The sequence below is a fragment of the Medicago truncatula genome, chromosome 3 (genome assembly GCF_003473485.1).
Source record: "Medicago truncatula cultivar Jemalong A17 chromosome 3, MtrunA17r5.0-ANR, whole genome shotgun sequence".
Lineage (NCBI taxonomy): Eukaryota > Viridiplantae > Streptophyta > Magnoliopsida > Fabales > Fabaceae > Medicago > Medicago truncatula.
The window spans coordinates 24986853-25047293 of NC_053044.1; the positions used below are offsets into that span (position 1 = coordinate 24986853).

At 32.3% G+C, this 60441-nt stretch overlaps 5 protein-coding genes and 1 pseudogene across 14 annotated transcripts; 3 read left to right on the forward strand and 3 right to left on the reverse strand.

The window, feature by feature from the left end:
- Positions 1 to 7225: 7225 nt before the first annotated feature.
- On the forward strand, positions 7226 to 19897 carry LOC11437997 (protein ENHANCED DOWNY MILDEW 2). 2 transcript variants are annotated; one of them, XM_003600147.4, is made up of 19 exons: positions 7226 to 7359; positions 7481 to 7937; positions 8361 to 8457; positions 10019 to 10078; positions 10204 to 10358; positions 10536 to 10632; positions 10737 to 10835; positions 11309 to 11556; positions 11652 to 11744; positions 11828 to 12319; positions 12491 to 12638; positions 12740 to 12841; positions 13819 to 13911; positions 14785 to 14826; positions 15068 to 15178; positions 17731 to 17802; positions 17906 to 18024; positions 18187 to 18250; positions 18346 to 19897. In XM_003600147.4, the coding sequence occupies exons 2-19, from the start codon at positions 7522 to 7524 to the stop codon at positions 19573 to 19575; spliced, it is 3738 nt and encodes a 1245-aa protein (XP_003600195.2). In that variant the 5' UTR covers positions 7226 to 7359; positions 7481 to 7521; the 3' UTR covers positions 19576 to 19897. The 2 variants fall into 2 exon arrangements, with proteins under 2 accessions (XP_003600195.2, XP_039687119.1); XM_039831185.1 differs by lacking the exon at positions 7226 to 7359 and having other exon boundaries at positions 7870 to 8007.
- A 773-nt stretch (positions 19898 to 20670) lies between these two features.
- Positions 20671 to 22711, forward strand: LOC11419526 (probable long-chain-alcohol O-fatty-acyltransferase 1). The gene has a single exon (XM_003600148.4). It carries the CDS (start codon positions 20812 to 20814, stop codon positions 21844 to 21846), a length of 1035 nt encoding a protein of 344 aa, XP_003600196.1. The 5' UTR covers positions 20671 to 20811; the 3' UTR covers positions 21847 to 22711.
- A 5592-nt stretch (positions 22712 to 28303) lies between these two features.
- Positions 28304 to 28813, forward strand: LOC112420166 (uncharacterized). Its single transcript, XM_024778837.1, has one exon. It carries the CDS (start codon positions 28304 to 28306, stop codon positions 28811 to 28813), a length of 510 nt encoding a protein of 169 aa, XP_024634605.1.
- A 7570-nt stretch (positions 28814 to 36383) lies between these two features.
- Positions 36384 to 44011, reverse strand: LOC11428277 (nodulin-25). 7 transcript variants are annotated; one of them, XM_003600153.3, is made up of 13 exons: positions 43852 to 44010; positions 43555 to 43608; positions 42358 to 42399; positions 41319 to 41372; positions 40856 to 40903; positions 40670 to 40723; positions 39932 to 39985; positions 37795 to 37848; positions 37653 to 37706; positions 37510 to 37563; positions 37367 to 37420; positions 36718 to 36810; positions 36384 to 36627 (listed from the first exon to the last, which is right to left on the reverse strand). In XM_003600153.3, exons 1-13 carry the CDS (start codon positions 43952 to 43954, stop codon positions 36617 to 36619), a joined length of 729 nt encoding a protein of 242 aa, XP_003600201.1. In that variant the 5' UTR covers positions 43955 to 44010; the 3' UTR covers positions 36384 to 36616. The 7 variants fall into 7 exon arrangements, with proteins under 7 accessions (XP_003600201.1, XP_013459922.1, XP_024635824.1 ...); XM_013604468.3 differs by lacking the exon at positions 39932 to 39985 and having other exon boundaries at positions 43852 to 44011; XM_024780056.2 differs by lacking the exon at positions 37653 to 37706 and having other exon boundaries at positions 43852 to 44011.
- A 2686-nt stretch (positions 44012 to 46697) lies between these two features.
- On the reverse strand, positions 46698 to 49155 carry LOC11443541 (uncharacterized). 3 transcript variants are annotated; one of them, XM_003600156.4, is made up of 3 exons: positions 49013 to 49155; positions 47337 to 47432; positions 46698 to 47257 (listed from the first exon to the last, which is right to left on the reverse strand). In XM_003600156.4, exons 1-3 carry the CDS (start codon positions 49107 to 49109, stop codon positions 46863 to 46865), a joined length of 588 nt encoding a protein of 195 aa, XP_003600204.1. In that variant the 5' UTR covers positions 49110 to 49155; the 3' UTR covers positions 46698 to 46862. The 3 variants fall into 3 exon arrangements, with proteins under 3 accessions (XP_003600204.1, XP_039687266.1, XP_013459925.1); XM_039831332.1 differs by having other exon boundaries at positions 47337 to 47447; XM_013604471.3 differs by lacking the exon at positions 47337 to 47432 and having other exon boundaries at positions 46700 to 47257; positions 49013 to 49140.
- Positions 49156 to 59826: 10671 nt separating this feature from the next.
- Positions 59827 to 60441, reverse strand: part of LOC11421741 (calmodulin-like) — a 6980-nt pseudogene continuing 6365 nt past the window's right edge.

Consider the following 60441-nt stretch of genomic DNA (forward strand, 5'->3'; position numbering starts at 1 on the left):
TTGCATGTATACATAAATAATAAATGGAAATTGCTTAATAACTCTTAACTGCAAAACCAAACCGCAAAAACAGTCCAACCCAAAACAAACTTACTACACAACAGTACTAGAATTCCAAATCAGAAAATAACGCCATATTGATGACAGATACAGAGAACGGCCAAATTGCTTCCTATTTAGATTATCTCTTTTTTTTTTGTCAAGAGAATATATCTTTTTTAATGAAAAGAAATTAGACTAAGTTAAATAAAAAATTCAACACAGTGATAATTTAATGCAATACGGAGCTTAAAAATTCAACACAAAGCTTAAAAACAAAATCCTCATTGATGCTCTGCGCAAAAGATGAAAACTTTATGAATATGTTTCAAGGCAAAGTAGTATCATTAAATATCCAGCAAGCAATGAAAACCAAAGATAAATAAAAGTAGGTAGTGACAGGCAACGTTAATGACGACAATGACATCCGTGACAGTAACGACTATGAAGAAAAGTGCACCAATAACAACGGAAACACTAACTGCGACATATATAAGTTACTTGGAATTAAGAAGTTTGTGGCAGTACCCACAATGTGATGCAGTGCAAAAGAAACTTGTCAAGTTTACATATAGTAACAAACAGTGTAGAATTTAATGTATTACATTAGTATCAAAGTAGAAATTCACATGTGTGTTATAGGAGCGATCATCGACGTAGACATCTGTACCATGTATAATATGGTTTTCTCGATGAAGTTTGTCTACATAGGGATCTCTTCCAAGATCTTTTGCCTAATTTGTCATAAAAAGTTATTTAATTACATAATCTGACTAATTAAATATATATATATATATATATATATATATGTATAAAAACATACAAAATTCATATATTTTTACCATATGTCTCGCGTGGGTTGCACCACTAACAGAACCTTGTGTGTGGCAAGCTTCTCTAGAACTTGCTCTATTCCTTTTATTAGTCGTGGAGCGCCTTCTATATCTCTCATTTGTAGCCCAATAGGACAACAAGGCATGCCAATCTTCTTTGCCCATCCAATGAGGGCGATAAGAACGGTCTTCAACAACAATATTCTTCTGTTCATCAGATAACATATCTGACAGACGTGAACTTGCTAAACGATGAAAAAGACGCTCAACATCAGATTCATATTGAGGATCCTACACACAATTTCTTTTTTAAAGATTTAATTATTAATTTTTTTTTAAATCAACCCCATAGAAAATAAAAGATTTAATTATTTCTTTTTACCTTAAACTCTTTTAAAACATTATCCCCAATTTCTTTCTTAAGATCCTTATACACGGGCGACGGCTTTTTCTACACTGCTTGGATTGCCTCCCTTATGTATTTTGTAGAGATTTTCGATGGCTCCAACCTGAACGTTTAAATTGATAATTAATATATGACTAAACAAAATAAATAAGTAAGAAATTAAAGTAAGTAGAAAATTAATTTGTTAATACTTACGAGTCAACCTTAATTTCGAGTATATAACGCATCTTGAACGTTGGCGCCACTTCATAGTAGTGACGTCTCACTCATCTTTGTCATGCTGCTTCCCTTTCTTGTTGCTGGCTTTGATGTTCTTTCTCACAGTGTTGTTGTTGTTGCACATTGGGTACTAGCATAAATCCTCCCTTAATACCAAAAAATTCTAAAAAAACGACCATTTTATAAAAGATTTGATGATATTGTAGGAGGTCTTGCAGAGAAAGAGTGTTACTATATCCGTGTGAGTGTGTATAAAGTGGAGGAGTAACACTAGACATAGTGCCTCCAGGGAATGAAACTCCATGTATACTAGGAGATGGAGTGGGAGGCCTTGCAGAGATTGGAGTGATAGTATGTCTCGGTGAGTGTGTATAGAGTGGAGGATTAACACCAGACATAGTAACTTCAGTGAAAGAAACTCCAGGTATACTAGGAGATGGAGTAGTATCACGATGGGCAGGTAGACATGCTGTGGTTTGTTTGTCCTTAATTCAAATGTTGCTTAATTCAAATGTTTAATTCAAATGATCCTATGGGCAACATAGTCAATGACTCCACTGCTTAATTCAAATGTTGCTTACGGTTCTGGTTTGTTTGTCCTTAATTATCCCTATGGAACTGAATCACAAGTTTATCTTATTAGAAGTCCTAAGATATTTAAAGACTTCAATGTGTTTCAATGTTTTTCACTTTAATATTTCATATAACTCTGTCATGTTTACATATAAAAATATATGTTTGAACTTAAGTTATTGAAAATAAAATCAAAAAGCAAAATAACAAGTGACTCATAAAATATGAGAGCCATACGTGATCACCAATGGTAAACCTACAATTTTATGTTCAATTTTTTGTTGCATACACACGTTAAATCAATGTGTGCGTGTTAAATTAAAATAATAGAATGTGTGTCTGTTGTTTATCGATTTCTATCTTTTCGTAAGCATTTTTTGTTGTTATTTATTGAGACTCAAACAAATTATATTTTAAATATAATTAAATAATTATATTTGGGCAAATGGAAAAAGAATCTGAAATGAAATTTCAAAGATAAATGGATCACATATTAAAGTTCATAAGCATGAGCGTCCATAAAAAAGAAACATTTCATCGATGTCAAAAATGTATCCCTACAAATATTGCGAAAGATAATTTGAATCTCCACAGGCTTTAGGAAGACACATAAAAGCTCATAAACATTTGCATTAAGTAGAGATAAAGTTTTCTTCCACTAGTATTCTTATGCAAATTATGGAGTGGATGAATGTCATGCAAAAGAAATTTCTCTTCTATAAATGTTTGTACGAAGTCAAACTCAATAGTAAACAAACCAGCTCATGTTGCCATAGTCACTGATCATCATACCATTAAAAACCAAACATGTCATTATGGAATTATTGAGCTTGATTTTGCCCTCAAGGTATGAAGTTTTATTGTTTATGTTTTATCTATAAACAAGGGATATTACTCGTTCATTGCGACTATATTCTGACAATTTGGAAGTTTTCATCCAATTTTTTTAATTTTTGATGTTTTTTTACCGTAGTATAATTTATCACTATATTAATTTAACTACTTTATTACTAAATAACCATGTATGAGGTTCTACATGATATTTTTAATATTAGAACAACAACTTAGCTTATACAATAGATTCTTCATAATAGAATCATAATCCAGTTTGTGATGAAACTCAATTGCTCTAATAATGTTATATTTTAGGCTTATAAAGCCTTTTTCAAACTACCTGTAACTCGCTATCAATTATCAATAAAGAAACTACAGCTGAAGATACAAAAAGGTTGCAATGCATAGATCACAAATGATCCAATATCTCTAGCAAACATTTATCTCAACACATATTAAAGAAAGATGTGGTCATGACATATATTGCCACTACAAGAAATCATCCATTTAGCTAGGAATTGTACCTAGGAATACAGTTTCCTCGCTATAGACAATGCATATTGAGGAAATTTTCCTAGATAAGCATATTTGACTGTTTGACCACTGAAAAGCTGACAGTGACAATCAACGTGGTGTTTAGCAAGGAAATGGAGGTGGTTACCGAGGAAATATTACCTAGGTAAACAAATGGTACAGTGGAAGAAAGTTAGGTGACGACCTTTGTTGTTGGTGATTGGTATCACATGCATCTAGAATAGTCTAGAACATTTCATGCATTTGAATAGTTGATGAGTCAAAGATTGAACATTAGAAGTCGTCTGGTTTAAGGCAACAGTTGTTTGTTCCAAAATGGAAATGAGATAATATCTCTATGGACTTTTTTGGAGTTTTATCGAAGACTGTGAAGGGTTTTGATTCGATTTGGGTGATTGTTGATCGGTTGACAAAATCGGCACATTTTGTTCACATAGGTAAACAAATGACCGAGGAAATATTTCCTGGTAAACATTTCGTATTGTTCACCATTTTAGGTTTGTCGTAACACATTCATCTATTAGGGTTTGATTGTTCCTTAACTTTGTATTTGTTGATTAGATTCAATATGTTTCTTCTGATAGTACTTACGTAAGCTTGATTGAATTTTTATAATCAACATCTATCAATTCTTTCAATTATTCATCACAAGCGTATGAAATCCTTTTAGCGTGAATTTACATGCAGACGCAACTTATTTTTGTGATGATAGAGCTTATCAACATTTATAATGATTGTCTTTCTTTTAGAAAATTTGTATACTATGCTAATAGGTTTCTTCTTAGTATATTTCATTAGCAGGACCTTTAAAATTAAATTGTTGACATTCAATTTGAACATGCTGATTGTGTAATTCTTGGATTTATACATTGAATTTGCACAAGGTCTTGTAAGAGTAAAGAATAAATATGAAACTAGAGGCAGATATTTCAGAGCAGATATCCGGACATGCACCCAATCAAGCAGGCTCTCAGTTGCCTGAACTAACCCAACTGAATGGGAATGCCCTCCCATCACAGATGTCATCTTTAGGCGCATCAACGCTTAATATGGACCCTCAAGAATTTCTTAGGGCACGCGCAGTTGTACGAGATGGGATGTAAGTTACTATTTGGTTTATTTTAGGGAAGTTGCTATTTGTTTGTTTAACTATTTAATTAGTTTTAATTTTGATTTAGACTTTGATTCAACATATTTTACAATGGTATTTCCTAGGTAAATTTTGATTTTGACTTTGATTCAGCGTATTTTACGGTGCACATAATGTTCTAGACTCTTCTAGATGCATGTGGTACCAATGACCGAGGAAATATTTCTTAGGTAAACAAATGGTACCGTGACAGTCAACAACTTTTTGTAGGAAAAGGTAACATTGCAGCTGCATGTTAACGTGGAACAGTGAAAAGGGTCTGGCAGGTTCAATTGATAGAGCAGGTGAACGTTGACTACACCGTTGTGTTAATTAATTGAGTTCTTGTGTGTGTGTATATATATATCCAATAATCCTTTGTCTCCAAATTTTGTCCACCATAATGAGTCCTACATTTCCATCAATACAACACTTCTTATGGAGCCATTCATATGCTGGAATGATAACTGTTATTATTGGCAAATTCAATAAGAGGCAAATGATTACACTAGTTTTATCCGTCTTCCAGAAAAGAAACACAAAGCATATCCTTTAGCGTCTGAATGGACCTCTATGTCTGGGGATGATGGGACATACTCAAATTAAGTCGGGTTCCTAATGCCCTATGAAATGCTTTCCAAAATTGGGAGGTAAAGATGAGATCTCTATATGAGAAAATACTTGTAGGAACCCCCATGCAATTTAATAATAGCTGAAATAAACAGTTTCACACACTACGATACTTTATAGGTGGATTTAACCGGTAGAAAATCAGCGGATTTAGTTAAACGATCCACAATCACTCAAATCAAGTCATGACCCCTCTGAGTGTGAGGTAAACCACCTACAAAGTCCATGGATATTTGTTCCTACATAATGTGGATTTGAACAATGGATATAAGTTATCTTTGTATTCCATCTATTTATAAAATATGTTATTCCTAAAATAAAAGGGTAAATTATTTCATATTTAAGTTAGTGCAAAATCTTTAATAAGAAAAGGAAAGATATATCTCATGAATTAAATCATGGTGATATTAATTACTCATTTAATTTAATTTAATTACCAAAAATGTCTAATTGATCGAACTATGAAAAATGGGAACAACCAAAACATTGCAATTTGCACCGGTTGTGCATTATCTTAATTGCCTAAACAAAAATTCCTTATAATGATTTTAATAAAACCCGGTCATTGGTCTTTTCAACCAAAAGTTCCAATTGGTTATTATTTGGATCAATTAAAGTAGCAAAACTACCAATTTCATCTCCAAAATCTTCTGCAAAAGAACCTGAAAACATTCTAATACCTTGAAATACATATTGAAAAATAAGGAGCATGAATCAAGTGAGACGAGATAACATATATATAACAATAACAACAAAGCTCAAAAAATACCAACAACATTCAAATTAAACTCGAGATAATACGTCGTGTACTGAACTTTGATTGTGTTGATAAACTTATCTCTTTAAGTTAAAATTATGGGTTCAATGAGACTGTTATATAAAATTTCATAAAACCTAAGTTATTAACATGGTTTAAAAACAAAATGATGATTGAAGAGATTATGAAGAGACCGTAAGAGGTGGTGCACATGGGGTGGAATTCTACTTGATAAGAAGTGACATTCATGAGAAATGGAAAAGGGGATAAGAATTGGGAGGCATATTTTAGGATTTTGTTGATGTTGTGTAATTAATGAATGAATGAATTATTATGGGCATAAATGAGACCTAAGTGAGAATTATGATTAAGCAAGTTGGTTATCATAACTTAGCAGACAATTATGATAATAAAAATATAATTATTGGACGTATTTGGATGTTCTTTTTTGAAAACCACTAGGGTCAAATCAGATTTTAGATTGATTTTTCAACCGAACAAAACCAAACAAACCACGCACATATATTTTAATATTTTTTTAGACATGGTTAATATTTTATTTATTTACTGTTAGTATGATATATTTTTTAATCAATTATTCATTATTTTTTTTAATTTTTAAATACTACTATTTCTTTTCATTTAATACTTTTTTTTTTTACTATTTTATATGTTTCAAACATAATCAATTATTGTCATTTTGTAATATGAATTTATAAAGGAGAAATAAATTAGTCATATCATTTTTTACTTTTATCTTTAATTTATTCTTATCTAAGTGTGTGTCTAAGTAAATTTTGCTTATGTTTCTGACCAACTTAGATTTTTTTTTGAAGGAGCTTAGACTTTCTCTTATTTTATTAGTTTTGATTGCAAATAATAAAAAATAAGAAAAATGTTAATGAATGTTCTCAAAATATTTGTTAAAAAGTTTAAATTGAAAAGTTTAACTTAAAAATTATACATTCACCACATTAATTTTTTTTTGGTTTTTTTGGTAAAACTAAAAGTAAATTTTTCTATTTTCAAAAGTAATTATTAAATTTTTGCACTTGCTAGCGTGACATAATTTTTTTTTGGTCAAATAGCCTAGTAGCTAGAGCTCACACAATTAAATGTGGAGAAGAGAACCCCGACCCTGCATACAATATGCAATATCCTACGTATTGAGCTAATCTCAGGAGATAGTGACATAATTTATTTCCAATAAGACAATTTTTTAATTTTTACACCATAAACTGAAAATAATTTCTGATATCATCATAACATGACATAAATAAACAAAATGCAAACGTACCGTTGTATCCATCATCATATACACACAACACACGTTCGAGCTTCACTCATATCAACGCAACCGTCGTTCATCACCGCCTACCGGAGTTCGTTACCGGCCACCCTAACAGTAAGAATCTCCGTCCATTTTCAATTTCAATTTCAATTTCAATCTTTCTTATTTGATTATATAACATAACACCCCTTACATTTATCCATTTAAATTTAATCTTTATTCATTTTTTCTGCAGTTTATGATTTGAGCAGTTAGGGTTTTAAGAAATTAGGGTTTATGGCATCTTCCGACGATGAAGCCGATACGCAACCGTTATCAGTCTCTAATTACCATTTTGTAGATGATAAAGATGCACCAGTAACTTTTTCAATTTTACCGATTCAATGGAGTGAGTCTGAGAGTGTTGAAGGGAAAAAGGAGAAGGTGTTTTTACACGGGAATGCGGATAATGGTTTGCAGAAGATTTTTATGCAAGTTGTAGCTTGGAGATTTGATCTTTCAAATGTGAAGCCGGAGATATCGGTGTTGGCGAAGGATAAGAGATGGATTAAGCTCCAGAAGCCGAGGAAGAGTTATGAGGAGATTGTTAGGAGTGTTTTGATTACGGTTTATTTTATGCATTATGTAAGGAAGAATCCGGAGGCGTTGGGGAAGTCTGTGTGGGATAACTTGAGTAAGAATAAGGATTTTAGGTAATTTGAGTAGTTTTGGCCATGAAGCACTGACACATACACCGGACACGACATTGACACGTCGATACTGGTAATAATTTGAGAAAATGAATTATTTGAACGTAACCACATGTGTCGGTATCGTGTGTCAGACATCGAACACACCTTTGATCAGAGGTGTCAGTGTCGTGTCAGACATCTTTCACGCCTTTGATCAGAGGTGTCACTGTCGTGTCAGACATCTCACACGCCTTTGATCAGAGGTGTCACTGTCGTGTCAGACATCTCACACGCCTTTGATCAGAGGTGTCAGTGTCGTGTCAGACATCTTACATGCATTTGATCAGAGGTGTCGGTGCTACAGCGAGTTCTGGACTTCTTTCTGTCATGATTGCTGTGGAAGTAGTACATGTTATGACGTTTTTTAATTTATTTTTTTTGCAGCCATTATGAAGTTAAGCCTTCGCACAATGATTTGTTAAACCATATGGGTTTAATGGGTGAAGCTGCCACAAGGGATGCTGTCTTGGCAAAGTCCAAGGTACAAACCTTCTCAAATGTGTTGTAATCTTGGAAGTTAGCTTTTGATTTTTCTCTTTCTCTCACTTGAAGCATCCTTTTGGGAATTATTGATTCAAAATATGGTTTGAATATTTTTGTATCATTAAATTAATTGCCTTGAGATCGTAACTTATGTCTTGCATTAATCATAATTTCCTTGTATGATAGCTGATGTAAAACTAGGAGGATTTAATTAAACGTTATTTAATATATATGAACCAAGTCATCAACAAAGAGAAGCACGTTAATTAAATCCTCCTAGTTTTACATCAGCTATCATACAAGGAAATTATGATTAAATTAATTGTATGATAGTTTTACATCCTCCTAGTTTAATCTGTTGATGTTCTTAGGCCAATTTTTTACGTTTAGGTAAGCAGGATTAAGCTTAATCACACACCTTTTGATGAGTTTTGGTAAAAGGTTTAGGAAGAGGTAAAGCAGGATTAAATATTTTAGAATATCAGTCACCCCTCCACTGCTTTCTAGGTTTGACAACTTAGACTTTAGGATGATTATGAGTTATACAGTAATTTTATCTATATAAATATAAATGTAACTTGTTAAATATTCTTTTGTACTTTGCATGATCTCTATCCCCACTTTGTAGAAAATTGTCATATCCATTCTCATATCACAAGTATATTAAGATACCCTCAGCCATAACCGTCGATGTAGCCTATATCAGACTGACTTGTAGGAATTCCATTTATATTTGACGGGGATTACATGATTTCATTTGAATTAATTGACGCCTGTGTAAGATTTCAAGGTCAAGAATATGACATTCATGAAGTGGTTTTCTGTTATGAACCTTCGCATGGGATCAAATCACATACCTAGACGCAGTAGAAAGAATATTTCTTTTGACCTATGTTGAAAGCAAGAAGCAGGCCTATCCTTGACAGATCCCCTTCTAGAATAACATAGATTTTCCTAAATATGATGTTTTGCTTGTTTATTCTAATACCCCCGTCTGCCTTCTAAAGGCTACAAATAATGAACAGAGCCCAATCAAACCAGTAATGATAAGGATTCTGTTATGCATAGTCCTAATCAGAAAATCCTAATTAACAAAATTTTTAAAAAGTAATCCTAATGAATAATTCAAAATTTAAGCAATTGTATTCTTCTTTCTTTGGAGATACGTACAATATTGTTTTCATCTCATATTCAGCTAGGCAAGATGCGTGATCTCAAATACTGTTCTATTATACACTGTTATGTAGTGGTAGTTTATTCATCTCTCTGTTTATCTTACAATTCTATCCTTTTTTTTCCTTGTATGTCGGTCTACCTTCTTCTCATTTTTTTCACTTCAGTTGTATTAGATTTACTATCTCTTTTGCTTTGTTATAGGGATCTAGTTATCCATTGACCTGCCCTTTTGCTGTCTAATAAGATTTAAGTGTGATTTCTTTAAACTTAAAGTTTTCATTTCTTTTTATTTTAAGAAAAAACATTTAATTTCTTTTCTCTTCATCTTCTTCACATTTCTGTTTCACTTCAATGACAATGAATTGATTGATTGATTTTAACAGCTTTTGCTCATGGTTATGGAAGACAAAGATAGGATGAGCATTAAGAAACTTTCTGACGAGGTTTGTCAGATATTTAGTTTTCCTTGAAGAATATTATTCTGATATATTTTCTTTCTTTGCTTCCTTTAATTGATGTCATATATATTTTGTGATGTTTTTTTGAAAGCGTTATTCATTGATTCCAGGAAGTTAAAGAGCTAGCCCGACCTGGATTTATAATAGCTGATGATATTGACAATGATGCAATTGATGAAACTGTTGCCGAGGAAGAGTCAGATGAAGAGGATGAGTTATTTGATTCCGTTTGTTCGTTTTGTGACAATGGTGGTGAGCTTTTGTGGTACGAAATTTTGTGGTGTGGATGGTTAATTTAATTCAATTTGATTCTCTCCTGTACATTTATGCAACTGTGCATGATTTCAGGAGTATTGGAGACATTATTGCTTGTCTTTTTTATTTTAGAGTAGTAGTTGATTCTTTCTTTTTCAAAATACATGTTATAAAATGATTAATGCAGTTGTGAGGGAAAGTGCATGAGGTCATTTCATGCTAATGAGGAGGATGGTGAAGAATCTTCTTGTGCCTCTCTTGGATTTAGCCGAAAGGAAGTTGAGGTCAGCTAATTTTATTCTCTTTACATTTCTTTTATTTGTTTTCCATTTTATTTTTCATTGTATAATTATGTAAAAAATTGATTGCTTGTGTATTTTTTTTGCAGGAGATCCAAAATTTCTATTGTAAGAATTGTGAACATAATAAACACCAGTGCTTTGCATGTGGGGAACTAGGCTGTTCTGATAAATTTGCTGGTGCTGAGGTATAATATAACTACATGTAAATAACGTGCTTCTCTTTGTTGATGACTTGGTTTCATATATATTTTCTTCTCGCTGTATGGAATGCCACTTCTGGCACACTCATGTGAACTGATTTTGTAAAATTGATTTGATAAAAATTGAAGTTTGAAGTGAAGTGATTAATGTTTGGATGTTTTTACTCCAAAAATAGTTTGATTTAAAATCAGCATAAAATTTTCAAACCAAGATATTTATTATCACATTTAGTCAATCTGAGATTTGTAGACAAATAAACTCCGATGCAAACTAACCAAACATGCCAGAATTACGTTTGTTAGGAAGAAAACCACTTTTCGCATCACCTACCTTGCATCCAAACAAGAACAACTTCACTTGACCTCCCAAACGGAGCCCAAAAGATATTTTGAATCCATTCTAAGATAGTTGTCATTAATAGCTTTTTCTTAAATATCGTTTGGAATTTCTCCTTCAGGTCTTCAAATGTGCTTCTGCAACCTGTGGCTTCTTTTATCATCCACAATGTGTTGCGAAGTTACTTCACCTGGTGATTAGTGATGCTCCAACAGAACTAGTAACAAATATAGCTAAGGGGGAACCTTTCACTTGTCCTGCTCATTATTGCCGCATCTGTAAAGAAATGGAAAACAAGAACGAGCATGAGTTACACTTCGCTGTTTGCAGGCGTTGTCCTAAGTCATATCATCGCAAATGTTTGCCAAGGTTATTTTACCCTTTTTTTCCTATGTTTCCTGTCTTCATATGATGATGCTATTTGTAAGTGTCTGGAGGCCTGATTCTCAATTTGCTTTTATCAGAAAGGTTGCTTTTGAAGACATAGTGGAAGAAGGCATTGTAGCCAGGGCTTGGGAAGATCTTTTGCCAAACAATCGCATTCTTATTTATTGCTTGTAAGTGTGATAGTATGCAAGTCTTTTGTTCTCCAAATTTTGCCTTAACATCTAGTAACATCTTATTCCATTCCTTAAAACAGAAAACATGAGATAGATGATGAACTCGGAACTCCTATAAGAGATCATATAAAATTCCCCTATGTTAAACAGAAGGCAAAGCCTGCAACCAAAGAAGTTATAAACAACAACAATGCTAAGTTAGATGATTTACATGTGAAAAGAACTAGTGCTACATTGCCTAAACTTTCTGGTAAAATGTCCTTCGGGAAAGTTGGTATCGAGAATCCTGGAAAGATTTTGGGATCAAACATCCCTAGAAAGAAAGCAAATGAAGCATCAAGAAGGCTTTTGAATGAAAATAAGAGGCCAACTTTAAAGGAAGCAGAAAAGTCTGACCATGAGGAAAACCAGCCCTCACTGGGTTTGCAACTTTATTCTCACTACCAGAAGGGTTCGAAGCAAATTAATTCCGGCAATCATGTTAATAATGTAGCTGATAACACTCTGTCTGTTAAGCGTCCTAAAAAGCTGAGCAGTGCACCACCCCAATTAGATGCAGATTCAGAGAGGAGGTGAATTTCTTATCTGACTTGCTTATTTTTGTGCTGTTACTGTTGTTGGTTCTTTTTCTTAGGTCTTTTTGAAGAGTAGCACTATGATGAAATTATATTGGATTCTTGTGTGAAACTCAAGCTGTCCTTAAGGTTATGGTATTATTCTTAAGATACTTTCTTCTCATGTAGGTTGTTGGCTTTGGTTAAAGAAGCTTCTTCATCAATTACTCTGGAGTCTGTCATAAAAGAACATAAATTTGTTTCTACTCACACTCACTCGCTAAAAAATGTTGTGGAGAAGACTATTACAATGGGAAAGTTGGAAGGTTCAGTTGAGGTGCGTATCTTCCTATACACACACACACACACATTACTCGATAGTTTTATATTTTGGAATTGTGGAATTCATTGAGTTTTTGTTATTTCTTGTATATATAGGCTGTTCGAACGGCTTTAAGGATGCTGGATGAAGGACATAGCATTCGGGATGCAGAAGCTGTTTGTGGTCCCGATGTTATGAACCGGTTATTTAAGTGGAAGGTACTTTACTGTTTTTGAAAAATTAATATAGGGATTTTGGTTATAAGTGTCTAATAATCAGACCTCGTTAGCATGTCTTACAATATGATTTGCTTCCTTAGCTAGAGTTATCAATCCTAGATAGAACTGCTATATAGCAGGATCGCTTCTATACTAAATATTATACACATCGGTTAGGCAATTTAAACTATAGATATATAAATGCCCAAAGGTCAAAAAGTAAGCAAAAGTAAAGGCATGGACTTGCCTTTTAAGCTTAACAAACATCAACAACTAAAAAAGTCATGGAACATAAAGGGAAAAATGTATGCTGGAATCTTAGAAATTTAACTCTAAGGGTATGTTTGGATTGAAGGTTTAGGAGGGGAAGGGAAGGAAGGGTATACTTTTCTTTTCTAAATTACGGACTATATAACATGTTTTTCTAAAATAAATTAAGTGTGATTGAAGAATTATATGATTGTTTATCATGTAAATATGTTAACTTTTTAAAAAACATTTCCTAGTGTTCGTAATTTAAAAATAAAAAGTAAACCCTCCCCTCCTAAACCCTTCATCCAAACACACCCTAAGTGTGAGCAGAGCAATGAGTGTGCCAGCAGTGGGTCTGAGGGGAGTTTGTGCTGAAACAGAGGAGAGAGTAGTGGGTCGGTGGGCAATGGGTTTTTAATAAATGGCTGAACAAAGGTTTCAAATACTCTATGATATCATTCTGGTGGGAAAAGAGGGGAAACCATCACAATTATCCTAAAAAATGGTCAGAAAACACTGTATCCCTAGCGGTGGGTTGCTGTGAATGTCCATGAAAATAGGCCTGATCCAATATGTGAGGCAGTATATTCACATGTTTTATTACATATCTAATATCCATCTCCTAATTTTTTTCCCTTCTTTCACTCATACACCATAATGCAAGTTTAAACATAAAGAAATAATTCAATTCTGTTATCATAACTTTATCGAGTGAATTACTGCAGGACAAGTTGAAGGTATATCTTGCACCTGTTCTATATGGTAATCGCTACACATCATTTGGTCGCCATTTTACACAAGTGGAAAAGCTGGAAGGGGTATTAATTCTCACATTATAATTTCAATTATTGTCAGATTTCTGTATTCTTGATATCTTTTCCTTATTGTAACTGTTTACTTCTTTCTATATCATTGGGTATTGCTGTCTTGAGAAGATATAAAGACTAGCTTTAATGCTCTCATTTTTCATTGAACAGTATTATTAATCCAGGATATCCCTTGAATATGAACTGTAGATTTCTATGCGATGCATGTGTCATGAATAAGTAGAAATAGTTAAGCTGATGCTGTGGTAAAGGAAAATACATTGACAGTAATTATGATGCTTTTGGCTTTTGTTATCCTTTTGAGATTTGTTGGATTTAAATTTTAGGTGTTAGCATTACTATCTTGTAAACTCAATTTTATTAAGCGCTGAAATTTTAATTGTTAGAGGTACTGATATGGTTTTGTGTTAGGGAATCTGTTAAGAACCAAAATTATGATTTTTGACCCATATGGGTGAACTTATGCTTTATATGTAGAGGTTTATTTAGCTTAGCAATGACCTCTATAAATTTTTCTTATGATTGAAAAAGCTAGGGAAATGATATTGTCTGACCTTGAATAAGTTAATAGGTTGAAGTCGGGTTATTTGTGTTATGCCTGAAGTTTTTAAAATACTTTGTATGATAAGCTACATAGTGTAAGGTTTTTCTAAGGTGTTTAATTTTCTATAATCATGGGTTCATAGCATGTGTATCTTTCAAACTATTTTAACAGTAGTATTTTCATAAGTAATAGTTGCATAGTAACACAGTTGACAATGTAGCTTCTTGCAGTGTTATTTATTTGAAAGATTCTTCGATATTGTCTAGGCTGTCTCATTATATCCATCAATTGCCTGATTAAAAATTGGTTGACATTTGCAGATTGTGGATAAACTCCATTGGTATGTTCAGAATAATGATATGGTAAATACTGATATTGACCTGCAATTTGCCTTTAAGTTTTTTCTATGATTAAGAATTATAAATGTTCCCAGGTCCTTGTGTATTTTCTTTCTTTGCCATTTCTGCACAACAATCATTCAGTTTTTTCTTAAGAAATTATGATATACTATTACTGTCTGGTGGATAACCATCCTGAACATTGTTAATTTACTTCTAAATTTGAATGTGGATTACCTGACTGGGGATAGCTACTCATGGTCAGATTGTGGACTTCTGCTGTGGTGCTAATGATTTTAGCAGACTTATGAAGAAAAAGCTTGAAGAGACTGGGAAGAGTTGCTTATACAAAAACTTCGATTTACTTCCGACAAAGGTGAATACACTTTCACAACTGTTTTTAAATGTTGAAATTGTTATGTGTGTCATGTATTACTGCTTACATCTTTGACAAGTTGGTAGAGGTTTTTGATAGGCTTCCCGTGTTTCTGTTTTTCAGTAATTTGTTCTCTGTATTTTTGGTTGCTTCTCCTCTGTATGATTTGGTAACATATAACTATGGTGCTTACTTGTCTGTTTATATCGCATATGCTTTTGGTTTGGTAATGCCGAGTGCCTGATATTCCTTGCTTTTCATTTTTTGAAGTAATTATTTTGCTCCTATACATTGATAATGAATTTAGGGGTGTTAAAAAAAACCGAGTACCCTTATCTAACGCAATAACCATACTGCTCCATTTTAAAAGCCCGAGCCATTTTTAAATAAAAGTGAAGTCCCGTTTTAAGCCCATAAACAAAAACAAGTACCGTTTTCTGATTAGATTTAGTAATCGGTTTTACTTTTGATGATGACGCCATATTCCTTTTCTTGTTCAGCGAGGCAGCGCTTCATAGACTGAAGTTGAAATCACTTGGCTCTGTTTTTTCTCCCACTTCTCAATCTCCACCACCTCAGAAGCAGAATCCAACTCGGTGGGTTTTTCCCCCCGCATATTTTAAAGAGTGAAACTAGTACTACAGTCTCTGGTAGAGTAGGTTTGGGACCTAGTGTGCTCCTCTCAAGGCCCCAGGTTCAAATCCTCCCCACACCAATTTATGAGGTAGTCCATACAGAACTTTGCTCTGGCTTTAAATGGGCTCCCCACTAATGGACGGTGGAATTGGTCCCCGGGATTAGTCGATCCTTGGAATGGATACCGAGTTTCCAAAAATAGTACTACAGTCTACCAGCTTCTCATGCTTCCTCTTTCGGTTACTCTGCACGATCCCAATCTGAAATTAAAACTCATCGTCATCTAGTGATGTAGAAACTAAGTGCAATTTCTTTAAGCTATGTATTTCATTGACCAGAAACAGAAACTTGTTGACAGCATGGTTAATTAACTTTAGGGGTGGAGCAAGCAAGCAACCGGTTTTGAATCAAGTCCGAACTGGTTTGGTACCGGTTTACACTCCCAAACCGGTTTTTGTGAAAAATGGTCTGGTTTACCAAACTAATAAACTGAGTTGGTTCACATGGTTCAGTTAACCATGCATCAATGAATAATGAACATCTTATGAAGTCTCCAGATGAAGAATGACTTATTGCATGTAAATTTGGTTAGTCAGTCATTGCCTACGAAGAATTTGATGAACTAGATTTGTCTAGCAACATGACATGTTGACATGCTTTCTGGTTGTGGATCTAAAGTGAACGTCCTTTTAGGCTTTCTTTGTCAGTTTGGAGGGGAGGGGAAGGTCAAGTTAGGGGGAGGAGAGTAGGGGGGGAAAATAGAGAAATTTTCCACATCTTGAGAGGGTGTTTTTGTAGAGAATGATAAATGAATGTTTATCATTAATATATTTCTTATTTTGTGTATTATAACAAGGTAGATTAGATTTGAAGAATTTATCTAAACCCTTCGAAACCCACCAAAACCTTCTTTCAATACAATTTTTGAGTTCCCCATTTTGAGGGGATTTTGTGTTTCTTCATAACTGCCATTTCTCTTTCCTCCTTGCTTTTATTTAAAGCCCTCCCCTCCCCCTCCAAACTCGCAAACAGAGCCTTAGGCTTTGTTTGAGAGTTTGAAGGGGAGGGGAGGGAGGGCTTTGGGGGTGAGAAATCTAGGGGAAAATGGAGAAATCTTCTAAAAAAATTGAAAGTGTTTTTAAAAAAAATGATAAATTAATGCTTATGATTAATATATATTTTATTTTAACAATATTATAACAAGATAGATTGATTTTGAAGAATTCATGTGAACCCTCCAAAACCTTCCAAAACTCTCCTCCAATACAATTTTTGATTTCTCCCAAATGATGAGAGTTTTGTATTATGAAGAAAAATGAACCCCCAAAGCCTTCCCTTCACAATGTTCGAAATTGTTTTGAGGGTTTAAATAAATGATGTTTGGTAATGCTACCTCTTGTCTCTCAATATATGACTCCCTTGAGTAAATTACGGGTATTAAGAAAGTTGGTTGTGAATTATGATATTAAATTTGTTGACAATTGGTATTGCTTTTACATGTTTATTCTTCAAGAGAGAGAATCAGTTAATGTTTTCTTTAGAGTATTTATTACACATTGTAGAAAAAGATGCAACATAATTAGAGGTATGTTAGTAAAGAAATAATTAATGAAGTTGAAAATTATCAAGGGGTCTTGTAAAAAGGAACAAAGAAAAGAAGGTCTTATATTTAGGGACAGTGGTAGTAATGAATGGGATGTATGAAATTTCTTACTAATCTCCATTGTGAAGTATCAGGCTTAAGAAGAACGTTTTCAGGCTTGTTTATGTTATGAGCGTGATGATTTTTGTTTGGTGGTTTCAACCAATTTTCACGAATGGTGAAGAGTATAGACTATGTTAAAGACTTCAGCCTATGGTTATCTTGTTATTTTTCTTTATCTATTTACCAGGATGTTGTTTTGATTTGTTTACAGAATGATTTTAATTTTGAGATGAGAGATTGGCTGACTGTCCAGCGAAAGGAGTTGCCTTTAGGGTCACAGTTGGTAAGAATTTGTCAATTTCATGGTTGAGATGTGCATGCATATCCCAGATGGTCAATTCACATACTTTTGATTTCATTATTTTTATTGGCCGCTTCTTTAACAGATCATGGGCCTAAATCCCCCCTTTGGACTTAAAGCAGCTCTGGCTAACAAGTTTATAGACAAGGCTTTAGAGTTTGAGCCTAAGCTCCTGATTCTTATAGTACCACCAGAGACAGAGAGGTATTGTCCTTTTTCTTGTCCCTTCATTTTTTTTTTTAAGGATGAGAGTTAACTGGTTTTTCCCTCCTCCCAAGCCTTCCAAGATCAATGGAGAATTGTCACTTTTTTGTTTCAGAGTTATTTTTTCTTCCTGCTTTTCATGTTTGCTTCCTTATTATGTAGGCTGGATAGAAAACGGTCGCGATATGTTCTTGTCTGGGAGGATGAGAGGTTTTTATCTGGCAAGGTAAAATAATACTATATTTTGATTGTCACCCGCTCTTTGGTGTACTGACTGCTGTCTTTATGTTTTCCTTGTTCCTGGTCTCTGTTTGTCCCCAGTCGTTTTATCTACCCGGATCAGTTGATTCTAATGACAAGCAAATGGAGCAATGGAATGTAAAGCCACCCCCACTCTACCTTTGGAGCCATCCAGACTGGGCTGATAAGCATAAGCTCATAGCCCAGGAGCATGGTCACCTGTTCAGAGAGCGAGATGTATCGAGAATGGAAAGCTTCGATAAGGAAAAATCATCTGCCAGTCATAGTATGGATGATAACTATTTTGATGATACCATGCTGGATCGCATGCTGGATCATGATTTCTTGAAGTCAACTAGTGATCAAGATAGCTCATTTATGATAGGACAGATGGAAGGCTCATCTCATGGAAATGTTTTTCGAGTGAGTCAAGAGAGACAGGATTATTTGACGATTAATGCTGAGAACACCTCATGGAAAAGGAAACGTACAGAGGAAAATGATGGTAGAGGACCAGCTGTGACCTTACCAGCTATAAGACAAGATATAAATGGTATCTCCACTCCACAGTCTGGATCAGATATGGAGCTCTCAGATAATGAGGTTGGTAATAATGGTCATATGCCTCTGGAGCCCCAGTCTTCCATTGTTGATGATAGCTATAGGCATCTGGAGCCCCTCTCTTCCTCACGGGTGGAGTTTGGACAAGCCTATGATGGGACCCACAATTGGCCAAATGTTGCCGATCCCCTTCCTGATTACGGGTTGGCAGATTTACAGGAACACAATAGTGGGCATCTCGGAGACGGCACTAGTAGCCTTGGATATAGACCTCATCTCAGGGGTGATGATATTTACCCTCCGGGGCTTCCAAGACCCTATCTCACGGAGGATGTTATTCAGCCTCTGGGGGTTCCAAGACCCTATGTCATGGGTGCTGATTATATTCGCCCTCCCAGGGTGCCAATGCCTGATCCTATGAGTAGTAGTTATCTATCTGGTCGTGGTCCTGCTTATAGTCAAATGGGATCTACTTATTCAGTATGTGGTTCAGGATCTGAATTGCCTTACATGATGAATACACCAGCTATGCAGATGAGTACACCAGCTATGCAACGATATGCACCTCGTCTCGATGAATTAAACCATGTTAAGACGAATTCTTTGGGCCCTGAACATCCTATAGTTGATAGAAGTACAACTTCTGAGCATAGTGCCCAATCTGGATCTGAAAATGTTCCACCAGGTTTTCCAGGTGGTTCTCCTCATTTGTATTCACGCCAGAATTCATCAAATTGGTTCAGTGATTAACATGAATCTGCACATTTTTAGGTGTTCTCCTTTGTTCTCGATAAAGATTATAATCTGTACATAAATGATGTTAGGATGGATGTGTTGTACGTGGGATATTTTTTTGTGCCCCTCTTACATCCCTTGCAGATTGTAGGTTTTACATGACATTCCTTTATGTGGAGTATTTTTTTGTTGCTGGGATTGTTCTTGTCCCCCTTTTGTAAGTGACTCGGTGTAGGTGGATAGTGACCCTATAGCTTACAGATCTGCTGTTTCATTATAGTTTTTATTTTGTTGACAGACTATTAAAATTATGGCACAAGTTAGCATTTTCTTAAAATTAAAAGCGTATAAGAATTGGTAAACTATGGACTTTGCAAAGAAGGAAAACATATCTTCTTGCATTAAAATTTTACAGTCTTTTCAAAATTTGTTATATTTCAAGTCATAAGTATAAAGTATTGATTATTTTTTTATACCAAAAAGAGCTTTGATAAATTTTTACACGGGAAATCGTATAGAACCTGAGACTTTTATTATGTTTTTCTCGGTTTAAAAATCCGCACAGAACCTTGATTCTGGCTAAGCTAAGTCTATTTGTTACAGATTTAAAAGAAGTGATTTGAATGTTTAATAATAGTTGAGATAGTAAAATAGCTATTTTGTGTTTGTTTACTGTGAAGAACTCTAAATTTTTACCGTGAGGAACACTAAAAATAGGGAAATACAAGGATATAATTGGAATATTATTATTTTTTGAGACACATGTTTTTATTTACTATTATAAGAAAATTCTACTTAAAAATAAATCTCTGCTTTTGATGTAATTAGAATACAAAGTAATCCTTTAAAAAAAAAAAAGAATACAAAAGTAACATAACTAAAGAAAATTCCACTTAAAAAAAATCTCTGCTTTTGATGTAATTAGAATACAAAAGTAACATAACTAATCTTGTTTTGTAAATAGATAGGAGCATATATTCTTCTAGCTGTCTTGGAGTTGGCCTATTACAGCTGTAATGATGTCATAAGACAGGAACCCAAAAAACAAGATTCACATTCAATTCAATATATTTATTTTGACCAACATTCAATTCAATATTACCACCTACTATTCCGTCCATATTTTGCCTTAAAAAATGCAAAACCTTTTTATTCATTCTACTATTATTTGGATATTTCTTTTCCCATTTCTCATCACTCTAACACACTCATAACAAGAACCTAAAACAATATTCTTTCAAGAAGACAAAGATGGATGGTGAAATTGAGAGATTCATTAAGGTATGGCTTATATCCACAACATGTCTATGTTATTGTTATTACATATCTTCTAAAATCCCCAAAGGCTTTCTAAGGCTTCTCTCAATCCTCCCAATTCTCTACCTTTTCCTAATCCTTCCTTTAAATCTCTCTTCTTTCCACCTTGGTGGCCCCACAACCTTCTTCCTTGTTTGGCTCTCCACTTTCAAACTCATCCTTTTTTCCTTCAATCAACCTCCTCTTTTCCCTCTCCCAAACAATATCTTCCATTTCATTTCCATTGCTTCCCTTCCAATCAACCCTCAACAATCAAATTCAACAACCACTTTTTCATCTAAAAAGTCAATTTTACCCCTTACTTGTTTGAAAGTAGTTATATTGGTAGCAATCATATGTAGCTATGAGTATAGAGAATATATGCACCCTTATTTTATATTGGTCCTTTATTGCTGCCACATGTACCTTGGTATTGAACTTGTGTTAGCAATTAGTGCAGCACCGGTTCGAACCATGTTCGGTTTTGAAATCGAACCACAATTCAACGAACCTTATTTGTCCACATCGCTTCAAGACTTTTGGGGTCGTAGGTGGAACCTAATGGTAACTGGTATCTTACGTCCCACCGTATACAATCCCGTTCGCCACATCATTAGGTCTTATGTGGGTTCCACATATGCCACTTCAGCTGCCACATTGGCAACTTTTGTGGTGTCTGGTCTTATGCACGAGGTAATTTATTATTACCTTGCACGCGCGCCTCCCACGTGGGAAGTCACATGGTTTTTTGTACTTCATGGTGTGTGTACGTCTGTTGAGGTTGCGGTTAAGAAGATTCTTCTTCGTCGTGGGTGGCGGTTGCACCGTGCTGTGTCGGGTCCGCTTACAATTACATTTTTGGCTGTTACCGGGAATTGGTTGTTTTTTCCTCAGTTGCTGAGGAATGGTGTTGTGAGCAAGGGTATTGGGGAGTATGCAATTTTGGTGAATTTTGTTAAGGATAAGTTACCATTACATTTGATTAGTTAATTATTGTTTTTGTAGTGAACATTCGTTATTATAAACGTACAATAACATAGTTTTGATGGATAGAAATTCACCTAGTTTAGTATTGATGGAAATGAAGCATTGGCTCCGACACAGACACCAACATGTCGATACCACACACACTATGAGTTGAGGCTCTTGTTAGATCAATGGGTGGAAGGCTTATATTTTCATATCTCATACATAAAACAAAATCATCAAGCAAACAATGACCAAGTACTGGCAATTCTAGCAAGCATATACATATCCAGGTTGGATAACAGATTCCCATAAACCATTTTCGAACACAAGCAGTAAATTGATTTGGATTTTCTTGTCAAGCTCTGATACAAGAAATTCATTTGGAATACGTTCGGACAAATCACGTTCTATCGCATAAAAATTCAAAAGACGGAACATGAGCCATCAGACCACTATCCAACAGTTCAGATTACTTGACGACGGCAACGTGAGGTTGAACACACCACAGAGAGAAGATACAGAGGGTTTGGAGTTATTGTGCTGGAAGAGGTGTAGAGAGAAAAAGGAGAGTTGAACTTGAGAGGCACAGTCAAATGGCAAAACACTCGAACCAAACAAACCCTTAGTGCATCAAAGAGAAGATTAGGTGAGATATGATTATTTGTCATATCTTTCCCTATCATGATCATCAAACAAACCTTAAATGGCCGAGGAAAAACACATTTATGTAGGTTTTTGTAATTTTGATTTATTCAAAAACTACTATGATGCGTCTCACATTTAATTTCTATGTAAACGTTACTCTAGTTTTATGGCTTTTAGCCAAATTTATGTGTTATTTGGTGTTATTTTATCAATAAAAGACACAGAGGAGTTATACAAGGCTCAACTTGTTTTTGTTTTTAAGTTTCCATTCATCAGCATGAGCTTGGCGTCACACCATCTACCCAAAAGCGATTAAAAACATAAGATTTAAATATGTATTTCATCCTTGTAATTAAGGGTCGTTTAAATTGGTTCCTGTATTCGCTAATCCTTGCAAACTATCCTCTCAAAGTATAATCATTGAAAAATTGGTCCCTGAGCCTAGTTAATGACTGCCACGTCACTGATTAGCTGACGTGGCAGTGGGACTCAACAAAACTTGGCATAAATGGACGAAAATACCCTTGAACTTCACAGACAAATGTGAAAAGACCATTATACCCATGTGTTCATCTTCTTAAAATCTTCCCTGTTTTGATGAGTTTTGTTTCATCTTCAGGGTAAATGTGTCATTTTGCGTTTGGCTAAGATCTTCAGGGGTATTTTCGTCTGTTCAAGCCAAAATGTGTTGAGTCAGACTGATTAGCTGACGTGACAGTGATTAATTGGGCTGAGGAACGAAATTTTAAATGATTAAATTTTGCAGGGATAAAATGCAAGGATTAACGAATATAAGGACTAATTTTTAAACGACCCCTAATTGCCTAATTGCAAGGATGAAATACATAAATATGATAAAACTATTGATAAATTTAGTGTAAATAGAAACTCTAAATATCATTGTAATTAGAGCCAACGAAAATAAAATGAAACGTACATAGAATCTAAACCCTAAATGTGATGGTAATTAGAGCCGACTCTACATAATATCATATTACTAGTTGGCCAATACGACAATGCACTAAACAATAAGAATAAACACTATCTAATGTGTGTGATCAAGTCGTGCTGATCACTCCCCAACTTCATTTTCGATCTCAACTTCATCTTCCAACTCGTTAACTACTCGAACAAACGATGTGCATGCAAGCCGCAATCACATGGAAAATACAAATAAGGCTATTCATCATAATCAAAAGTATAAAATGAGTAGATTATTACAATTCAAATGTACAAATTTCATCAACACAAGATCATAGCACACATATAATTATTACCAAAATGTGATAATGTGAATCCAAATAACCATAGATTGATATGGATAGAGAAACTACCTACAACTTCACAAACATAAATGTCTAGTCAGGGTAATTCATATTCAATGGGAGTGTCCCAATGGTGTCTTGTCATTACGTAAGACCTTCATATTAAAATCTCCTCCGATGTCTCCTTGATAGGGCCGTCCCTCTGAAATAGGAGGTTCGACTCTCTTTTTAAAATAGGTCATAGTAAAATAAAACGTAATTTTTTTGTGTAGTTAAATTTCATTAAAAAAAATCAGAATCAAAAGAACTTCTAATTAAACATGAAAGGAATTAAAAAAAATTAAGTGAAAGAGGTGAAATTTATCTAACGGCGTCGTTTGGATTTGTCACTCCTCTGTTGTGGAAAAGGGTAAAACGAATGGTTTATGCGAAGAAAAAAAATGATTGTTGTGATTCTTTCAATGAAATAGCTTTCCAAATTAACTGATTAAGTGATTATACAAATTAGGGGTGGTTTGATAGGATCCGATTTATGTACAAAAAGGAGAACTAGAGTCTAGAAAAAACTCAAACGTGTACTAAAGAAATAAAGTTATATAACATATATATTTTTTTATTTAAGTGGGGGTGAATATTAGATTTAATTTTTCGTTAGAGACCCGTAGCATTGGGAGGCCCGGCCTGGTTAAGCACCTTGCACACCCTCAAAGCCGGGCCTGCTCCTTGACTATAAAAAAAAGTCATCCCTAATGCAATGAGGAGCCGAGTCCGACCAAATAAAATCATTACATTGAAACACATAATTTACTAATTTATCGGCATAACTTTTTCCATCTTTAAAAATGTGAGAAACTCACGGAACCTTTTCCATCGTCAACATATTTCATTTTTTTTATCTCTGTCTCAAAGTGTATACACTCATATGAGGTGTACACGAAACATTTTTCATTTTAGAGTTAGTACATTTGGTAAGAATGAGTCCATTAAAAAGAAATCATAGATATTTACTAAGAGTATGCAGAGATATATTTAACAAACTCTTTTTATACGTAATTGTTGAATGATGAATGATAAAAAAACAGAAGATATAGAAGCTAAGTTGATTGATCAGATGTAGGAAGAACACGATACACCACAGTTTCTTGCAGCGCAAGTTAACTAGTCTCACTAGTTCAAAATACAGTTATAACTAACAACCCCCAACCTATGAAGTATGGATACGGTAACAGGCACCGAACACGGATACGCCGATAATACCACCAATAATTTGAAAAAATTATATAATTTAGTGTATGATACAACATTTATCATCATCAACACACTAACTAATATAACATAGTCCATGTCTAAAGCCTTAAAAATATCAAAAGAAAACTTAAAATCTTATCGCCCCAATGTCATTCTAGTACAACCAAAACCCTAATATCATTCATGACAAACATCTTAATATATAATACGAAGGTTCACAATGCATGCCCTATTTGATCAAACCCTAATTCCCTGTGCGGGAAAAATGCTCATTAAATTTGAATTTGAAATTCAAATCTAAATTTGAAATTCAAATCTCTCTCCCATAAATTTTCACTAAGGCTGCATTAATCACACATGTGGTTTACCAAAGAGTACTACGTACTGATGCAACCAATTCCTTATTACCAAGATATGTTCTTCTCTCCATATGCAACTATTTCTTGAAAGCTGAATCACATTGCACGAAGATGGTGGTGGATGGTGACTCAAAGGATTGCAGATGCGAGATTCATTGCCTCAAAGAATTTCCATGTAAGGATATGTTCTTAAACTTTTTTTATTGCGATTCAAGAACTTTGGCTAAATTTGTTTATGGTATCTTCATTATATGATGTTGTTCATGTAATTTTTTCAAACTTATTATTTCATGTTATATTTGGTTTGTTTGGAAGTGAATTGATTTTAGTAGTTTTCCAATTGCTAAATCTTATGATTGGTGATCTTATTTATTTTGAGACTTGAATTCCCGTGTTTCTTTCTTTTTAGTTCATGTGCAGTTTATAAGTTGTAGATTGATTAGTTTTTGTCAGCTGAGATTTGGATTGAGACTTCCATCCCTGTGTCAACATTCTTCTCCACCTTCGATTATGTATTTTCCGGCGACAAGATGATGTCGTTAAGCAACATTAATCCAATGCCTTCAGCGCAATGGCGACAATGTATCCATCCTCTATTCAAAATAATTATTTGCTATGACTAATTCACATTGTTTTCCAATTATTCAATCTTATAGATTGAATAATGGTTGGACAGATTTCTTGAACGTTGAAGCGGAGGAATCGAAGACAGTGGCGGAGGGTGATTATTCAATCGATACAAGCAATTAGAGGGATTTTTAAAAATTCACCGGAAGGTGATTGTCATGATCGTTGATGATCTAGATAGGTATTCTTCATAATATTCATTGGTTGGATTCGATGTATCGGTCTCTCTATCTCATCTAATTATGTTTCTGATTTTTTTTCTCCCTATATTTTCTTCACTTTTGCAGGTTTTCCTTTTTGGTAGGATTGTGTTTATTGAGGAACGCATAGCTTGACTGTAATACTTATTGTAATACTTACAAGTTGCAATTGCTGTCAAAAATGCTAAAATGAGTCAAATTTACTAATTGCAGGCTTATAAGGAGATGCAAAAGCACTCATCATTGACTCCATTAACAGAAAAGAAAAGGTACTTGATTTCTACAAAGTAATTAGTTATACTTTAAAACTGCTAGCTTTCAGTGCCAAGTTTTCTCTAGCCGTTCCTGTCCTGATATCGTACTTATAAATTCTGTAAAATCACAGGAACAAGACACATACTGATTCATCAGCCTCGCGCAACCATACAGCCGGTCCTAAATGGCGCTTTCTCTATGGAGAGTAAGTTGTTTTTATTTTGATCACAAGAATAAGGAAATTTTTAGAGTGTTAGACAGAATCCAATATTGCGTTGTCTAATTCCTTTTTAATTCAAACCATTGTAAACAATTGAAACTTATTAGATTATGGTTGGAATGTGGCCACCAAGTGCACAAATATATGTGTTTCAGTAGTATCATATTAACAGCGTTTGTTGCACTCAAACTGCAATTTCGAAGCTCAAAACGTTGTTTTCTGATGTTTGAAAACATATTGGCTGAAACGTGGTTTCGGTATAAACGGTTCTGTTCTATTTAAAACAGTTCAGAGTGTTTGGAACCACGGTGCGAATGCTCTCACCTCACGGTCGGAACAAAGCTACAAATTGATCGATCATGAGGAGTGGAAACAAAGTTGCTGTGCATATCAATGAATTAAAAGTGCAAAATTAATCATCATCAATGTCAAAAGACTTTATTTCAAGTCATTGCTATAATTTTTTCTACCTGAAAAGAATTACCTCTAAAAAAATATGGCATATATGAACCCGGTCTAAAAATAGTTAGTCACATCCACACATTTTTTTCCGTAAGCCTGACCCACAGTTGTAGCAGAAGTCACATCCACACCTAGAAAGAATAATTATATAGTTAGACATAAATTTAATTAATGTAAATATGTGAACAAAAGATGATAAAATGCATAATTAACCTGCACATCATGTGATTACATCCATTAATTCTCTCGACATAGAAAGAGCACCTTGGACATTTTTTCCAACTTTCTCTTTTTGCCAACTCCAAAAATTTCATATCCAATTCAATATTTTGAATTAATTTCCGGCCATAAGACATTAACTTAAAGGGAATAGAAGACTTATGAATTAAAGACTCCCATCGAAAAGTAACTTGTTTAGGTAAAATGTGTTGCAATTGTTTTGGCTTCAATTTCACAGAACAATTTGGACTTGGACAAGTAATAACCTTAACCTTAACCAAATTATTGTTTATTTGAAAGGTTACATATTTGCATATGCAGTCAAGGCAATAGAAGTGGTTGCACTTTGTTGTTTGGAACATATCAGAATTTGTCTTCAAATCAAAACATATATCGCATGTATGTTTCATGGGTAGACAGTTTTGTTTTTGCTTGCAGCACCGTAATAAGAAATTTGCCAATAAAGAAGGAGCATGATTGGAAGTTTCTGAGGATTTCGATTTTGGAGAAGAAGACATCACATTCACAGCCATGAGAAGAACTACGGATTTGACCTAATTTTGAGTGGTGCGTTTCTTTAATGCTTTTTTATTTATAGCTCTTAATATTTTCCTCCTCCACATTTTTTTTTTCAAAATTTGTTTTTTGATGGAATATCTCAAAGTTTGTTATAGGCATAAAAAGTGTATATTTGTTATAGATTATTAGCGAAAAGACGGGCATGTTTTTTCCGCTTTTTTTATTTTATTGCGTTAACGTTTATGAATGATGTTTTTTATAATTTTGAGTAAAAGTAAAAATAAATGTTTTTAGTTTTTAAATTATAACAAATTAAACTAACAATGATTATCAAATAAAAAGTGTTGAACTCATGACCTTTAACATTATGCAACATCAAATTACCACTACCGTATCAACGATTCTGTCAACGTCATCGAGTCAAGTTTCATGAGGAGCAATGTCATCCCTCCCGATCGTATGGTAAAATGGAATCAAAATAACAATCATTGTCACATCCTTAATGTGGACGGGAGTTGTCTCGGAACTCCAATCCGTGCTGGGTTCGGAGGTATCATTCGAAACAATGTTGGTGCCTACCTCTCTGGCTTCTCTGGCTTCATTCCGGAATCGACAGACATTCTGTTAGCTGAACTCACTGCCCTTCATCAAGGCTTACTCATGGCTGCTGCAATGGGAATAGAGGAGTTGGCTTGCTACTCGGACTCGCTTCTCTCCATCAATCTTATTACAGGAAGAGTTTCAAACTATCATGTGTACGCTGTCTTAATACAAGACATAAAAGATCTCTTATCTGTGCATAATTTTTCCGTTCATCATTGTCTCCGTGAAGGAAACCAATGCGCGGATTACTTGGCCAAGTTGGGAGCTTCATCAAATGAAGTGTGCTTATTTCATGCCACCCCCCCTCATGAGCTTCTGGATTTAATTCGCTTTGATGCTATAGGAACTCTATTTCCTAGAGCATAGTTTTCTGTTTCTGTCTCCTTTCTTCCTGTTTTTCTTTGTTTTTAGCTATGTTACCAAAAAAAAAAAAACTAACAATGATTGTTGATTTCAATGAAACCAACAATATAACAAAAAAAAAAAATCTTCCTTAAAAAAAAAACAAAAAAAAAAATCTAAATTCTTATTTTTTAATGACACCAACAAAAATCTTTATTATAGAATAAGTTGTTTTTTTTTGTTTTTTTGACAAAAGCAAAATTAACTCATATCATTAATAAGGAAAGGTTCAATACATAAAGGAGAAAACTCAAAAATATGGTGACTAGCAAATGAACCGGCCGCTCTAGCTAAAGAGTGAGCAACCATGTCCGCTTGTCGCTGAATAAACTTCACCTTATAGAAAAAGTTGTTGTTTAAATGTTTAATTTGAATAATGAAAAAGTAAGTATAGATATAATCATCTGATTTGTTACACTTTTTAAATGATAGACAAAAAAAACTGGATATATGTGTTTGTTACACTTTTATTTTAATATTTAAATTTATTCTTATGTATTTGTTACATGTGTTATTTGTATTGAAAATTGAGGGCATTTTTGGAAATAGAAAAAGCCAGCTCAAAAGAGCTGAAATGAATTGTTTTCCTTATATATAGTACTAGCCGAAAGACGGGCACGACTCTTTCTACTACTCTAACGCATGTGATTATTTTATTATGTTTGTTTGTAAAATCTTGATCTCTGTAATTGAAACGCGCCGCCTCCTCCTCTTGCTGGTCACGATGTAGACGACGGTGGTGGTGGTGTGACGATGTAGACAACGGACGCGTGAAAACGTGTTATTTCAACGCGCTCCAATTTCTTTGTCCACAAAAAACAAGATTATATTAAATAAACTAGCGAAAAGACAGGCACTCACGCACCTTTCCGCTCTTTTTATTGCACTAACGTTTGAAAATTATGAGCGGTGTTTTTTTGATGAAATTTTGATTTTAATTAAAACTAAAAATATAAATGTTTGTTGCTTTCAAGGTATAACAAATCATACTAACCATGATCTATTTCAAGACATCAAACAATATAACAAAAAAAATAAATCTAAATTTTTTTTAGTGACACTAACAACAATCTTTATTATGGAAAATTTGTCCAAGGGTATAATTGGAATAATGGAAAAAGAAGTATAAATATACTTATCGAGTTTGTTAAACTTTTTAAATGATAAAGGAAAAAAAACTTACATATATATAATATCATGTTTGTTACATTTTTTTAAAATATTTAAATTTATTCTTATCTATTTGTTATTATATATGTGTTATTTGTATTGAAATTTGAGGGTAATTTTGGAAATAAAAATTCATTCCAAAAGTATTGAAAGAGGTAGTTTTCTTTATATATAGTATAGATAGATATAGATATAGATTTATTTATATTTATTTATAAGCATGCCAAGATTGTTGAGAGTCATTACTGTCATGTTCTAATTGCACAATTTTGATCCCCATAATTTTGACCATATCCATGATTTTTACGGTTCAATTTAATGACATGACAATATATTATGTCAAATGGTATGAAAACAAAAGCCTAATTTGTGTGAGTATGACATGACAATATATTATGTCAAATGGTATGAAAATAAAAGCCTAATTTGTGAGAGTCTTTAAAAGTAGTGTGTTAAATTGAGTCATGACCAAACATACAAATAAAAAAAGAAGATCGATTGAATAATACAAGAAATTGAGAGTGAATGATTAATTATCACGTCATTAAATTAGACTGTAAAAATAATATATTGATTAATTTGTTTAAAATAGGAACCAAAATTGAGTCTTTAGAAATAGAGATGAAAATTGCAGTTTTCTTAAAATCTGAGTACCACTATTGCATTTAAGTATTTTTCTTTCTTTTATTGAATCACTTGGAACCTAATAAATTCCGATAGAAAATTTTATCTCCCAAAAGTCATTGCAGTCCAAAAAAGAATAATAATCTCCTTAATGTGTCATTCATGACACAAACATATAAAAAATAGGGGTCATGCTATAACTTATGCTTTTATAGCACATGTTAAGGATATCATAAATAGCAAATTATTTACAAAACATTAATTTTCAATCTCTAGAACAATAAATTGACACAATTTATTAAACAAAATTTCTATTTTAAATTCCTTAACATGTACTTTATGAGTACAAGTTAGCATTTCAATTCAAATTAGTTGTCATGACTACTTTGAAACAGAGTTGCAGTATAAATGAATTGAAACAAAAAATTGATCATGATAAAGTTTACAACATTCTATTTCTAGTCATTGCTATTTTTTTTTGACAAAATTTCTAGTTATTGCTATTGAAAAATGAGTACCTCTGAAATATTGGAAACAAATTAAAAATAACTACTATAGCACGTACGTGCATGCCCATTTGCATGTTTCCTCCCACAATTATAGCAGAATCTGCATCCACACCTAAAAAGAGAAATTATAATTATTCTAATGAATTTAAAAATTGCATGTTAAAATATGTGATAATAATAATTAAGAATTAACATCTTAAGTGTAACCCGATTGATAACTTCTAAGGACATTATCTCCATTATTTTTTCTGAAGGTTTTAAAATATGCGATAATAATAATTAAGAATTAACATGTGTAGCCCAATTGATAACTTCTAAGGACATTATCTCTACTATTTTTTTTTTGAAGGTTTTAAAATATGTGATAATAATAATTAAGAATTAACATGTGTAGCCCAATTGATAACTTCTAAGGACATTATCTAATAGAGGTTGGATTTCAAACTTTAGATTCTCCATTATTTTTTTTTGATGTGGTCCCTTAATTTATTGGTTGGTTACATTTTAGTCCCATAAGTTATTAACGTTACAATTTGGTCCCTCGCATGTGCCTACTTAACGTTTTGGCAAAAGACTAAGGATGATTATTTGGCTTACAAATACTAACTTAAGGAGACCAAATTGTAACGTTAATAACTTAGAGGACCAAAATGTAAACAACAAATAACTTAAGGGTCATTAAGTAAGCCAAAAATATAATAATTAAGGATTAAATACAATATACATAACAAACGAGTAAACCATTAATTTGTCACGAGTTTCTCAATTAGACTCAGATCTCAGAGTCTCGATTAACTGGCTGACACATACATAGATCAATTTAGTAGTTTACTCCGTAACAAACCTGCATAACATGTTGTCACATCCTTCACTTCTCTCGATATAGAAAGAGCACTTAGGACATCTTCTCCACCTTTCTTTTTTTGCCAACTTCACTAAACTCTTGTCCAATTTAAAATTTTGAAATAATTTCCTGGCGTAAGATATGAACTTCAAGGAGATAGAAGACTCACAAATTAAAGACCTCCATCGAAAAGTAACTTGTTTAGGTAAAATATGTTGCAATTGTTTTGGCTTCAATTCAACAAAACAATTTGGACTTGGACAAGTAATAACCTTAACCTTAACCAAATAATTGCTTATTTGAAAGGTTACATATTTGCGTATGCAGTCAAGGCAATAGAAGTGGTTGCACTTTGTTGTTTGGAACATATCAGAATTTGTTTTCAAATCAAAACATATACCGCATGTATGTTTCATGGGTAGACAATTTTGTTTTTGCTTGCAGCACCGTAATAAGAAATTTGCCAATAAAGAAGGAACATGATTGGAAGTTTCTGAGGATTTCAATTTTGGAGAAGAAGACATCACATTCACAGCCATGAGAAGAACTACGGATTTGACCTAATTTTTGAGTGGTGCGTTTCTTTAATGCTTTTGTATAGCTCTTGATATTTTCCTCATTTCCACAATTTTTGCAAAATTTGTTTTTTGATGAAATTTCTCAAAACTTGTTATATTGTTGCTATTATTAAAATGATATTTTTTTTTGTTATATTTGTTATTTTATTGTTGTCATCGGAAAAAGATAACCATAATTTGTTATATTTGAAAGTCAAAAATATCTATTTTAAGGTCAAATCCATCTAAAGTCCTTTTTAAGTTTTTCATTTTTTCCAAAATGGTCCCTTAAATTTTACAAAGGCTCGACTTGATTTTGTTTTTAATTTCCAATTCACCATCACGAGCTTTCCAAATTGTGAACGTGGCGTGACAACCTCCCAAAAGCTTCTAAAAACATAAAAATAATAACGTCATATAAATTTAGTGTAAATAGAAACTTTGAAGATAAAGAAACCATAATAAAATCCTCACGAAAAATGGGGTTTGCCCTCTTCTTGTGCCAATACGGTTTTGCACTAAAGAATAAAAAAAAAAAACTATATATTAATTGTCAGCAAATGACGGAGACTAACAGCAATATTGTGGAGAGAGCAAAAAGCAACTTCAATGTTTCCTTTTCGGCTTCCACAAACAAGTTGGGCATAGACACGTGTATTCGTGACGAAGAAGGGTGTTTTGTACTTTGCCAAAACTATGTGGTCCACCGATTATGCTCTGTTGGAGAAACATTGAGTTTGTATCGTGTTATTCGGTGGATACAATGATTTATGGCTACCAAATGTTGATTTTGAGGTTGACTCGAAACAAGTAGTTGATTATTTTAATCGGAGCAATTGTGAGATCACCGACTTTTGAGCTATTATGGACATCACCGAATTTTGAGCTATTGTTCTCTTTATTTAACAAACTTTCATGTTGAGTTCATTAAGAGACAAGTCAATAAGGTTAACCACAAATCAGTATAGGCAGACAAATCCTTACCTAGCTTCTATATCTTGGATGATGTACCGACGTGTATAAATAATTTAATTGCTAATGAAACGTGATAATGTCATGGTGATCACCAATTTAATTGATATAACTCGGTCTATATCTAAACACTTCACGAAAATCAACACAATGCACTATCCAAAGAATTCACCTTGATATCTAAACATTTCAATAAAAAGGAAACAATAATTCCTATCCAAAGAATTCTGTTAACTTCTTGCGAAACCCTAATTGACATGAGGAGTTGAAACAACGTTGCTTCACTTGATCAAAAAAAAAGAGTTACCTCTCCAAAATTAATTCTACTGGGTCTAACATTGAACCTTGCACGCATGCACTCACAATATTTCAATGTGACCCCACATTTGTAGCAGAAGTCACTTCCACACCTAGAAAGAAAAATTATAGTTAGACATAAATTTAATTAATGCTAAAATATGTGAACAAGAGATGATAAAATGCATAATTAATTAACCTGCACATCATGTGATTACATCCATTAATTCTCTCGACATAGATAGAGCAACTTGGACATCTTTTCCACCTTTCTCTTTTTGCCAACTCCAAAAATTTCTTATCCAATTTAAAATTTTGAAATAATTTCCGGGCATAAGACATGAATTTGAAGGTAATAGAAGACTCATAAATTAAAGACTCCCATCGAAAAGTAACTTGTTTAGGTAAATTGTGTTGCAATTCATTTGGCTTCAATTGCACAAAACAATTTGGACTTGGACAAGTAATAACCTTAACCAAATTATTGTTTATTTGAAAGGTTACATATTTGCATATGCAGTCAAGGCAATAGAGGTGTTTGCACTTTGTCGTTTGGAACATATCAGAATATGTTTTCAATTCAAAACATATGCCACAAGATTGTTTATCTGAGGGTTCAATGCTTGCTTCATGGAAATTGGCAGAAGAGGAAAGTTGTTTTGACAAATATTTTTTCCCTGGAAGCACCAAGAACGATAGCTTTGTGATAACTAATTTTCCTATCAAAATAGGAACAAGAGTAAAAAGAATGGAGCTCCCTAAGGATTTCGATTTTAGAGAAAAAAACATCACGGCTATGAGCACTACAGGTTTGACCTAATTTTGTATGGGGAAAAAACTTGGTTCATTTTTTTAGATGTTTTTGGTATGATTGTTCTTTAAATTCACAATTTTCTCAATTTTTTATTTTTTTTACAAGATTGTCTCAAAGTTTGTTATTACCACAAAAAATGAATATTTAGTTAAGAACATACATAAAAAAATGCAACTAATTTTTGTCCTTGTAGTGTGTTGTGAATTCCAGGGCTGGCCTAAGGGCCAAGCCATCCAAGCAAGGGCTTTAGGCCTCAAGATTTTGGGTTAATAAAAAGGCCTCAAAATAAGTCTATTTAACTATAAATATATAATATGACATGCTAACAATCAATATTTATCTAGCTAGTTGGTCAATTTTAAGGTCTTAAATCATATTGGTCTTAAGTTCAAATAATCTTGGATTCAACAAAACTCAATTGATTATACTTTTAATAAACATTTTGTTATTTTTTTTTTAATTCCAAAAGCTCTCCTTATAAAATTTGTTTTAATTCCGCAGAAAAATCGAGAGATTCTAATAGTGGAAAGGTCATACATCTCAACTTGGTTGATACCTCTAATCAACCTCAATCCAATACCGCCTACTCCATAATAATATACATAATAAAAAAAGAGGATAAATATACATGGGGGCAAACCAAAACCCTCAAAAAGCACAAAGTCAAAACAGCAAAAATAAAGAACCTAATGAAGTATGAAGATTGGCGAAACAATATATGAGGTCTCTACAAAAAAAAACTCGGTAATAAAAGGAGGCAAATCATCTCACCATAAGATACCAAATATAGCCTGTTTGTGGTTATCAAACTTATCCGCACATCCATTACCTTCTCGGTAACTTTTTGAAGCAATTCAAGAATCAGAATATCTGATACCCCTAATAATCCAAGTATTCATGGACGAATTGGAGATGGTGTACCCTTGGAGCGAGTTTGGTATGTAGCTTGACTGAGTTATGTATTATTTTTTTGGCTCTTCGAGATGTACGTTGTGAAAGGAATACCAAAGTCAACCTTTTGATCATTTGTTTCCAAATCATTGTGCGCAATTGAAGCAATAGTTTCCATGTGCTCCAAAGTTGCCAGGTTCGGCCTTGTAAAGCGAGATTCAACATTAACATTATCAGATTGTACAGGCTCAAGAATAGAGATTGCATTGTCGTTAGTATTTTCCAAAATCAGCTCATCCATTACATCTACCAAAGGCATATGAAATGAAGTGTTAGCAATATTGTTGTGATCTACTTGCTTTTGGTCATCCACATTGATGAATGGATGCTCAACGTGATCAATTGGTTTCGACGTGATGGTTGTTTCCACATCGACCACTTTCTTTGGTACATATTTGATGTGTTATTTGCTTTGGTGTCAACTGTTCCATACCTAAAGGTTTCTTACCAAGATCAATTTTCAATGTTTCTTTTTGGGGTTGGAGCCATTTGCAAGTTGAAACGTAATGATCAATGATTTGGAAACCAATGCAATGTGGATTTGCTTCCACGTACTTAAGATTCGGAAAAAGACTAAGTTGAAACGTTATTTGACGTGTTATTTGTTTCCACGTACTTAGGATTCAGAAAGAGGTTCTACCATTTGATGTTTTGTACAGAGTCTTACCCTATTTTTACACAAGAGACTGTTTATAGTATTTGAACATGTGACCATTCCCTCATGTGACAACAACTTTACCAATTTATATAGACATATATTTCCGAAATTCAATTTCAACAAAAACACATAACAAACTCGAGAACAAAGACTTCATAAATAACATAATTTTTAATATAAATTTAACATAAGTAACAACAATTCGTGTTTAATTTGCAAAAGGTCTACTCAACCTAGTACAACTTTATTTTCTCATCACTAAAGTCCTTAATTTAGTGATTTTTAGGTTCCACAATTATTCTTCATCAGATTTGCATGGAAAATCCTCCAATAAGTCTTTGGAGGCATCATGCTAACACAACTTATCCACGTTATTCACTGGCTGCAATAATTGATGGAAAATGTAATATATTATTATCGAAAAATTAAAAATGTAATATGTAAATGGCAGAGTGAGAGTTCCAATCCTCACCAATATCATTGAGTAATTTTCGGCTTCCGGTAACAGTGTTAGGATCATTCTTTTTTATCCAAGGGTATTTTGCATGGAAAGTCCTCCAATCAACTTGTAATAAATAGAGAAATTTATCGGAGATGTAAAAACATAATAGAAAGTTGAAGATATGAAAAAGACTATTTATGTAGAAATATTAAGATTTCAAGCAAATTTAAAGGTCGAGACTCAAGAGTGTACATATATAACTTACTCTCTCCGTTTCAAAATACATGTCCAATTTTTGCAATGTGCACTATTCACTTGATTTATTTTGACCATACTTTTTAACTAATGTATAAATACAAATATTAGCATGTAAGATGTTGTTTGATTTGTCTCGACAAATATTTTCAAAATATTAAATTTTTATAATTTTTTACTTTAGATAATTAAAGATATTAATGGTCAAAATTATGCATTAACATATGTGAAGTGGTTGACTTAGACATGTATTTTGAAACGGATGAGTATATTACAAGCAAACTCCTAGAGGTCAAGGATACATAACAATAAAAGAGATTCAAAATAAAGAATTTTTTGCCAAAAGTAAAATAGAGCTTCATTAAATAAATAAATAAATAACAGAGTATTTTGTCTATGGAATGGATTACTAAGTAGTAATAACCTGATGGGATAAAATTCTTCTTTTGAGCTCCAGTTGTAAGGTCAATGGGTCCAACTAGCAAACCAAACATGAAATAGTCAATATCATTTCACATTAAACATAAAATAAAATAAATTTTTATAATCAAGCTAATAAGTAATAACCTGATGGGATAAAATTCTCCTTTTCAGTTCCAGTTGAAATTTCAATGGATTCATCTAGCAAGCCAAACACAAAGTTGTCAATATCATTTCGCATTAAAGTGAAAATACAATAAATTTGTACAATCAAGCTAATAAACAATAACCTGATGGGATGACATTCTTCTTTTCAGTTCTAGATGAAATTTCAATGGGTCCATCTAGCAAGCCAAACATGAAGTTGTCAATACCATTTCACATTAAAGATAAAATAAACTAAATTGTACCATTAAGCTAATAAGTAATAACCTGATGGGATAAAATTGTCCTTTTCAGTTCTTGTTGAAATTTCAATGGATCCATCTAATAAACCAAACACGAAGTGGTCAATATCATTTCTCATTAAAAATAAAAGAAAATAAAGTATTGCTATCAAGCTAATAAGTAATAATATGATGGCATAAAACTCTTCTTTTTAGTTCCACTTGAAATTTCAATGGGTCCATCTAGTAAGCTAAACATGCAGTTTTCATTATCATTTTAGATTAAAAACAAAATAAAATTTATTTATTTTATTTGACCTATCACATTATGAACAATAGAGATTCTAATAATGGTGAATAAAATTTATTGAATCTTTGATGTGTTAGAGAAGGTGATACATTAGTACAATCAAACAACTTAAAGAGTTTTGTTTTTTAGCAAGAAACTTAAGATTCGTAAAAGCTAAAAGCTATTTTTTAAAAAGATGGGTAAAAAAAAACAAAACCCTTTTTTTGTTGGTCGTTGCATATATTATGCATTGTTCAGCTGAACTAAGGTTACAGAGACAAACAACAACAAAAAACCCTAGCGAAACTTGATATGCATTGAGTATAATTTTGCTTGATTTATTTTGCTTATTAATAGGAACAAAGTATAATTAATCTTAGAGGTGTATGATTTTAGGCAAATATTACCTATGATTCCTAGAGGTATAAGACCAGAAATTGTTCATGCCACTATTAATTCTTCGCATCTTTGGAGACACTGCGAGGTGCTTAGATTAACAAAGAACATGAGACTTTTGAATGGTGCATCTGAAGCAGACATCGAGGACAGAAGAAAATTCTCAGAATGGGTTTTAAGTATCGGCGACGGTATAATAGGGGAAGACAATCTGGTGGACAAAACAATTACTATTCCAACAGATTTGTTGGTTGATGTTGATGGCTGTCCTATTGCTTCAATTGTTCGAAGCACTTGTCCTAATCTATTGGCAAGCATGGGTGACATAGAGTACTTTCAAAACAGAGCCATATTGACATCAAAAAATATCATTGTTGAGAAAATAAATGAATACATGTTGGATATGGTGCCAGGAGAGGAAAAAGTATATTTGAGCTATGATTCACCGGACGAACGTAACGTCCGTGGTGATGCAATGGACGATGTTCATACACCCGAATTTCTTAACACAATTGTTGCCTCGGGACTTCCTAACCACAAGTTAAGGTTGAAGGAAGGAGTGCCTGTTATGTTGTTGAGGAATTTAGACACAAAGAATGGTTTATGCAATGGAACCAGACTTATTATAACTAGAATGGGAAGATATGTCTTAGAGGGCAAGGTAATTTCCGAAAGTAATGTGGGTGACAGAGTCTTTATACCTAGGTTATCTCTATCACCCTCCGATGTGAGAATCCCTTTTAAATTTCAAAGAAAACAATTTTCTTTGGCTGTATGATTTGCAATGACAATCAACAAGAGTCGAGGACAATCACTACAAAATGTTGGAGTATATCTCCCGGCGCCTGTTTTTTTTCTCACGGACAATTGTATGTTGCTGTTTCGAGAGTTACATCTAGAGAAGGTTTGAAGATATTGATCACCGATGAAGATGGTGATGACACAAATCTAACATCTAATGTGGTGTATGAGGAAGTATTTCGAAATGTCTGATGTAAAAGTCACATATAAAATACCTTACTTTTACCTAGGCTTCATATATAATACTCTTGCATTACAATCCGTCTGTAACTATCTTCTAAGATGTTCTTAATTATTATTACCTATCATCCTTTATACCTTTTCCATAAATCTAAAGCTTATTATATTTTAAAGTCACCTATGGCTTATAAGACCCGTGCGGCGCTCAGATCCCCTATCTAGTTGAGTATAATTTTGCTTGATTTATTTTGCTTATTAATAGGAACAAAGTATAATTAATCTTAATGTGTTTCCGGAAATAAAATATCAATAAAAGCCAACAAAGCACACAATTCAACAGTTAATCAACGTGTTTTACTGGTGGTATTTTCTTAAAGTTTTAACTTATAGTATAACTATGTTTATTATTATTATTATTTTTTTGGTAGATTAACTATGTTTATTATTATAAGGCCTCTTTCCTAACAAAATGTTTATTATTATAGACCCTGAGAAATCATAATATTATCATCCTTACCGTTATGTCGAGTATCCTTGTATTCTAAGCCCTTTTGGTTATCTAGTGCCTCATCTGCATTAAAACCAATTAGATAAAATAAAAGTGAATAATGTATGGTTCTATTTTAAGTTGTGTGTGTACACACAGTTCATTATCAATATAAATATTTTAATATTGTTAGCTAATTTGTAAATTTTATTTGATAAATCATAACTAATAAAAACAATATACACTTTTATCCCAAGTCTCAATCCTCAACCATAACTTTTTAATAACTATGATTTCCTAGCATTTCAACTTGCATATTTCAATTTGTAAGATTTTAAGATAACCAATAAATATTCCCTCAAAAAAAAAAAAAAAGATAACCAATAAAATTGCAAGGATCATTCTTTTTAATATAAAATGTCAAGTGAAAAATATAAATATTATTAGGGGTTAATATATGTACGTCTTGTGTGGGGGTCTTTTGGTTATTAATATATGTGCTATTTCGAAAAAACAATTATATAAATATGATTAATGAACAAATCAATGGATAATATTATATGAACTTAAATTACTAATTATATTCGGTTCAAATACCGATTATTTAATTCTTAACAATACCCCTAAAAAAATTAACATTACTAATTCTTAATTTCTTTTAACATTACTAGCTACTTAATTAAGCTTGTAACATAAAAAACTACTCAAAGTCAAATCCAAAGCAACTACTATTTAGACTTATAGAAATAACTGTATTATCCTTCTTACCAGTTATGAGAACCTTCACTTTATCTATGCTATTTTGTTCTTCTTGTAACCAAACTGCAAATATCAATTGAAAAAAGTAAAAAATATATACAATCCAAGTATAAATACACTATTCATATAATTATTTTATACATTACTACCTAATCATTAATATTACAGAAACAACTATAGAGAAAAATGACTCACCACTTAACTCGGGATGAGTATGAGGTCCAGGAGGACAATTGTGATCAACTGTAATATTGTATATACAAAATAACATAAGTTAGATATGAATAAAACCTTTTATATATTAGAAATATTGTGAATAAATACCTTGTTTTACACATTATACTATAATATAATGCTAATTATTATCCTATGTAAGAATCCTTAACCACAACTTTAATAAAATTATGTGGCACTCTGCTTCTCACAATGTAGCAATTATAACTATGATATACTACCCTTTAAAAGAAATGATATACTATCAATATTTTAACTTTTTATAGGGCCAGTTTATGATTACTAAGATAAAAGTTAAATATCCACCGATTTCCAACTTATCTATAGGGCATTACTAGTTTGAATATGTAATAAAAAAAATATAATAATCATTCATGAAAAAGTTAATGATTATTATTATACACACATGAATTATCATTCTTACCAGTTGATGCATCCTTCACATAATCTATGCTCTTTTGGTCATTCAGTGTTGAATCTAAAATAACATTAAATAATTAAAATAAGTTCAATAAGATATAAATATATGTGTGTATGTATATATACATATATGTGTAATTTAATTATATACATTTTCGAAATACTGAATTTAAATATTTTTATACCCATCCATGTTACTATATTCTTTAAACAAGTTATTTAAGATAGATCATAAACACAATATAAGATAAAAAAAAATTGACTTTGTTTTATTTCGAGTTATAAAAATAAGGGTTAATAGTGTTTTTCACCCTGTAATATATGTCATTTCCGATTTTCGCCCCTATAAAATTTTCGGTTTGATTTGCACCCTCGTAAAATTTTTATTTTCCGGAAAACACCCTTAATAGGCCATTCAAAAACCAAAATTTCTTAAAAAGAAAATCTGAAAATGGCCTATTAGAGGTGTTTTCCGAAAAATAAAATTTTTACAAGGGTGCAAATCAAACCGAAAATTTTATAGGGGCGAAAACCGGAAATAACATATATTACAGGGGTGAAAAATACTATATTAACCCTAAAAATAACTTACGCATAAGAGATTATATGATAAGCGGTTATGATATAAGTTTCAAATGAAGTGCTATATTCAAATAGGTTCTTTGTATATTAGGATTGTCTATATGAGTATGAGTACCCCCTATATTGTGTTTATTGTTGTATTTTAGGGTTAACAGTGCTTTATCCCCTGTAAAATTTTGTTTTAGTTTTCGTCCTTGTAAATTTTTTTTTTTTTTTAGAATACCCCCCTAATAGGCCATGTAAAAATCAAAATTTCTGAATTTTTTTTTAAAAATGGCCTATTAGAGAGGTATATTAGAAAAAATATTTTTACAAGGACGAAAATCAAAACAAAATTTTTACAAAGGGTAAACCCAGAAATGACCTATATTACATAGGTGTAAAGCATTATTAACCATATATTTTATATGTTATTCAAAAAAGATAAATCTTGTTATAATTAGTAATTTAAAATGACTCACCACTTAACTCAGGATAAGTATGAGGCCCAGGTGGACATTCAGCTGTATAAAAAAAATTCATCAACGATATAAAAAAAAATAAAAATAAAAAGCTTGATATGAATAAACTCTTTATGATACATAAGAGTGTTTGGCCCCAATTTAATAAAATTATGAAGAACTTCGCTTCTCTCGAAGAATCACTAATAACTATGATTTCTTTTGGTAAGGAAAAAACTATGACTTCCTAGTATTTAACTTTCATTGCTCAATTTGTATTATATTAAAGTAAAAATTGAATATGCAAAAATATCTAACTTATCTAAACTGGATAATTAGTTTGAACATGAAATAAAGTGAAAAATATAATATTCATTGATTAAAAAAGTTAATGATTAATATTATACAATCTTTAATTATTAATTATTATTTTTTATTTTAAATTACTAATTATAGTTAGTGGAAACATGATTTTTTTTATTAGGAAAATAAATTATTCCTCGGTTTTCTCTTTTCCCTTTCTCTCTTGTGAGCCGTCACCAAAACCCTAGTTTCTTCTCCTTCATCTACCAAAGAGGAGTGATTCAGTGTCAATTTTTGACCCAAAATCACCCCTCTAACTCGTTTTTCTCTTTCTCTTTTATTGAAACAAGTGATTTTCACATCTATTTCGTTTTTTATTTTGTGATTTCGTAGTCTTCGTGCGACATTGGTTTGTTCGTCGTCTTTGTGCGACGTTTTTTTTTTTGTTTTTGTTTCTCTTAGGTATTTGATTGGTTCAATTGTTAGATCAGCTTCGATCCCGTGCAAATCCAATCAATGACTTTGACGTCATCCACGTTGCAGATCCGGAGACATGGTTATTCCGGAGATTTAAATACAGTCATATGTGTAGGCACTTGTACTTTGATGTTTCATGCTATTAACATGGATGTTGTGAGTCTGTTCACAAATTCATCCTTTTTGTTTTTAGCGAATTTGCATTATATCGATGTACTCTATCAATTTGAATGAATAAATATCTTTTATTTTGTCAAAAAAAAAAAAAAGTTAGTTGAAATATCTATGATTTGATTTTTAAAATTTATGGACTAGTTAATTAAGATCGTAAAAAACAACCATGGATTTAAGAAGAGTTAACTGCAAAACAATGTTACCAAGTCCATGATGTATAACTACTATTTAGAACATGGGAAATTATTGTATTATTATCCTTACCGATTGATGCAGTCTTCACAAAATCATTGCTCATTTGGTCATCTAGTGTTGAATCTACAATAAATTAAACAATTAAAAAAAATTCAATAATATATATACATATATGTGTGTGTGAATTATTTATATACACTCACAATATAATGAATTTAAATATTGCTATACCTATTCATAAATTATTATATAAATTATTATTATATAATTGTACATCACACTTTCTATAAACAATAGCAAGTAGAACAAAGATTAATTTATTTTCATCACTTATGAAAAAATCTAAAGGGTTAGAATATGACTCACCATGGATAGAGGGATCAGCACGCATATTATAAGCCAAAACATGAGAAGAGAGAAGAACAAAAACACCAAGACCAAGGAACATATATGAATTTGAATAAACCATTTTGCTTATTGGAGAATGAAAATGCAATGTTTGATAAATAATATGTAGTCTCTATATATAGGGTTAAAAGATGACTTATTTATGGAGCCAAGAGTCAATTTAAATTAGTTAAATTAAACAAATGTGACCATATAAACTTCTAAAGAAAATGTACATATTAATATTAAAAACACAATAATTATTTTTATATTTTATTTGGAATTTTAAAATTTATATATTCGAAGGCATAGGTTTCTTTTTCTAAAATTAAAAATGAAATCTAGCTGTAAAATGTTCATACGTTTTCAATATTTTAAGTTAACTTGGGTATCTCTATTAACACTTCACAATGAATGTGGCCATATCAACTTCTTAAGAAAATATTCATATTAATATTAAAAGCACAATAATTATCTATATTATTTATTTGGAGTTTTAAAATGTGTGTCTTTAAAGGCCTAGTTTTTTTTTCCCTCATTTAAAAATGAAAACTAGCTATAATAAGTTCATATAGTTTTATTGTTGTAGGTTAATTGGGGTATCTATTATCACTTCACAACGAAATTATTTAATATTTCTTGAATTATGGTGAGTGGCCAATGATATATTAAATAATCAAGTACACTAATATTGATGTTGACATTTAAATTGTTGATTTAATCGTTGATGTATCATTTATACTGTTGAAACTCATTTTATTTTTGTCTAGGCCAAATATAACCCTAGGAGTTAAAGGCCGAAAATGTGTCTGATCCTAATACGGACCATCCTCTTAGATAATCACCTGGATCACATTTCAATCATAAAAACTTTAAAATAAAAAATCTTAGATGTTTTCATCTAACTTTCTTAAGTGTTAAGGAACAACATTGATATCGTATGAAGCAAATATTTTTTCTTGTAATAATTGTATATATGTCAAGTGATGACAATTAGTTCTTTAAAAGACACAAATTTGTATCTTATGCTTGAATAATAAAGAGTCCTTCTTGGAAAGAAGTGACTAGACGAAGTTATCAAGTATAAATTCTCATGTTCCTAAAATATTTGTGTGGCTAAACTTATTCTGATTTTTTCTTCCTCATCATCATTCAAAAAATGTGTGAGATCATTTATGAAAACATGCATGGCCATCATATGAAGTACTGAAATACTAATTAAAATTTAAGAGAGACAATACTCATAAGCCCCACTATAAGAGACTAAATACATAGTTATCCTCCAAAAGCCTCATATATATATATATATATATATATATATATATATATATATATATATATATATATATTTCTTGCCTAAGAAATTTAGGCCATACCTAGAAGGAGTCCTGTCAGGTACAAGACCATCAATTTTTACGTATTTAGGGGTTAGAACGTAAAAGCCACTTAGGGTTATATTGAGACCTATTTATATAGGAAAAGTTTGGCCTTTTTTCATCTAACTTTCTAGATGGTGCTGAGTACGATTGACGTCCTGAATTCCACCCGAACAAGACAATAGTATACTTCTCAGTTTCTAAATTAAATTCATTTATATAGTATACTTCTCAGCTTCAAGGCAGAGGATATTTATATCTTCATCCTTCTCATGTTTTCTCTAAAGTATGTTTTTCTATTGTGTAATGATGTATGTTGTCATGTGCAACTAAACCTCTTTGGTTAGGGTTCTAAGATTAACCCGGCCTTCTTATTTGTTGGACTCTATTAACAACATTTCTTATTCAGTTTATGATCTAAAGTCCAATTTAGTTTGTATATGTCTGTTTCTAGATGTCACTTTGAAAAGCATTTGCATTTGTGGGCTTTCATGTAATTTTGCTCAAAATAGTGCATTCTCTATTCTCAATAGAGCAGAAACATTTTTTGTGTGGGACAACAGTACCTTTCCTCCCTTTTTTTTAAGTTGGTTCCAAAGTAGGGAGAGATTGCTAATCCTTCTATTTTCTGTCCATCATCAATCTTTCCTTATGCTGTCACCCAAAATAAAGAGGCCCTTAGAGAGAGAGATAGATAGATAGGTAGGTAGGTAGGTAGTAGATAGATAGATAGATAGGTAGATAGGTAGATAGAGAGATAGATAGATAGAGATGTCATTGTGATATCAAATTGATCTAGATCGCAAGAACAATTTATGTATTCAATTGTAAAGCTTTAGTAATCTTCTTTAGGGTATAAAGGTGGATCGTGTGGTAGCTAAAGTTTGAAGAGACTGTCCAAAACTTGTGTGGCAAAGTGGACCATAAAAAGAAGAGAAAATAGTGAAGAATCTAAGAGGATATCTCAGACACCATATTAAAAAATATCACAACAAGTGGGGACTGGACTAACCCTGTTATGGTGAACGAAGATAACTTCTTTGCATCGTCTTCTTTATGCATTACCTCCTTTATTTGATAGTTCAGAAGCAAGTTCATTCATTAATTCTCTTCTTGTATGGAATTCATTTTGATACATACTTCATATCATCATCATATATGAACATCTTAGGTTTGAGAAACACACAAAATTCTCAAAGTGTTACAATTCAAACCACATTCCTTGTGACTATTATTTTTACTCCAAATGCCATCAAAGCACTTCATCTTAGGTTTAATCATGTTTGGTACATGAGCCTTGTATCTTAGCTCTCATTTTGTTAATGTTCTATAATTAGTTGTTTTTTTTTTTAGGATAGTTATCTTTGTTTTATTGGTGACTGACTTTTGTCTTATAAATTCTTTTGGGATCTCCTTATGGTTCAATATAAACTCAAGTCTTGCAGCATATATATAGAAAATTATCACTAGAGTGTGTACTCTCAACCTTTTTATTTAAACATATTATTATGCACATCATTGCATGCTCATATATATAAGGCACCAAATGATATACACATACTTTTTTTTGTTTCAAGAATACACATATACTTTTTGATAGTTGGTTTAACTAGATTATTTTGTTAAGGAAATTTTATCTTCCTCATCACTTTTGAAAACATTATCTTCCATGTTGCTCATGAAAACATTATCTTCCTTGTCATTTTTAGAAACTGCATCTTCTCCATCAATTTTGGAAACTTGATCTCCCTCATCATTTTTGGAAACTTTATCTTCTTCATTACTCTTGGAAACTCCATCTTCTTCACCACTTTTGGAAGCTTTATATTCCCTATCACTTAAGGAAACGTTATCTTCTTCGTCAATTTCCGAAAATTTATTTCCCTCATCACATAAGTGTTTTAGAAATTTTCTGCTATTAGGAATAGTTTCAGCACACTTCTTCTTGATCAGATTTCCACGGAAAGTCATCCAATCACATGCTGGAATCATCACTTTATGCATCTTGCCTACAATTATTGATGAAAGGTAAAAATGGAGCATTATGTCATAGAAATATAAAATGCAAAAATAGTGTTAATGTCTTACCACTATTTTTATCATGGTGAATCATTTCATTAACAGCTTCTACGGTCTCTAGAGCTTCAAATGGAATTTCCTTGGGGCCATTTGGACGTGGATCGTCTTCATTAACCACACCTATTTGTTAATTTGTAGTTGCTTGTTGATGTAAAACAATTTACAATAAAATGTATATATATCAAAAAAATAACAATTTGTAGTTGCTTGTTAATTTGTTAATCCTCCGTTTTTTTAAGGGAAATGAGTGTTGGCTATATGTAGATCGGTTGGGAGGTAAGTAATGTTTAACCAAGAATTATTTTATGCAAAAATTAAATTTAAGTTCTTCTAAAATATTCGTCCATGTTGAAACTCATTGACTACTTGAGTCCAATTTATTAGTTATGTATATATACAAATTAATGATAGACTTGTCTACATTTCTAAATGAGCATTTATTTTATTTTTATTTAAATGTTGACTAGAAAATCACACATATATGCGTGACTTATTGATTTATGAGAGTTCGTTTAGATCAATGAGGCAAAATGGTTTCAGCTAATATGATATCGTTAACTCCAAATCACCAAGTTTCGAGATTGGTTCATCGCGTAATGGGTTGCATAAACCTAGTTTACAATCATCTCTTTAGCGTATCTTGTGCTTTGGGATCTTTTTTTTTATCTATTAAATAAAATTTTCTTTTTTACTTCTTAAAAAAATATAACAAAATTGTGATGTTTCTATGGTTGAGAAAGACACTGTTTTGTTTTCAATTATTTAGAGCGCAAATGCTGATAGGAAAACTTGCCAGATTGAATTTGGGGGTGCATTGATAATGTGGTAGGCCGGAAAAGGAAGGCATGAAAGATAATAATTATGCTAACAAAATACTTTCTCTTAAAAATCCTGTTCAGCCTAATGCAACCCCACAAAACTGGTTTGTGAGGTGAATATTGTCCCTCACGACCAGCACTATTGGGCTTGGTTCGTGGGCATAAAGACAATTATTGTTTTGACATTCAACATGTCTTAGAAACACAAGTAAATGACCAAAAAACCTAGCGTCAGTTAACTGCTGCCGGTTTTCTAGCTATCAAGCCAGCGGTAGTTAACTACCGCTGAGAGTATTTTCGTACTTTACTTGTGTTTTTAGGAAGTTTTAAATGTCAAAAAAGCAATTGTTGGACATAAATGATGGGTAGTCCGATAGCGGAAACCTGATAGCAGGTGACCCAATGGATCTTGAACCAGGCTCTGATACCATCTTAATCTTAGAAATCGTGTTTGAGCTTAACACAATCCTACAAAACCGGCTTGTGAGGTGTGGATTGCCCCCACTTATAATTATATTGTCAGACCATCAGCTATCCGATGTGGCACTCTTAATGCTTTCTAAGACACTATTTTTATGATAGAAATTCATGTGGATCACTCTAAATATATAGGGTTTACATCATTTAGCGAAACCGTTTACATTTTAGTTAATAGGAGTGTGTTTGAAAGACTGCTAAAAATGGTATTGCAAGCACTTTTCAAAAGATGATGAACGGGGACAATATGAAACAATCAAAGAGTTCATATTTGACTTTTAAAAGCTCAAAGTTACATTTTGTTTTGATAGATAGCTTTTTTAAAATTTTGTTGTGTCATATACACTAATTTATTTTATCAAAATTAAACTATACGCTAGAATGACTCACCAAGAATAGGAGGTGGAGGCAACGGCGATTGAGCTAAAACTTGATAAGAGAGAACAACAAAAAGACCAACAAACACATACACCTTTGAGTTAGCCATGCCACTTCTTGGCAACGACAATGCAATAATGTTTGATAAAGAATAATGAAGTAGTCTCTATATATAGGGAAAGAACATGCTTTATTGATGGGGCCAAGAGTCAAGGTTTATATTTTAAATTAAGCAAAATAAGTGGCAAAAGCAATCTCTGAATGAGATGTAAATATCTATATGGAAATTGAAATTGGAAACGCAACCCTAAAAACCTTTCGATACTCTTCTTACATGCCCATTTAGATCTCATTTTAAAAAATTGCTTCTTGTAGTTGTCTAATTAAGCCTTTTAAATATACTCAAAATTTTATTTTAAGGTGTTCTAAATCCTCACAAAATTGTCGGAATCCCTTCTTAGATTTCATTGTATTTAGATGTGATGCAGTAACCTTTGCTCATTTGACATTGTACTCGAGTTATACAACATATTGTCTCTGATAAATGAATTAGCATTCACATTATTACATATTTGATTTATGTCATAAAGTTTCTAAAAAGTTTTATGTTGCCTCTCGATTGCCTAACACGACATTCTCTTTTTATCCAGACTTGAGCATTTCATTGGAATATATCCATATGACATCCACCCCGGTTATTCCGTCGACATGTCATGCGCTTCACAGTTCATTCGCAACAAGTTATCAGACTATAAAACCTACTTTGATTGTCTAGGTTAGACGACATGATCTTCAACCCATATAATGATCATCGTTGGAGGCTCCATTCGATAATATTTGTTAGTATTTTATGTTGGATAAAGTGCTTAGGCAGTATGGTCGTACATAGACCATTCTAATGAATCTTTCCATCGTACTAGCAATTTAGGGGTGTATGTGGGTTGTGTCAACCAAAAAAATTGATCGAACCCAACCAAAAAAAAAAAAACTCAGAAATGTGGGTTGGGCTGGGTAATTGGGTGGGTATTGTTTAAAAAAAATGAAAATTCCATAAAAAATAACGGGTTTCAGGTAAAACCATACCCAAACCCAAATAACTCACTTACCCAACAATGCCAACATTTTTATTTTTATTTTCACATGGAAGAAGAAGAAGAATACCAAATGTTTTGGTCATAAATCAAGTCTACTTTCGAAAATTAACACAAGACAACCTCTATATCAAAAATCAAAACATGCTAAAGTTACAAATTAGTATGTTGCACTTTTTGATTAATTTGATACTAATGCAATTTTATGTCATGCAACTTTATTTTGTCACAAGTAATTTATGATGAAACTTATTATTTGACATTATCATTTGTTATTTTATGACGCTAAAATATAATGAAAATATGTTGCACAATTTTTTTAAGAAAATAAAAAAGTTGAGGAATTTTTATGGAAAAAATACAAGGACTCACCATTTAGTCATTTAATATTATTAACAGAAAAAGAGAAACATAATTTGGGAACCCACTACTCAATCGAACTCAAATCGAAAATGAGTGGGTTTGCCCAAAGTACTGATCCAATAGTGCAACGAGTGGTTACTTTACCTCTCCTAAAACAAAGTAACTTATAAGATTTCGGTCTTGGGTTTGACCAAACCCAACTCAAATAGACTCACATACACACCTACTATTAATGTCTTCCAAGTAGATCAGACTTTCCAAGATTATTTGATGCAAGTTATATTCTTGGTGAACGTAACCAGTGGTAGCACATATCAGGTCACATTTCTTGGTTCTATAGGGTATCTCATCCGAAAGTGGTGCCCTCAATCTAGGGAGAACCACCTTGGCCAACAAATGTTGAGGTTGTAATATATGAGGAGTATGGGATAGATACTATGGATACATTCCAGCAGATCATGAGTGTTAGGACCATTGCCTTAGGTGATATGCCAAATGGTAGCTCATATGATGACCTATATGTGTATCTTGAACTGTTTCCAAATAAAACATTGTCGGACACTCAAATATCAAGTTGAACGAAGAAGTAGGACTTTCTGATGATTATTTTTACATTTTAATTTTTTTTGGTATCACCTAAATGATGAATGTAATTGGTATTGTAATACCTAAGAAAATATTTTTCCCTTTGGAATAGATTACTTACAAATTTATGCAATTTGAATGATAATTTCATTTTAAATGTTGCATGAGTGTTTAAAAGTTTTTATGTGTGCGCCCAATTGCTAATCAAGTTAATTCTGTGGTTGATTGTTTGTACTGTTCATGTATGAATGAGTGCTTGACAGTGTATAAGTTTGGGTGCCGTTTAATTTGGGAAATGAGACTTTTTTCCTACCATGGGAAAGGTATTTTAAACCATTAGATTAAAAGGGAACATTGATCTTACTATAGACTGTCCACACTATATGTTTTTTTCTCACTGTCATCAACCTCTGAATGTTATTGACCCGCGTAGCTTTCTGTTTCCATTCCTGAAATCATTGTTTTCCTTTCTTATTTGATATGTCTGGTTTTTCAAACCAGAAGCTACTTAAGGATTGATAAGAAAAACATTAAGATCTACTTAAAGATTGCTAACTCGTTCAATGACCACCAAATAAATATCCTGATTAGACTTCTAAATAGACATAGAACAAGCTTGGATTGGTGAATGTTATTGCTACATGATGAATCACATTACCTGAGTAAAAAAAATATTTGGATATTTGTTTGTTTGCATATATGAATACGTTTAAACATGCTAAATGCAGAAGTATCCAACAAATATATTAATAATTTTAAGGTTAAAAAGGGTAGTATTTGTGAATGATGTGGAGTCCAGATGTAGCTCAAATAATAATCATCTGGAGCATAAAAGATTTAGGCTGAAATCAATTGTTTAATGGTGGTTCTTGGAGTCGGTTTTGGTGGTGGGTCTATTGGTGTCTCATGAGAGGTTGAAGACAATGAGAAGAAAGATATAGTATGGACAGCCTATGATGAAATCAATGTTCCATTTTAATCTAATGATTTAAAAAAACTTTTTCATGATGAAAAAAAAGTCTCCTTTCCCAAATTAAACGGCACCATAAGTTTGTGTGCCTGATTTGGCCAATTCTTAGTCTCTGCTATTGTGTTTGCGATTCTTCATGCGAATACATCCCAACTACTGTTTATGTGAATGATAGTTGATTGTCGTTTATGGAAAAATTTCAAACTACTTTTCAGCAGCGAACAGTAGTTAATCACTTCTTGGTAGTTTGAGGTTCATGTGGAAAATTTTTTAGGCACTTCTAGGTGCCTAAAGAGCATTATTCTTACTTGTTTGCAAGATGATGGACATCATAGAGAAGTGCCTAAATTTGTGATTAAGATTTAATAAATTATACATATATTTTTCTTACAAAAATTTATTTATTATGTATTTTTTATTTATATATATGATTCAAAAAGCACCGCATTGCGGTGTTTGGTAATCAAGAGTTCTTAGCTCATACTCTTTTAGACATGGTAAAACTTATAGATTGGTCATTGATCAAGTCGAAAGCTAAAAAAAATTTGGAAAATGTTAATGAGTGTCCTAAGGGCACTCTTTAAGGATTTTAAATAGTAAATTTTTATGGAAAATTATGCATTCAATGCATCGGAATTTAAAGTGTTAAACTTTTTCAATGAATAATTTCTTAATTGAGAAACAAAAGTGCCCTGAAGAGACTCGTTAACAAAACCCAAAAAATTTATATGTTTCTGTCAATGAAGTACTCGATCATTCATATGTTTAGGAGTGGTTTTTGCTGTAACTTAATTCTAAATTATTTTTGTTGCTTGATTTGGAGACAATATTGTCTTTTTGGCATTTTGATGACAAATCAACATATGATATTTTATGATGTTTTTAGTTATTTTATTTGCATTTTAAGAAAATTTAAAAGTCGTGTAGAGGAGTTGTTAATGGTTTGAGGGACATTTTCTATTGTTTTTGTTCAAGTTATTGTAATTCAATTTCTTCCCTAGTCATGCAACTACATAGGTATTTTGAGTCTTTTTTATTGATAAACCATGTAATTCAGCAAAACAAGACACCAAGTTGAGGATTAAGGGATATGAAGAATGATGATCAAAGTTACTTAGAAGGATTTTGAAGATAATACAAGTTGGGAAAAAATTATCCCAAGTTCCAAGACATTTTTAGATGGTAGAATGCTCGAAAAAAGAATGAAAAATTGTAAAATTCGCCCCCTAGAGGTTGTCCAATGCGCATGGAACACGACCATATGCGCATGACACAACCCCGTGGGCTGACTAATGCACTCTTGCGCTTTCTGATAGGTAAAATACACATTCAGCTTGTTTTCCAAAGAAAAGAGCCCATAAATTCTAACTTAACCTAGAATTAAAGTTGTCTATAAATAAAGACCTTTACACACACTTATATTGATTTAGAAAGTTGGTGGTACAAGACATGGGTCAAGTATCTGGACCATCAAGGCAGGGTTTCTTCCTTCATTTCTACTCTAATACTTTTGTGTAACATTTTCTTTCAATTTTACCCTTAATTTCAACTTTCTATTTACCATTTTATTCTTACCTTAAAAATAAATAACTTAATGTTAAGGAAATTAAAAATACTAGTTTTGCATTGGAAATTATAACTTTTTGACTTTTAGAAAATTGAATTCAACACTTTTCACCACTTTTCAACAAATTATTTCTATTTATGTTATCTTAACCAATGCCCAAAGACACTCTTTAACATTTTCCTTTTTATGAATAAAAGAAGAAAGATGGGGATGCAAGTCTTTTATAAAGTAAATAGGTTTATTGGGAATACAAGGTGTTTTCCAACTTAATACAATCACGCAACTTAAAATAAAGTCCCTCAAATCCTTATACTAGCCCTAAATTCAACCTACATCATAAATCAAACATAGGGTTTCTTTTATTACAAACCAACTCATCACAAGGCTCTAAGTAGAAACACTGTAGCAAAAATATTGAATTTAAAAATAAAAAAAAAACGAATTCAAAAGAACTCAATAGTTTTATGAAATAATATGGTTCAAACTGTCTCCAAATACCCAATTTAAACTCAGATATTTAAATTCTAGGATTTCTAATGCCTATAACAAATACAACCTCCTTTAAAAATAATTTCCCAAGACGTGAATATTTTTCTCACAACATCCTTCATTTTTCAGCATTTTCAAAAGCCACTTAGTTTATTCAAACTCCAACACATCTGTTTTTTTAATAAAAAATAATCCCTCCTGTAAAAGGTTGTCAAAAGGTTTGATGCATTTTGAACCCTTTTTAACAAAAAAATAATATCCCTGCCTCTAAGTGGTTGTCAAAGATTTGTTTCATTTTCAAACTCTAAAGGGTTCCTTCTAATTTTTTAAAGAAACAACTTCAAAAATAGAAGCAACAAGTCTTTTTCTTTATTTTCCAAGACTTCAAAAATCTAATCAATTTATAGACTTATCAAAAAATTACTCATTGAGTTCCTTTGAAGATAATTTTTTTAATCCAAGTTACAAAAACAGATAGGGCCATTCTTAAGAGACGGGAAAACACAATAAGAGAGGGTTTGAATTGTGTTAATAATTTTTTATTTTTTATTTTACTGTTTTCTTTATCAAAATACTTTCCTTCGTTTTATTTAAGATTTTAAATAGAAGGGTTAATAGAGAGAAGACATAAATAACAATAATAAATGAAGACAATAGCTAGGATAGAGAAAAAACATTTGGATTTTTATACTATTTCACAACAACTCTTGCCACATCTAGTTATTCCCTTACGGATATGTGACGTTTTTCAAACCTTGGCAAAAAAAAGCTTTTAATCATTCCTTTTTGTATTTGTTGTTTCTATAACCTTTGATTATGTATTTTGCTACTATGAGTAGCTAAAAAGTTTATATTAATATCGAATGATGAACCTATATGCTATTTTTTAATCATGTAATCTATGATGTCCTCTTTTAATGCAATTTGAACTATGTTTATTCATTATACCTTGTAATTAATGATTTTCACTTCATGGTCATCTTTGAATCGATTATAAGTTATAGTTATCTAATAACCCAAGGTTTTGTAATTGGAACTAGGTGTAGTGTTCTCTGATTAATTTCTCTAGACATAGGGAATTGATTATATATTGTGGCTATAGTTTAACGTTCAACAAATCTTTTGATAATATGAGTTTCACATAAGATATTAATTACTCCCTCCATCCTAAATTGTATGATATTTTTGGCATTTCACACATATTAAGAAATATAATTAATATTGTGTGGGAAAGAGATATTATGAGTTGTTTTACAAAATTGTCTTTAATAAATTATAAGCTTAATTGCTATTTTCGTCCCTTAACTAATTTTTTAGTATCGCTTTGGTTCCATAATTAATAAAAAGTCCGTTTGAGTCCCTTTAAATATGTCTCTGTTACATAAATTGGTCCCTTCCGTTAATTTTATTAAAAAAACGTTAACTCAAGCACACGTGTCATTTTTGCATTGGTTGGAATTTATATTCATCTTCTTCCTCCTCGCCTTCATCTTCTTCAACAAATCTTCATCCACCTTCATACAAACCCAGAAAGAAAGAAAAAAAAACTTAAACAACAAAATTCATCAAAAAAAACTTTACCTTTACCTTCAAAAACAAAACCAATTTTCATGCTACCCACATAAAAAATCATGAAAAAAACCTAGAATTGATTCACATCAAGTTATTCAAGCATCTTCACAATTGTTTTTCAACATGTTCATAATTACAATCAATTTTTATCATTTCTTTTCAAACAAAATTCTCTAACTGATAATTTCAAAAGAAGTGCTTAGAGACCCAAACTCACTCCATCCAAAATTTCCCCAATCGAAAATTGATTTCAGAATCATCATCTATCAGAGAAAGCCAAATTGAGTTCATACCATAAATTTTCCCTCTGGAGCCTCCAAAGTCATTATTGATTCTCGTTCCCTCCCATCTAATCCAATTGCTTTCATCATTTTCCCCCTAAGGATTCAATTTGTTTTAGATTTGGTTTGGCTATTTCACGCAAGAGGTGAAGGAAATGGTGGGTTTCGCAGAGAGTGAAATAGAGGAATGGGTATCAGATTGGGTTGTTGTTATTCTTTGTTGTTGTTCACTACTAAAAAAACTAAATTTAGTGAGGGAAAACGTAAAATTCCTCTCTAATTCCGTCACTAAATTTTGCGACCAAGGAATTTGTGAGGAATTTCATTTTTTCCGTCACTAATTTCCCTCGCTAATTTTTCTTTTTCTAGTAGTGGTTGCTGGATTGTTGTTGTTGTTGTAGGTTGTTATTGTTGGGTTCTTATTGTTGTTGTTTGTTCTTGCTGCTGGGTTTTGTTTTTGTTGTTGTTGATGGTGTTTTTCCTATTTGCCAGAAATTGATGAACCCTAAAAACGTTTTGTTTTCCTATTGGGTACTGAAAATGGGTTTTGTTTTTGAAGGAATAATGGTAATGGGTTTAGATCAGAAAATGAGTTTTTGTGAAGGATTGGTGATAATGATTGAATTTGAAAATGAGTTTATTTTTTTCCTCCAGAAAATAGAGCTTTTTTGTTTCAATGCTTAAGAATCAATTTGTTTTCTTCCAATTTTAATTTCAAGGTTCGATTTTTTTTTTTCTTCAGTTTTTTAATTTGCTGTTTTTTTTTTTTTTTATGAAGGTGGATGAGGAAGAAGATGAAGAAGTTGAATTAAGGTGATGACTTGTACAAACCCTAACAGTTTTTTAATAAAATTAACGGAAGGGACTAAGTTATGTAACAGAGACATATTTAAAGGACTCAAACAGACTTTTTATTAATTATGGGACCAAAGCGATACCAAAAAATTAGTTAAGGGATGAAAATAGTAATTAAGCTTAAAATGAAAAAGATAAAAGAAAGAATTGAAGGAAGAGAGAGTAATAAATAGTTAAGAATATAACGGGAAAAATAACATTAATGTTTCATTGGTATGGTAAAACGACATATAATTTGAAACAATTTTTTTTTCTTCCTAAAGCGATATACAATTTGGAATGGAGAGAGTAGTGTTTTATATATAAATGGGACCTAAGCCAGGAAATTAGTCTTGGTCTATTTTTCTAAACACTTTAAACATAGGTATCAAATTGCTACGAATTTAGGATTTAATATTACCAAACAAGAACTTAGAGGCGGTTCGGAAAATCCTAATCGCCTTTCAACATTATGATCCAAGTCTTTCAATTTTTAATTTTTTTTTGACAAAAGAGTAGGTAGCAAAGTGCTAACCTACCAAAATATATTAAGATGAAAGAGATGAAACAATACAAGATGTAGAGGACCAAGCCAAAACTCCAATCAAAAAGTAATAAATCTAAAGGATGGCATCCCTAACTGATTTTTAATAAGATTAGCCCTAATAAAGCTAGGCATATCATCCCAAAATGTTAGGGTTTGCAAAGATATCCCATAATTTGCCAAAGTGTCTGCTACATCATTGCCTTCTCTATATATGTGGTGACCAAGATAAATCACAAAATTTCCGCACATCTTCTAAACAAGAGAAGTTAAGAGATAAATTAAGACAAGATGCTAACCAAGATCAGATTCTGATGGAGTATTCACAGTTGAAGAACAAATGGAATGAGGATTCTTCATGTTTGTAACATAAATTACAAATAGAGGGAAAGCTGCAGCCTCTTTGTTTCAAGTTCTCATCTGTTGGCACTTTGTTGTGCTTCAATCTCCAAATGAACATGGATTTTGAAGGTGGGATATCTACACTCCATATCGTTTTGGCCCAATGAAGCTCTTGAAATTGATGATGTTTGAAATTATATGCCTCCTTGAGACATAATTCACCAGATTGGTCATGCTTCCATTGCAAGCTATCAGGTTGTTCCTCCGCAGGAATAATTACTTGTTGAGCCAAATGCATTGAGTTGGGGAAAATTATGATTTTTTTCTAGATTAATTACGCAATTTATTTTGTCTTTCATGCCAAAAAAACAAAATAGTCACTTTTTTCTCTTTTTTCAGATATGCATTGTTAATGACGTATTTTTTGTTGTTGTTTAGTGCATGTCAATTTCATGGAAAGGTATTCAATGTATTCAATCAATCTTTATTCTAATTTCTAATATATACCTACCATTCGGAGTGGAAGTGATGACAGGAAATCATAGAGTTTAATTTATAGTGCAATCTTAGAGTTAAAGCAGTTAGTTTGAATGTATTTTATTCTAGTTTTGAATGGGATTCGTTCAAAAGTCATGAAAAGACAAAAGCAGAAAAATAACTTTGAAACCATGGAAATCCACTGAACCATACAACTTTACGACAATGCTATGCTTTTTGCAAGTTTATCCTAAGTGATTCTTGGAGTATAGTTGTTACAAACGTTTTGGTGAAAAGGAATGGAGCAAGGAGTGCAGAAGATAGTGGGAGTCAGCCACTACCTCGCTATGCGAGCTATGTGTCACGAAATCAAGACGAAGTCATAAGAATCAACCACTTTCTACCAACGCGCCGCGGATGTGAACCAAAGACCAAGGTGTTTGCATTATTTATAATTTGCATCGTGGCACAACCTTCCTTAATTTTTAAGGAAACTCATGTATATATATAAGACACGCACCTGTGTTAGTGGTTTCAACAACGTCGATGGAAGGCGGTGGCGGAGAGGAGGAAGGGGCGGTGGTGCAGGGGAAAAAGGAAGCGATGTAGTCTAACACTCTTTGAGAGAAGAGCTGATAGATAGAGCGTTGTTTGTTTTTAATTACTTAAATAAATGATTATATTTTTAATTTAAAATCTCAACCCTTAGATGTTTGTTTGCCATATGTCTTGCATCTAACCCCTGAATGGAGCAAGATGTAAATGGAGCATACCTGGAAACATATACTTTGCATGCATTGTATTTAGTCAATACTGATTAAAAATGTATTTATATTTTATCATATAATGTTGGGGCGTATTTTGCTCCAACAACACAAACTACATTGTTTTTAAATTACATATAAATATTTTAGACTCAAAGATATGTTGAATTATAACACGCAATATCTGGGTTAGCATCTAGTTAAACATTAATAAATTATACAAAAATGTTTTAGATATGCGTAAAGACAGGAAATGTTAATCAACCAAAGTTCCATTCATAATGTTTCAGTAGCAATTCTCTTGATAGTACCAATAGAAATTGCACATATTTTAGCATAACTATTTAGTACATTGCAATTGTTAAAGTTTATTCTCCAATTTCCAAACAGTTATTATTGATATTTTTGGTACAAGCGTTATTATAAAAGATGGTTATGTTGTAGTAATTTGGTTTAGTATTTTTCAGAGCGCACATGATATTTTGCAACAAATAGAATGAGTTCCATAATGAAACCTACACACTCCTCTAGTTTGAATTCATGAGTGATACTGCAACCATGACTTATGGATCTAAGCACATGTTAAATGTGAGGAGAAATAGCAACTTTAAAACTACTAATAGTTTGGTTAATGGTATGGCCAAAAAGTAGAAACATGAGAAACACCTCCCTTGACTTGGAAGACACTCGAATATCTACTACTATCACTCAACTATACTGTCCTAACTTCAATCTTAAGGACATTGTTGATTTTAATAGGGGTGAACATGTGTCATATGATCCAACAATTATGAAAATAAAGCTAGTAGAAAATGTTATTTTAACCTTCTATATATATAACAGGGAGTAATTATCCAAAAATCCTAACTCAATCGACAAAAATGTTAAAATTGGTAGGTCGTACGTTACGATCAAGGTTTGAATCTCAACTCCTCCATTTATGTGTGTGTTCATAATACTATTGTTATTTTCTCTATCTATTAAAAAAATAGCAATGATTGATAAGCAAAGGGGAGAAAAAAATTGATGACATTTCTCCTCTCTTCCTTTGATAGTCTCTTGTATTTTAGTATTCTAGTATTTATATTATATTCCACGAGTGGATTAATTTCATCTTACTTTTATATCTGGTTTTATTGTAATTTCATATACTCTTTATTTAATCCAAATTGCATAATATCCATCCATTCATTTCTCCACCGTTACCTTTTCAGTCGCATATAAATCCCCAACCCTTACACATGATATTAAAAAACTCCTTATAGTTGACTAGTCCATTACCATCAACATCAGCCTCTTTGATAATCTCATTCACCTCTTCATGGGTCACGTTTTTTCCAAGAGTTATTATGACATGACGAAGCTCAGCTGCAGAGAAGAAACCATCTTGGTCCTTGTCAAAAGCTGAGATTTGTTTATCAGTAAGTGGATTAATCATTGGAGAAAGATTTATCTCTGCAAAAGAGAAAGAAGATAAGAGGAGAAGGATGTGTTTGTGATATCGAATATTTGGTGAAATATAATTGAATATGCATTAAATTATTCAAACATATGTATTTAAC

Coding starts and splice junctions, on each gene's coding strand:
- LOC11443541 (XM_039831332.1), bottom strand. CDS start 49,109: ATGGCTAACTCAAAGGTGTATGTGTTTGTTGGTCTTTTTGTTGTTCTC. Junction 47,448..49,012: donor GCCTCCACCTCCTATTCTTG/GTGAGTCATTCT, acceptor ATTAACAAATAG/GTGTGGTTAATGAAGACGAT. Junction 47,258..47,336: donor TCACCATGATAAAAATAGTG/GTAAGACATTAA, acceptor CAATAATTGTAG/GCAAGATGCATAAAGTGATG.
- LOC11428277 (XM_003600153.3), bottom strand. CDS start 43,954: ATGGTTTATTCAAATTCATATATGTTCCTTGGTCTTGGTGTTTTTGTT. Junction 40,724..40,855: donor TACTCATCCCGAGTTAAGTG/GTGAGTCATTTT, acceptor TGATATTTGCAG/TTTGGTTACAAGAAGAACAA. Junction 37,849..39,931: donor CAAGGATACTCGACATAACG/GTAAGGATGATA, acceptor TTGGTTTATTAG/ATGGATCCATTGAAATTTCA.
- LOC11437997 (XM_003600147.4), top strand. CDS start 7,522: ATGGCATCTTCCGACGATGAAGCCGATACGCAACCGTTATCAGTCTCT. Junction 10,836..11,308: donor ATAAATTTGCTGGTGCTGAG/GTATAATATAAC, acceptor TTTCTCCTTCAG/GTCTTCAAATGTGCTTCTGC. Junction 12,842..13,818: donor ACCGGTTATTTAAGTGGAAG/GTACTTTACTGT, acceptor GAATTACTGCAG/GACAAGTTGAAGGTATATCT.
- LOC11419526 (XM_003600148.4), top strand. CDS start 20,812: ATGGATGGTGAAATTGAGAGATTCATTAAGGTATGGCTTATATCCACA.
- LOC112420166 (XM_024778837.1), top strand. CDS start 28,304: ATGGTAAAATGGAATCAAAATAACAATCATTGTCACATCCTTAATGTG.